The sequence below is a fragment of the Anabrus simplex genome, chromosome 8 (assembly GCF_040414725.1).
Source record: "Anabrus simplex isolate iqAnaSimp1 chromosome 8, ASM4041472v1, whole genome shotgun sequence".
In the NCBI taxonomy this organism is placed as follows: domain Eukaryota; kingdom Metazoa; phylum Arthropoda; class Insecta; order Orthoptera; family Tettigoniidae; genus Anabrus; species Anabrus simplex.
This window is the reverse complement of record NC_090272.1, coordinates 84,948,358-85,020,446: the sequence shown is the minus strand read 5'-3', so window position 1 is coordinate 85,020,446 and position 72,089 is coordinate 84,948,358.

Genomic DNA, 72,089 nt, shown 5'->3' with positions numbered 1-72,089 from the left:
AGGAGGATATAAAATACGGACTAATACAAGCAAGGATAGGCTTTCTTAAGAACAGAAATTTGCTCACTTCGAACATCGACATAGGAATTAGAAGGATGTTTTTGAAGACCTTCGTCTGGAGTGTGGCACTGTATGGAAGTGAAACATGGACGATTACTAGCTGAGAAAGACAGAGATAGAAAATTTCAAAATGTGGTGTTACAGAAGAATACTGAAGGTGAGATGGATAGATCGAAATCACGAATTCGGTGAGAGGAGATCGATTTGGCTAAATTTGATGAGAAGAGGAGATAGAATGATAGGACACATTTTAAGACACCTAGGACTCGTTCAGATGGTTTTTGAGGGAAGTGTCGTCGGTAAGAATGGTAGGGGTAGACCAAGGTACGAATATGACATGCAGATTAGAGCAGATGTAGGATGCAGTAATTACGTACAAATGAAAAGGTTAGCACAGGATAGGGTTGCATGGAGACCTGCATCAAACCAGTCTATGGACTGATGACTCAAACACAACACATTATGATGATGATATTATTATTATTATTATTATTATTATTATTATTATTATTATTATTATTATTATTATTATTATTATTATTATTATTACCTGTGTTTGCAAGCCACAGACTTCTATTGTAAATTCGGTACGTGTAAAGGACTGCCTTGAGTCTTATACTCGCCACAAATAATAGTCTAATCTATCAGTCTACTTACCTATCTACCTAACTGTCTATCTATTTATCTACCTTTGCAACTAGCTTCCTGTATAACTATTTATTTATCCACACCTTTTATTATCTTTCCCGTCCATGATTTGAGAAAAGGAAATGGTAGAGAACTGGTCAATCTGGATATGGGAGAGTGTGGAAAGGAATTGGATGAAGAAAAACAACTCCGTCAACTTTGGCAGAGTTTAGGAACTCAAACAAGCGTTAAGAGTAACAAGGCACCAGGTGAACATGGGACTGAATTGCACTTAGTTAAATATGGTGGTTAGAGAAAACTGAAGACACTGAAGACATTTTTTATGACCTAAAAATTTAAGAACTGAGGAAGGAGGAGATGTCACATACGTCAAAAAGGAGACAGAGCACTTCATAAATTGCAACATAAAATATTTTGAAGACGACTGGAGCTGTGGATGAATAGTACAGCATATCGGGGAGGTACAGAGCTGGAGCACGCTACGACAAGTACTGGAGCAAGATTACGAATATTACAAACACATTCATCAAACAGGAAGATGATAGGCATAACACAAATAACCTATATGAGATTAGGAAAGATTTTGGAATCCCACAGGAATCGGTAGGGTTACCAGAAGTTCTTGTGGTGGATTAGAACAAGATGTGTCAGGGACATTTATAGTGTTGAAGTGGCCACTGTCTACGCTATTGTAAAACTTAGTTTTGGAAGAAGTAATTCACCAAGAGCCCATCATCGAAGACGTAACAATACTTAACAGACTAAAAAACGTAATAGCATCAGAAAGTACTTGAAGACACATACCGGATAGGAAAACAAAGAGCTTTAACTAGAACTAAGTATAAATAACTAATATATGAAGTAGGGAAATGCTGAAGTAGGGAAAGGAACCAGGGAGATGAAGTTTACAAATAGGATCATATAGTTGATATGTAGAAAGAATATCAATTATGCCTTGCAAAACACGTCTAAATCTAGGAATGTCAGGAGCAATACCAGTATTAAAATATACATACAACTGTGCTAAGACCTAAATTTGTATGGTTTGGAGTGCTGGGTGATGACCTCAGAGATGGAGGGAAAGAAGGATATTAAGGAATATACTCAAGAGCATTGCGAGGTGAAATTGACCGGAGAGTGAGGACAAATACAGAAATGACGGAACTGTACGATGGCCTAATTATATGACGAATTTTTATCAGTGGAAGATGAGTTGAGATGGGTATGGATTAAGAATGATTGATACTCGAACTGTCGAGGGGATCTTTACTGGATAGCTCGAAGACCTACAAAATTTTAAGTATTAGAATTTGGAGAAAGAAAGGTGAAGATCGAGAAATCTGAGGGCAGAAGACTGAGGCGGAGATGTTCTGCATGGAATGTAATGGTCATCTATCTATCTATCTATCTATCTATCTATCTATCTATCTATCTATCTATCTATCTATCTATCTATCTATCTATCTATCTATCTATCTATCTATCTATCTATCTATCTATCTGCGTATCCTATCTAGCTACGTATCTGACTACATACCTACCTACCTGTCAACTATATATTAATCTATCTCTCTCTCTATCTATCACCCTATTCACCTATCTATCTATCTATCTATCTATCTATCTATCCATCTATCTATCTATCTATCTATATTGCTATCTTCCCGTCTTCATACATATATCCATCTGTCTGTTTACGTATCCATCTACCTCTCTACCTACGTACCTACCCACGTATCTATCTACCTCGCTACATATACAATATCTAACCAACTACCTACATTTCTATCTAGCTATATACATATCTATCTACCTAGCTACATATACAATATCTAACCAACTACCTACATTTCTATCTAGCTATATACATATCTATCTACCTAGCTACATATACAATATCTAACCAACTACCTACATTTCTATCTAGCTATATACATATCTATCTACCTCGCTACATATACAATATCTCACCAACTACCTACATTTCTATCTAGCTATATACATATCTATCTACCTAGCTACATATCTACCTCTCTACCCAACTGTCTACATATCTATTTATCTATCTACATAATATCTGTCTTCTATCTACCTACATATCTATCTACCATCTTTGAACCTAAGAATAATTCAACCTACGTATCTACCTACATATCTAGCTAACAATAAGTGAGTGTGATGCAGCTGTATTACCCGTAACAGCGTGGCCCGTATGTGTATCCTCTCGTTCGGTCGTGCTCTAGCTGTTGGGATTCCTTCATGTCGGTCAGTTCGTCCATCCTCGACTCACGGATTCCACATTCACATCACCGGGGCCGTATTCCGTCCAACACGGGTACCAGTGTCTCGGATGGTTAATAATCCACAGTCTCGAAACGCCACAGTTTTCCTGCGATCAAAAGCGATAACCTGCTGGTGTAGCTGCTGTATTCCTCGACGAGATTCATTTATTCTTTCGAATCCATGACAAATAAAATCCAAACCCCACCCCCGCCCCTGAGTTTAGGAAGCATTTCATTGCACTCAGGCCTGTGTAGTGGAGGCGGGGGGGGGGGGAGACTTGTAATATCCCCTGCCCGTCGTAAGAGGCGATTAAAATGGATAAGCTGCGAGGGTCGCCACTATAGAGCACTGTACTTCCTCATAAAACAATAATCGCCAACACAAGCTGCGAATTATACCAAACTATGGCGGCTTTTCTCCCAGAAAGAACCATATGGTTCTGGTTTCTCCTTTAGCAGGAATAATCATTTAATACCAATTCCTATATTACTAGGGACACAGAGGGATAGTCAATGTTGTAAACTTAGTTTAGCATGAAGTTAAAAGTGCCAACACTTCACATCCTAGGACATTCAGCTACACGTAAAGTGTCTAGCCTCGCTACAACTAATCGGCTGTAATGCCAAGCATAATAGGGACGATTATTTCAAACAATGACAAAATTTCCCATTGTTCCTTCAATTTGCAGTATTATTTCAGGTCTGCAATTTGGACCCCTCTCGTAAACAAAACGTTCGTTAGTCTTTTAGAACAAAAGTCTGCGCTTGTCGTTTAGAACTGATGAAGGAAGCTCACTGGATCACTTTAGACATTAAAGAAACAGTTGTTATTTCAACAAGCCTTCAAGTCATCATACCTTTATGCAAAGTTGAGTCAGTCTGAACCATTCTCTGAGTAAATTTGGAAAATAGCCTTTCCAAACCTTCTTTCATTATTTTGGTAGCAATATCTTCCTTAATTTTGCACATTCAGTACGGAAGAAATCTCCATTGACTTGTTGAGATAGGTTTCTCGTCAGGATCAACACTTCTTCATACTGAGGATCAAACAAAAGTATACCACGTTAAAATATTATAGAGAAACCTTTTCAGAGAAAACTAGCATAATTATAAGAATATTGATGCACCGAACAAGACAATAGAAAAGTATGATATGAAGATCAGCGCAGAGGAAAGCAAGACCATGGTGACATCAAGAGGAGAAAGACAAGGGAAAGGTGTTGTAAAAATTGGTGGCCAAAGGAATTAACCAACGAATGTCGAAATGCCCGGCCGGAAATTGAACTCCGTTCTCATTCGACCAAAGACCAGCAGGCTAACCAATAGCCAAGGACAGTGACCATAAATTACTATGGTCTAGACATGTGACAGTAACCTTGGACTTAAAAATGATTTACCAGCATATTCCTATCCCCTCGGGAAGTTCAATATGAATTCATTTCTAACCCCTTATGGACCGTTCCAAATTGCAACAGAGCAAACACGTTTAAACTCATGATTTCGTTTTCCTTTGGAAACAGTTAATTTGTCCCCAGTGTTTTATACTCTGAATTAGCTGATTCCCTGGTGTCATTATTACTTTGTGGTGATGTCTAGTCATTGCTAGCGAGTTGATATCAAAAAATGATAAACAAAATAAAAACTATTCGTGTCATGAAATACAAGATGAATTCAACAATGAGTATAAGATTAAAAGGAATATAGAAACACTAGGAGGGTAGATCTCTGATGAAGAGGCAATCGCTGCTTGCAGAGTGCGAGGTGACGCCTGAGCATCATGGCGCAATCTTTTGAATTCAGAGATAAAGCTATTTGTGGATAATGTTATACTCTATAGAGTAGTAAATGAGCTGCAGGCTTGTGAGTGACTGCAAGGGGACTTCAAGAATGAAGTGAGATGGTGGTGATGGTGGTGATTATTGTTTTAAGAGGAAGTACAACTAGGCAACCATCCTCTATATAACACTAATCAGAGGGGAAAAGTGGAAGGGATCCGACACTTCTTCCCCTGTGGGTGGGGGCGGTAGAATATCACCCACGGTATCCCTTGCCTGTCGTAAGAGGCGACTAAAAGGGGCCCCAGGGGCTCTGAACTTTGGAGCGTAGGTTGGCGACCACGGTGCCCTTAGCTGAGTCCTGGCATTGCTTCCAATTACTTGTGCAAGGCTCCTCACTTTCATCTATCCTATCCAACCTCCCTTGGTCAACACTTGTTCTTTCCGACCCCGACGCTATTAGGTTTGCGAGGGCTGGGGAGTCTTTCATTTTCACGCCCTTCGTTGCCCTTGACTTTCTTTGACCGATACCTTCATTTTTCGAAGTGTCGGATCCTTTCCATATTTTCTTTCTGATTAGTGTTATATAGAGGATGGTTGCCTAGTTGTACTTCCTCTTAAAACAATAATCACCAGCAGCACCACTCCGACACTTCGAAAAATGAAGATATCGGCCAAAGGAAGACCAGGGCCACGAAGGGCGTGAAAATGAAAATCCCTAGCCCTCGCAAACCTAATAGCGTCGGGCTCGGAAAAGAACAAGACTTGACCAAGTGAGGTTGGAAAGGATAGATGAAAGTGAGGAGCCTCGCACAAGTAAGTGGAAGCAATGCCAGGACTGAACTAATCGCTCCGCGGTCGCGCTCCAAAGTTCAGAGCCCATGGGGCCCCTTTTAGTCCCTTCTTACGACAGGCAGGTGATACCGTAGGTGTTATTCTACCGCCCCCACCCACAGGGGGTAGTGAGATGGACAGCAGACAATAGTATGAATGTAAATGGGATGAAAAATCAATTTTAAGTTTCACCACGAGGAAAAATCCTCTCAGTTTTATTTATTGTGTTGATGGAGTGATAGTACTGTACCTCATGGGGAACACTGTGAGTACCTAGGTGTTAGTATCAGAAATAATCTTCATTGGCGTAACCATCTTAACGAGGTTGTTAAGAAAGGTTACAGAACTCTTCACATGGTTATGAGATTATTTAGGGCTTGTAGTAAGGATGTAAAGGAGAGGGCGTATAGGTCTCTGAGAAGACCGCACTTAGAGTATGGTTCTAGTGTGAAGGACCCTCACCACGATTACCTGTTACGAGAACTGGAAAAAAATTCAAAGGAAAGCAGCTCGATTTGTCCTGGATGATTTCCGACAAAGGAGCAGTGTTACGCAACTGTTTCAAACTTTGGACTCGGAGCCACTGAAGTAATGAGACGAGATGCTCGAGTAAGTGGTATGATTCGAGCTGTCAGTAGAGAGATGGCGTGGAATTACATTAGTAGAAGAATAAGTTCGAGCGGATCTTTTTTTAAACTAGGAAAGTTCATTGTATCAATATGAAGTTGGAATTCAAGAGGACAGATTGGGGAAAATATTTATTTATAGGATGAGGAATAAGGGATTGGAATAATTATCAAGGGAAATGTTCGAAAAATTTCCAACTTCTTTGAAAATGGTTAAGAAAAGGATAGGTAAACAATGGATAGGGAATCGGCCACCTGGACGATAGATCACTGATGATTGATTGAATCTTGTCTTCACGACCAGGACCGCTATCTCACGGTCTGATAGCTCCTCAGTTGGGTTCACGTATGCTCAGCAGACCTCAATTCAGCACCCAGATCCAGGATAAAAGTCCTTGATGTGATCGGGAATTGAACGCGTGGCCTTCGGGTAAAAATCAGATTCGCTAGCCACAGACTCATAAATGCCTCCCAAGTGGCTCCCTTTTCCCCCTACTTCTAAAAATGGAACTAATTCATATGTTGTGCCTTTAGGAGGTACAATAAGTCTTTCAAACATTTTGATGGAGTTTTTTTAAGCAAAGGCTCACAAACATGGACCCTGCGAAAAGTGGAAGTGATGAAACTCAAGGCCTTTGAGATGTGGTGCTGGCGTCGACTGATAGAGTCACAAATAAGAACGTTCTCAAAAGAGCAAATTAGACACGCACTTGAACACAAGAAGAAAGAGCTTCGTTTGTCACTTGCTTCGTCATTCTGGCTGTTTGAAGGGAAACTGGATCGTATAAGGATCGAAGGAAGTCCTAGAGTGCAAATTATCGACAGCAAGCACACCTATTGCCAGTTGAAGCTGCTGGCCAAACAACGGAAACTACTGAAAGACATGCATGTTAGCCACGAGCCTTAGGGATGAGAAGAAGAAGAATACCTTTAGATGATCCTGGTCTTGCTCACTAGTGTAGCGGTCAGCGCTGTTAGCTGCTATCCTCGGAGAGTCGGCTTCAATCCATCGTGGCTTGTAGATGAAGTACACTGGATGTGTATTTGGAAGGGACTCCACCATCACCACCTCACCATTACTGTAGCCGCTCAACTCTTCAGTACCTGTTAACGTCCTAAAATCGAGAACACTTTGCTTCTTAAGAAACAAACATTTGCTTTGTCCAGTAAATTTGTTGCACTGAGTGTGGGGCGAAATTCTCTGCCGCTCACGTTCGTTTGTTTGTCTTGAACTCCACCAATCCACAGACTCCGATCGTTTCTCTTCTCGTGGGCTATTTCCGTAAGTACATCTCTACATTCAATACATGAACCCTCGTTGTAAAATACATCCACAACATGCTCTGTTGATGAGTTTGGTGACGACGGAGCCCTTGTTCCAGGCTCCTCACATTAAGCCTTCCTTTTCGATCTCCCTTCATCAATTCTTATTTTCTTCTGAGATCGACTGAAATACGTTCTTCGAGGTCCTAGTAGAGCATTTTTTTTCATTTTGACACATTATCCCACACCTTCCTTTATTCGAAGAATAAAACTTTTTTTTATTCTGATAAAATCAAGAGAGGGGTGTTATAATTTAGTTCTGCGTCGCATCACTATCACTGTCACACCCACATCTTACTGGCTTTTAATAAACATTAGATTGCATGTTTGCTGATAACATTCGCGAGATGTATGAATACAGCCAAGGGATATTGAGATTCAAGTTACATCAGAGATTGTTGGGAATGAGTCAATATTACGCTGATCGTCACCTCTCTTCATTTAAGATCTTCCACTTCTTCTTAGCGTTTTCCCGTCCGTACAGATTCCACTTGTTAAGCCACTCAATATGCTCAACTGTACCGTCCACACTATCCATATTCCGTCTTTGGTAATTAAGACTAACGTACTCGTAAATTGCCAATGTGACACACATGTTTATTACTTCGGAGGCAAGAACGTCGTATGAACGTTCCTCGGTGCTGTTCATTCGTCCTCAGACAGTCCTTAAAGTATCCCCTGCCCTTTTGGAGGTCGTGTAAGGGTCTGTTCGAAACCTTCTCTTCATGTGTCGTAAAGCTCAGATGATGTTTGTTGAATGATAAGGTATGTTATCAGCACATCAGCTCATTTGGAACTCAGGAATTATAAGACCGAGCTCCAGTAAGAGAATCTGCAACCTCATATGATCTACAGATTGCATTTCGTCGATGTGTTCCTGGTGAAATCACGTTACCCATATCGTACACCCGTTGAGAAGTGCATGTACTGAGTTAGCGTTTAGATTTCTTTGTCATCATCATACTGATGATTTCAGGAATACACTGCACCACTTCCTTGTTGAAGACACTTCAGCAGGATGAGCTGAATAAACGTCAAACATCTGCAACAAAAAAAATAAAAAATTGCGAAATTAGAGTAAAGAACTTCGAGCATGATTTAAATTTCGCGTGACTATTAATATCGTAAATTTATGTGAATTACGAACCACAGTGCATATGAATTTTTTAAATATGTTTGGGAGAAGCATAATTTCAAGGACCTTGAAATCAGAGACATAAACTGGCGTCGCATACAGGTTGTATCTAAATTATACCGACTGCATACCACTTTCGATTCTGGCGGCTCCACGTTCCATTCTTGGCTGAATCAAGGATTTTAACTGCGTTATGATTAAGTGCTCTGGCTCGGGGACTGGGTATTTCTATTCATTTTAATACACCACTCCACACTACCAACCACCCCATAAATAAGCAATAGTGAATATATCTTTCCTCGTAGAGTTGTCGCCAGGAAGGACATCCGGAAAAGAAAGATCGACGTCACACGCACACTCTGCTGTAAGATCGAGCTGTGTTAGCTGTCGTGAATACACCGTGGTCAGTGGTATAGAATACGAAATGTAATAATGGAAAAATACCTCAACAATGTGGAACATCAACAATAAAAGTTATTTTCAAAGGGAAATGGGAACTTGTAACCCAGACTCATACAGAGGAATAACACTTCCTTCACAATATTCATGGAAATTTTAAACGGCAGGCTTACTGATGAAGTAGATGTCCTAATACCAGAAAACCAACTTGGTTTCAGAAAGGGAAGAAGCACTCTCCATGCTCTGAACTGCTTACTAGAACATGTTCAAGATACAATAAGGCATCCAGGGAGAAAATATGTTGTAGTCTTCATAGATTACAGTAACAGCCTTCGATTTCATAAATAGGGAAACACCCATCCGAAAACTCAGTCTGTTGATTGGCGAAGCACACCAAATAACGAAAATACTTTCAGACATCCAAAAATATGTCATCCAAATAGCTGATGATATCACATTATCCCAAGAGTTTAATTCAAACGAAATTATACCGACGAAAAATTCAGGGATGCTCTTCGTGTTATATAACGAACGGTGGCGCAATCGGATTGGCGAAGAAAATGTTTCTTCTCGAGAAAACGAGATTACTTATTACTTCCGGGCGCGCGATTCAAATTGACAAACTCGCCTTATTTGCTGTGCCGGACCGCAAGCCACTGCAGACTGCTGTGCTTCAGGGAAGAAAAGGGGACGTGGGAAGTGAGGTGTGTGATAGACGGAGTCAGAGCTAATTCTCCCCGGGAATGCACAAGTTTCTTCGTGGCCTTGTCTTTCTTTGGCCGATACTTTCATTTTCAAAATGTCGGATCCCTTCAATTTCTTGTATATGATTAGTGTTAATAAAGGATGGTTGCACAGTTGCACTTCCTCTTAAAACAATAATCATCACCACTACCACAAGCGCATCAGTGAGCAAGACTACATAAACAAAGAAAATTGTGTTCAAAAGGAAAATACAGCATTTCGTTTAGAGAATTTCAGACAAACCTCAGTGTTTTAAGGAACATCTTGTGATATCCAAAAGTAGGTTGAAAATGAAATACCACAGCCTGTTTCCAGTCATTCGACTGGGTCATGAATGCAATGAATGAAGCCCCCATCTAGCGGCGAGGATAGGAATTGTGCCGGCTGCCGAAGCCTGTCGCACTCCTCTATGGTAACGATTAAAGACTGACAGATGAAATGAAATGATATTAGAGAGTGTTGCTGGAATGAAAGATGACAGGAAAAACCGGAGTACCCGGAGAAAAAACTGTCCCGCCTCCGCTTACTGCAGCACAAAATCTGACTGGGAGTGACCAGGATTTGAATCACGGAACCCAGCAGTGAGAGGCAGGTACGCTGCCGTCTGAGACACGGAGGCTCTTCAAAAATAGGCTTTTCAGTTGCTAATTTAAGCATGTAGACAAGAAAAGCAGAAAGGACGTAGTACTTGTGAATTTCTTTAACTATTGATTAAACATCTTATTAATCTGCTTAGTGCGCTAGTATTCTGGTACGGTTCAAGCGAAATGCATGGAAAAGAACGATACCTTCAAAGATTTCTGTGACTAACAGTTGTAATTCTGAGAATGGGCTACAGATAAGAAGATAACCTGGTAAACTGGCAATGGATCATCTCTAATGGCAGTTTATCATAGAGGTGTGAATATAATTAATGAAGAGTGACCATCTACAGTATTCATTCATCGCTAGGTACGAAATATACATTCGACTCAATGTGAAGAATGTTACCTTTTATGATTTGAGTGCCATCGATGAGAGATACGGCACAGGCGTGTACACCACGATTGAACGTCCTCTCCATAGCAACTCCAACAATAATGGCGCTTAACATTGCTAATAATGACGAACAATGAGACGGCGAATCGCATCATTCTGCTACAAAATTTGGGTAATGAAATAGACGACTCGACATGTTTCTTTATGAGTGGTGGTGGTGATTATTGTTTTAAGAGTACGTACAACTGGGCGACCATCCTCTATTATCACTAATCAGAGGAAACAAAATTGGAAGGGGTCCGACACTTCAAGAAATGAAGGTATCGGCAAAAAAGGCCATGAAGGGCGTGAAAATGAAAGACTCCCTAGGCCTTTAAAACTCGAATACCGTCGGGGTCGGGAGGGAGGTCGGATAAGATAGGTGGAAGTGATGAGCATGGCACAAGTAAGTGGAAGCAGTGCCAGTACTCAGTTAAGAGCCCAGTGGTCGCCAACACACGCTCCCAAGTAAAGTGCCGCCTTCTTTATGACATGTTTGCCATATCTCATATTTATTTATTTATTTATTTATTTATTTATTTATTTATTTATTTATTTATTTATTTATTTATTTATTCACGAAGCACAAGGTACAGCTACACTGAGCAAATTTCACTTGCACTGTCAACAGATAATTAACAAAAGGTTTGGAATTCAAGAGGAATAATTGGGGCAAATATTAATTTATAAGTAGGGAAGTTAGGGAGTGGAATAACTTACCAAGGGAGATGTTCAATAAATTTCCAATTTCTTTGAAATCATTTTAAAAACGGCTAGGAAAAGAACAGATAGGGAATCTGCCACCTGGGTGACTGCCCTAATTGCAGATTAGCATTGATTAATTGATTGATTGATAAACTTTCATGATAAAATATAACAAACATAACAAAAGATAACAAAATCAGGTACACAGCCTACTAATAAAGACTGTCTGAATTGAAAACCATGAGAATGTCCATGTTCATAGCCAAGTCGTCGTGGGTCAAAGTGGATGTATAACCTCTTCACAATCAACTTATCCTTAGGAGACTGTTTACACCCCACCCGAATATACTTTTACTTGATGCTATATCAAGGTCGTGCCTCCTATTAATATTGTTACTCACAGTTCCACAAGTGAAATTAATATCTACAGGGGCATTGTTTTATCTTTGATAGGGATTGCCACTCGCCCAGTCGCTTGCGCTGCGAGCTTGTCTCCCGCCAAGCACTTTGCCGTAAAGCGCTTCTCGACGCCACAAGTTCCCGTCCTTTGCAGTCTGATGAGAGCTTTGTCAGCGTGAGTTTCAGTTTATTCAAGTGTTCACGAGTTTAGTGCTCAATGTGTTGTTCCAATGCCATTTTCATTAGTAGTGTGTGTATATACATAATACCTTCATCAAGTACAGGGAATCTTGTGCGAAAACACTCGGAGACTCTGTGCCGAGCGAACGCTAGACGCATTGGCGGGAGACAGGCTCGCAGTGTAGGTGACCAGGCGAGAGGCAATCCGCGTCATAGATAAATCAATGTCACCGTAGAACCAGTGGTTCTTTTCCTTAAAACAAACATCTTCATCGGTACCGCCATGACTATCCACATGTTACAGATACACATGTTACAGTGGAGTAAATATTCACATCGACCACCCATATACTGTTGGTACCACTTCACTGTCATCTTTGGCATCGAAAGTGTTGGGATTGAACGTACTTGGTTTAGTAGTGATCCAAGTGGGAGTTGGTTGAACGTTTTCAAAAATTTCCACGTTGGTAAGTTCGATGAAAATGACTTTGAAAAACCTTTCCCATCATCCTTCCTGACGAATGTAATGAAAATATAACTTATTTACTACAACAAGGTGTCATTCCGTCCCTAAAGGTGTACGGCTGGCCCCTTAGCCGGTGAAGTAGTCTCTCAGGCCAAGGAGATTTAGATTGGTGAAGGAGATGTGGTGTGAAGGTAACAAGGTTGACCGACGCCTGTCTTAGGAACTGTCCCAGCATTCGACTTAGAGCAGGAGAATGGAAAACCACGAGAAAATATGCTCAGGACAGCCGACGGTGGGGACCAGCTTCCCTCCGTCTCCCGAATACAGAGGTGTACAGCCATGGTAGAGATGTGCCCACTTCGTGTTTCTGCATCTGGCGATCCCATCGACTATGGGCCCTTTGTTCCATGACGACGGGTAGATAACTTGCTTGTTTCAACTGAATGATAACAATTCAATTTTACGAAATCGAAATATCATAACGTTATATAGATCTACGGTTAGGAGGTGCGACTTGTATATGGGGTGTTTGAAATCTGACAGGAGTTTGAATTATCAAATGATTGGTACGAGTTTTTAAGAGTGTGGGGCTATTGAACATACACTAGGAAGGAACCTGCCATGCGTACTGGCCCACTTATTAGGGCTACGAATGACTTGATGGGATGCCGAGCGATAGTATGAGGACGGAGTGTTTGGCGGCGGGATGCTTCGTTGTCAGGGTGTCGGCTACTCGATCCACCGAGAGTACAAGATCGTTTGGAAATGATCGAAGCACAGTGAATATTGGATAGAAGGAGATGTTATAAACAACTCTACAAACGAATCAGTTGTTTGTACAGGTATCAACTGTTCATAAAACTATCGAAAAGGCCAGACAAAACAGTATGACTACGGATAGGCATATCAAGACGAGGTATCTGACCTATTTATAACGAATGCTGCGGAACAGCACAGGTACACTAGTAATAATAATAATAATAATAATAATAATAATAATAATAATAATAATAATAATAATAATAATAATAATAATAATAATAAATAATAAATGTAGATGACCATAAATACAGCAGATCTCGTGCTTTTTTTTAGACATCTGGCACTATCCTACAAAGACATTTCATTTTTTAAATCTTGCGACCGGGAGATAGTGGGTTCAAACCCCACTGTCGGCAGTCTTCAAGATGGTTTTCCGTAGTTTCCCATTTTCAGACCAGGCAAATGCTGGGGCTGTACCTTAATTAAGGCCAGGGCCGCTTTCTTCCGATTCCTAGCCCTTTCCTCTCCCATCCTCGCCAAAAGACCTCTCTGTGTCGGTGCGACGTAAAGCTAATTTTAAAAATAATTCATTTTTGTGACCCTTCTTCCAAACAAACATTTACCGAGGAATTGAGTTCCATTGTTTCGAACACTTCACTGTTACCTAATTTTAAAGTGTAAGTTTGTATAAAAATACCAAAAGAATGTAGGGCCTAATAGAATGTTAGGTTTTATAAACTGCATTTAGTTGTACGTTTTTGCTTTTACTTCGCATGAGAAAAGGCATCGCGTTCTGAACATTACCTAACCCCAAAAGACCACGAGTTTCACGTAGTTAATGATCATTCATGGTATTTTATGCTTCGTCTGTATCAACAATAAAACACATTTCAATAAATCTGTATAACAAAAAGAATGTCAAAAGCAAAACTCACCATCAGCTCGGGAAAACGAGCGAAATATACACCTGCATTCTTCGTACCTTATACATTTTCGGTTGGGATTTTCGTCTCCCAGAAAAATATCCTGTCCCCATTCGAAGGAAATGAAAAGTTTTTTGGTTAGTCACTTGTATATTTAGTAAGCTATATTTTCGACCAGTGGCGTATACTGAGGGCTACCAAGGCTATCAGTGAAGCCCAAATCTCAATTGAGAATGATGGAAGTCTAAAGCACATTGTAATGTCAGCATCTGAAACATTGTTCCATTTACAAAACTTGAAAGCAGTGAGATAAAACGTCGCACATATTTCTGAGACCAAGGCATCGGTGACTTATATTGCAGCCCAGACTCTCGCCCCTTTCCCCTCGCCTCGCCACACGCGGCGTGCTGCTGGATATCGGATAGGAGCGAAGACTGGCGGAGGATAGGTATGCTAGGCTTCGGTCCGTCAGTTCGCCACAGCTATCAACCATGCGTTACTCATCGTATATACTTCCTCACCTAATACTTCTGAATGATATAGATAAGAGAGTGTTGGAATTCCTCACACCCGTTTACTTCTACATCCTTGTAGGAAGAGACTGCAGGGCTGTTGTTAGATGAGCAATATCGTTTTATTTTCATTGGTAGATCTGTTAAAATGAAATGCCATCTTTCAGGTTTAGTGTTTTCTTTTGTTGGTTGGAATCGAACCCATGATCATGGGTCGGACACCACCACTGCTCTCCCGAGGAAGCTAATTAACCAGTGAAAGATGGGTACGACAGGTGTAAAATAATAATAATAATAATAATAATAATAATAATAATAATAATAATAATAATAATAATAATGGGACCTGGCGAGTTGCCCGTACTGTTAGGAGCGCGCAGCTGTCAGCTCGGATCCGGGAGATAGTGGGTTCGAACCCCACTGTTGGCAGCCCTGAAGATGGTTTTCCGTGGTTTCCCATTTTCAAGCCAGGCAAATGCTGGGGCTGTACCTTAATTAATGCCCCGTTCGCTTCCTTCCCATTCCTAGGCCTTTCCCATCCTATCGTCGCAGTAAGACCTATCTGGGTCGGTGCGACGTAAAGCAAAATAGCAAAAAAAGAAATATATATATATATATAATAATAATGGGGTATGACATTTATACGCTTGGTGTTGACCTAATGGGAATAAAATGAATGGCGAAGAAGTCATAACTACCCAGTCCCCAAGCCAGGGGAATTAACAGTATGAGGGGGTTGATTCTGGAAATTGAACCGGGGCCATCGGACCAAAGGCAAACGTTCTATCCATTTAGCCACAAAGTCGGACTTTCATTTGCTAAACCTTAGGCTACCATCTCCACTGATCAGGGTTTGAACATTGGCAGTAGCAGAGGCCGGGGCAGTAGCAAGGCCAACTAGATATACAGGCCATAAGGCTCCCCCTCCACTTCGGGCGTTACGTCACACTAGTCGCCAGCTGCTTCACGTCTCGCCAGTGACTTGTAAGCTGATCTGAACCTCGCAGCAGTGAGGCTATCGATGGTGTTGAATGATTTAAACGTGTGTGGACATTGTGAATTATGGCCACGTCGTGTTGTATACCTGGTTGTAGAATCAACTACAGTTCAAAACAGCCTAATATTTCAGTGTTTAAATTTCCTACTGGCGTGTTTCGGAAACAAAAGTGGATCATAGCTATCCATCGAACCGAATTCATACCTTCAGCAAGCTCAGTTGTGTGCATAAAACACTTCGACAAAGTTTCGTAATTTCGATTTCGATTCCGTTAAAAGACCTGATGAGTCTCTTTTAACTGTAAAACCTAACCATTTAAAACTCTCAAACGATGCTATTCCTAAGTTTTAAAATATGCCTGCCTATCTGTATAAAAAATCTTCCAACAACGAGCAAAAATCCTATTCAAAGACAAGAAGAAATTGAAAAACGGGAAGAGGAAGAATATGACAGGATCAAGGACTTCGATGACGTTCAGGGATTAAACGCAAATTAGATTTGGACAAAGTTTCCGTCAACTTTAACAGCCAAAGTCTGTATTTTCAAAATGTATGTGACTGAGGAAAATATTCCGAAAATTGGTACTTCCTTAACATTAAACGAGGCTCTTGATTTTAAATCTATTAAACATGATATTTTCATGAGTTATAACCCTGATATACGTGCATTAGGTGATGGGGGCAAGATATTAAAATGGTCAAATTAGAAAAGTATTTATAACTTCCTGTTTAGACTTTCTCGTAACTCAAAAGTGACTGCCCACGACAAAATAGAATCTGTACACAAAATAATCGATGAAATTGAAAGTGAAGTTAATGAGTGTATCATTACTGATCAATTATAATTTTTTTAAGGAACAGTTAAATATAGCCTTTGCAAAGAAAGTATCTTACTCCTGTATTCTAATAACATGGTTCACTTCAATATTTTTCGCATTTCCTGGGGCGTAAAAGAAGATAAGACAGTCAACGTTTCTTACAATGCCTCACCCGGTTATTCACAGTCTTTTACTGCAAAACTAGGCACGGGAAATTCGGGTATTGATGATTCACATTGGAATTACTTGAAAAAAGAAACTAAAATTGTTAAAGGAGCATGAAATATTTTGTAACTTGTTGAATGGAGTCTACATAAAACGTGAGCTGAACTATAAAGGACGAAAGGTTTTATTTTTGTTTTTGCTAGTGGCTTTACATCGCACCGACACAGATAGGTCTTATGGCGACGATGGGATAGGAGAGGCATAACAGCTGGAAGGAAGCGGCCGTGGCCTTAAGGTACAGCCCCAGCATTTGCCTGGTGTGAAAATGGGAAACTATGGAAAACCTTCTTCAGGGCTGCCGACAGTGGGATTCGAACCCACTATCTCCCGATGCACGTTCACAGCCGCACGACCCTAACCGCACGGCCAGATCGCCCGCTAGGAGGACAGGTAGAGGGAGTTGCTTTTAGTAGTAAAAGCGGAGAAAATAACACTACATTAGCTACAACTGCACAAACTTTTATGTTGTCATCCAGTCTTTAAAAAAATAAAGACGTTGTTGATTTGTTTCCATGTAAGAACCTAATGTGACATTTCTTAGAAGAACTAACTTTGCAAGTCTTTAAAGTATTAACAGATAGTCCTATAGCTTATAAGGTAGCATGCATAATTTCTAAAAATAACAGGAAAATGTTTGAAAAGCTGTGCAAAAGCAATTTACAAACCACTTTTCAAAATCCATTTGACGAAACAAACACACACACACACACACACACAAAATTGTTTGATAATGGTCATTTACTTAAAATCTTAATAAATAACTGGCTTAATCGAGCAGACAACTTATACTGACTTTGACAACTCTGAGTCAGACAAAAAAAATGTCTGAGTCTATCTAGTGCGGCCTTGGCTTGCTCCTGCCCTGTGTTGTACCAGACTCTTTTAGAGCTACAAAATGTAAAACTGTATACTAATGTTTTTACATGAGGATTCTCAGAGAAAAATTCTGACTTCGCTTGTCAACAATGTTCTGGAAAACGAAAATGTTTAAACATGCAGTGATTAAATAAATAGTTTTAAACATTTCGTTGACAGATGTATATACATCTTTTGTAATATATTATTGAATAACAATAGAAAAGTTACCGTAGATAAACTCATCGCTGAGAAGAAGAAATCCTCAGGAAAATAAAAATGTACAAACTGAAACCTTAGGAATTCTTAGGTAAGTTTTAAGTTGCAGCTTAATTTCTAAGAAAGGTTTCAGACTATTGTTGTGAATTGCCATCATGCATTTTCTTAGTAACATTAAAACTTTTTGTATACGTATTATGCGTTCTAATCTTTTATAGATACCGTGTTGAGTTACAAGTGACAGATGTCATCATAATTTTACGTAAAGAAATGTACATGTACTGCCCTTCCAGTTTTCTCCCCGCATAAAACTCGTGTAGTATACAAGCCTAAGTAAAGCCACAATTGAAGGAGTGTTCAATTTTTTCGTTAAGGTTGAATAAATGAACAATATCATGGTGAAAGTGAGAGCGGGCCCTACACTGCCATGCTGAACGCCAGCCACTAGCGTGACGTCACGGTCCGAGCCTTGTGGCCTGTCTATCTAGTGCGGCCTTGGCAGTAGCCTGTAAAGCAGCCTTGACAGCACAGCAGCTTCTCCCTTGGCTACTGGCTGAAGCTCAAAACGCGGAAGGCTTGACGTTCACTAAACCAACCATCGAAAAGAGGTAACCTAAATCTAGTGGTAGCCCATGTTTTAATCCCAGCATACGCCACTGTTTTCGAGGTGGTACGCACAACTTCGTGGCAACTTTCACACACTGTGTTTAAACACGCAATATATTATATTTCCACAAAAATGTGCTCTACGGTAAAAATTCAATTAATAAATTCCATGATAAGTATTATGTCCCTTGAAATAACCATACTCATCACGTGAAGATAGCATACCTAACCTAAAGTATGAGGTCTCACCATCTTAACAACAGCAGTTTACGTAAATCCTGATGTGATTAATTACGAGAACAAGCATGCAATATTCTTACAAATGAAGGTCATTCGCAATAATTATACAGAGAATGCTCACAATCCTTATCATTACATGCACACGTACAACTCATAATACTCGCTTAGCTCCCCCTAATCGATCAGCTGATTGTCTTGGAGCGCTGTCTACAGTACAGCCTGTATGTTACGAAGGCAGTTGTGTTGTTTAAGAAATTGGAACGGAATTATAAACTACCACGTACGGAACGTTTTGGCATTTTCTTTGTTGGCACCACGAACTGCGAAGACATCAACTTCCCATTGGTCATGAACGCAATGTAGTACAGAAATGAAAACACACTTTTATGAATGGTAAACAAATAGTCATATATGTAGCAATAAAGTTGATAAGAAACATAATAACATTCAAAAAACAGAGTAACAGCTTGAGTTCACTTCACTCCCATTGTACAATGCTTTTGCTCACTTCCGTACAGCTTATCCGCCGTTTATTTTTTGATAAATAGGACTATATTCAAGTGGCCATGATTATATCTCTCAAAACATGTCCAATGAAAGAAACTCAGGAATGTGAAGGAAATTAGAGAGGATATGGATCAACTAGAAATAACTCTGGACGATTTGCAAAACCAAACAGAAAATTTAGAGAAACTTGAAAAACATAAAAATAAGATATAAGAGCGTACTTACAAAAATGAAATGGCATATGGCTTTTAGTGCCGGAAGTGTCCGACGACACCAAGTTCAGGTCTTTGGATTTGAGCCCGTAGGTGACCTGCGCGTCCTGATGAGGATGAAATGACGATGAAGACGACAGATACACCCAGCCTCCGCGGCGGAATTAACCAATGATGGTTAAAATTCACGATCCTGCCTGGATTCGGACCCGTCACCCATCTGACCAAAGGTCAACAGCAACAGAAGAAGAAGACTCGCGGCATTACTAGAATGCTACGATATTCTGACAACACAACAGTTAAACGAGAAATAAAACACGCACTAACTAGATTGCACTACACTAAATATCACTTCTCAACTTGGTGTAAGAGTAAGAAATTACCTTTGTAGATGAGTTGAACATCACACCTCCACACAGGAGTCATTACCTGTGATCAGTTTTATGACGATACCAGGTTAGTCATTGTGTTAAACGTGACAGATCGCTAATCGAATTCTGCATGTGACGTTATGTAGCTCCATATTCTGTATTATTAAATCGTTTGGTGCCTCTCAATAAACTGGCCATTACCATAGTAATGTGTTTAGGATTGTTGATCGATGGTGGTGGTGGTGATTATTGTTTTAAGAGGAAGTACAACTAGGCAACCATAACACAATCAGAGAGAAAAACTGGAAGGGATCCGAAACTTCGAAAAATGTAGGTATCGGCTAAAGGAATGCTGCTACAATCTGCAAGCCTATTATTGATCGTCAGTAGGCTATGCTGATTGTACCAGCATAACTTACGTACGCACAGTTTTCACTACACATATTACACTACGTTTTGAAGTAGACTCAAAATTTCGAAGGGTTTCAAGTCGTAAGAACTACAAAGACCGGAAGGGCGATGATACAAAAGCAAAGGCGAATACACTATAGAGAATACGTGCCTCTTTGCGGGATATCACAATAGATTGATTGCCAGCGCACCTAGCGGGACGGCCTTGAAACTTAGTGTAGTAGTACATTATACACTATGAATGATGCCAAAAACATCAGGTTCCATGTCGTTTTTTTTTTTTTTTTTTTTTTTTTTAAGTGGTTACAGAAGTTTCCCCATTTCACATCGGATGGTAAAATTATATTATGTGACGTTTACAGCAAAGAGGTGAGTGAAAATTGTTATAACTTTCCCCTAACAGGTTATTTAGCAACATAAACATAGTTTTTAATTGATGCCTATCAAAATACGTAAAATTCAAGCTGCCTAAAAATGTTTTGGATTATATTTCAGAGTTTAATTTAGGCAGTTAAAATAACATTATAAGCATCTAAAAATCCCCCCACCCCTGTGGGTGGGGGCGGTAGAATAACACCCTCGGTATCCCCTGCCTGTCGTAAGAGGCAACTAATAGGGGCTCCAGGGGTTTCAACTTGGAAGCCTCGGTTGGCGACCACGGGACCCTTAGCTGAGTCCTGGCATTACTCCTACTTACTTGTGCCAGGCTCTTCACGTTCATCTATCCTATCCGACCTCCCTTGGTGAAATCTTATTCTTTTCGAACCCCGACGTTATTAGAGCAATCGAGGCCTAAGGAGTCTTTCATTTTCACGCCATTCATGGCCCTTGTCATTTTTTGGCCGTTACCTTCATTATTCAAAGTGTCGGATCCCTTCCATTTTTTTCTCTCTGATTAGTGTTATATAGAGGATGGTTGCCTAGTTGTACTTCTTCTTAAAACAATATCGGCCGTGCGGTTAGAGTCGCGCAGCTGTGAGCTTGCATCCGAGAGATAGTGGGTCCGAACCCCACTGTCGGCAGCCCTGAAGATGGTTTTCCATGGTTTCCCATTTTCACCCCAGGCAAATGCTAGGGCTGTACCTTAATTAAGGCCACGGCCACTTCCGTCCCATTCCTAGCCTTTCCTATCCCATCGTCGCCATAAGACCTCCCTGTGTCGGTGCGACGTAAAACAAATAGCGAAGAAAAAACAATATCACCACCACCACCACCTAAAAACCCGATGGCTAATAATCACTATTTCATGTTATTGTGGTGGTTGGAAGTGTAGTGTGTTTGTTGTAAGAATATGAAGAGAAACGTGTTGGAACAAACACAAACCGAAGGCCTCAACGCCGAACATTCAGCCAAGGATTCGGACAAAACGAAATGATTATAGGGACCGTGCGAATGGCGAGTTGTGCGCTCTTGCGACTACTTCAGAAAACGTTTGATGGGGGTAAGATGCAAGCCAGCGCTCGAGTTACCTCATGACGGTGTTAACTGAAAGAATGGAGAGTCGAACGAGTAAAAGTAAACTAAACTTTCACTCATCTCCCAGCAAGGAATTGACATTAACATTTATTTTAGGGGACTTCTCCTTCAAATTAAAATGAACTAGCCTCGTTGTGTTCACCCTGTTTTATTATGAGACATAAGGTGGGTTTTACAGCATGGTAAGCCTCTCAACGTTGGCCAAAAAAAAGATAAAGCAATGTCTCCTCAACCCCTGATAGCGTCTGGGACCGAATACAATGTATCTTTGTTACTGTTAGTTCTCTGCATTGAAAACTTTGAAGTACGTCAGTGAGCAAAATAAAAAGATAAAAGTGCATACACGTGCCTCTCAATGTGACACTACCGGTACCCGTAACGACATATTCCGAATTAATGGCAGATAATGCTGAAAATAAAACCTTTCCAGTAAGGGAATGGCAGTACACAGGAATTGCTCATGCCTTGAAATTTTCACACTGATACTTCCTTTAGGAGAATATACAAACAGTTCACGTAAGTTGATGTTCAAAACATACATGGATATCTGCACTTGGGTGTAGTAGACGTGACTATCTCTAATATTATTACATAATAATATTATTATTGTTGTGTCACATACAAATACGGTACATTGCTCCGTTTCTCTTGAATAATAGGCTTTCCTTTACACGAAAAAGGACACTTAGTTTCCAGGAGAGAAAAATCACTGGGATGAAATACTATCCCGTCTGGACTCGAACACAGCAATGGGTGCTCTACTTTGATACACACTCCCACCTGTTTTACAAAACAGTCATTGAGTTTGCAGTACTCAGCCACCGCAAGTTGTTCACTGTACTTACCGTACCTCATCGCAGGTGTGTTAAGGGATGTGGAAATTAGAAATGACCTTGCAAGCTGATCATAACCACCACTTCTCAGTGTCTTAATCTGATAAGCATAATTTTCTTTGTTTGAACCATGCAATTTTGTACATCTGTTCTGTTGTAACTGTAACATATGAGATATAGAATAGTTGCACATATTGAGGCAAGAAATCGAGATAATTCACAGGTTTGATTGATAATTTAACAGCGGATATTTTTGTGACTAAATAGACCTATGGACTGAATGGGTATTCTGATTTTGTACTTCTTTCAGACACTTGATCAAATCCTCAATTTCGCTACGTTCTACAGCATCATCTATAACTTTTTGTAGAATGGAACTTGCCACCACGTAATTTTCACTCTCACATTCGGCTTTAAGCATATCAGTGAGGGCACACTCAATATGTTTTTACTCGTTGGTGTTGTAACCAAGGTTGAGATTTACAAAACACAACTTCTTTATTCGCTTCAAATGCAAAATACACTATTTACACAAATAAAACTGAAATTTAACTTGAAGCAAAATGAATTAGGAATCTTGAGAAAGAGTCTATCTTTTGTACACTATATACAAGTTTGCAGTATTTACATCCACTACTATCTCGAAAATATAGTCCTTGTGATATGAAAAGTTGATAGTCGAAAACTATCAGAAGCACTGACATAAATGTTTTGGAAAGTCCTTCCTTGCTGAGTTCATAAAAGCAAGTTCAATGTTGGAAGAATTCTTACTTAGCGAAACCAAGGGAGCTTGCATTAATTAGGGAAATATAACGGCATGTAATAGTATGACTGGACATGGGCAGCGGAATAGGCAAGAGGAGCGGTGACCAGAGGTGAGACCTCGTACTGCCAGAAATTCAGTCCACCTGGCCGAAGCACATTTTCAAGAGGAGTAGCCTCCGTGCTCGACGTAGGGTGTATTCTGGAGCTGGACACCGGGGCAAGTGGGCATCTGGACAGGCTGGGAGTTCCTCTTTATAGTACACACACGATGGTCCAGGCACGCGCACTGAGGGCTGCGCGTCGAGGCTAGAAGAATGACACACTGGCGCGCGTGTAGCTGGCTGGCGGAGCGAGAAGGGAGCGCCGGACATACAATAGTTGGTACAAACAAGTTTTATTGAAAGTGGTTGATTCTGTTTGTTCAGCAATGTGGACGAATGGTTTCAACAGTTCTGCTATCTTCTCTCCTTTCGAATATAGATCCTTACGAGCGCACTTAGGTTTATTTTTTCCATTGCTGCACTATGGTTGTTTTGGAGGATTCCCTCTCGGAGTTAATAAAGGAAAACAAAGCAGCAATGTGCTTACAGCGTTTCGACTGACCTGCTTTGCATCCACAATCACCGTCAACAATGTTCCTGTTACTGTCAACGTGAAAATAAATAAAAATACTTATAATGAGGAATTATTTATCACATCACCTTTAGGAATTAAATATGTTTGTTATAATCTTTGAACCATCTCATCATCATTCACAGCTTAATCCGCCTGCGCAGGGGAAGTACACTCAAGAAGAAGTTGTCGCCATGAATTGCGGGTCGGTTGTCCTTCCTCACCCATTATTTATGAAGTGAAAATCTGTCGGGATTTGAACTACAGTCACCGGAACTTGAAACAAGCCGCTCGCTACCTCCTTTATAATACAGTAGAATAACTGAGAAAAATTGGCTTGCTTTTCCTATGTTAGCTTAGCTGCTAGCCTCTGACTTTAGTGACCGTGGTTTGAACCCCAGTGTCACTGAAGTGCGATTTTCAGTTGAAAGAATTGTGTTTCAGGAAAGGCATCCGACTCTAAATTCATGATTACAACTCTTACAGGACTCAGTGTAAGCAATGGCCCCGCGCAATGATTCAATAATTTATAACTAAAGTTAGTGTGAATAAATAATTAATTAACAATTTCCCGAAATAGGAATACAATATAGTAAATACCTTGATTCCAACGTTGTATGGTGACATTAATACTCGTTTCCCTTAGACACTTGCCGTATATTTCTTGTGCCCCAACCTTTCCTTCACGTCAAAGACATGGTTACTGCTATTTAAATCTTCACCTTTCTTTAGCGTGGATTCCCGGAAATAATCTGAGTGTTGCACTGACTGAAACCCTACATAATTTATAGCGGCCGCTGCAACAGTCGAAGCCATTATTGTCCGGCTTTACCTCTTTATTTTACAATCACAATTCAAAGCTTACTGCCCTGGTTGTAATGAACTGCACTGTCAATGGTCTCGTGAGTGCCCCATCAAACGACTGCAGCTGTTCCCGTTAGGGGCGCTAGCTACTAAAAATCGCGTGCGCGCACGGTCCCTATTGAGTTTCACTATTTCTATCAGTACTAACATTCAACTTCCGTAGTAGAACAAAGCAAAAATAATTATTTAGTTACATTATTTCATCAATTTTAACATGCAACTATCGTAGTTTCAACCTTGCCACCTGATATTTAAGGTCGGGCAGCCAGGTGCGCCACTGTTAACACGTCTCTCAGTTTAGTACGAGAGAATTCTGAAGTGTCCAGTATTGTCTATAGTGTGTTTGACAGAGGTTGCATATCAACAAACGTATGCAGGAGTGCAGAAGACAGAGGAATCTCCTGAAAAAGAACACCAAATAAAGTTGTAGTGTATTTCTAAGTGTCCAATTCGCAAATAGACATTTATGCGGTATGATATTTATGCACAAAGTCGTAAATAGTATCCTTGATAATTCGTATTTCCTTTCAAATTCAATACTTCGTAGGCGAAAACACGATTTTCGCTTAATATGAAAACCTTAATTGAAGCCACGGCCCCTTTCTTCCCGCGTCTAGCCCTCTCCTATCTGTGTCGGAGCGAGATAAACGCAAATTATAAATAATTGTCTAGTAGTTACCAATAAAAGTACACAAAAATAATAATATAGATTATTCCCCCCGCCTACCATCCCTGATGCTCCTCTGACTTCTGGCCAGAATGTAATAGTGTCGAGGATAGTAACAAACTACGTTCCTGCAATGGTACAAATTACTCGCATATATACAAATAATGTTGCCGCAACATTGTAAGAAGAACTTGTTGTCACGCGTCGTCTTTGTACTGTACATTAAAATGAAGTTCTGGAGGCAGTCTGTACATTCTGGGGAGGCATTTGCAACGAATCGTCGTACATACACAGATTTTGGCTGTCTCTATATTGCAGATACAGTTTGAAGAGGTTATACGCTCAAAATATACATAAGTGCACAGCAACACAGGACGAGGCGGTATCGCCTAGCTCAGTAATCTAACACAGCCTTCTTGAGGTTTCTGGCTGATAACAAGTAAGCCGCTAGATCGCTGCGCGCCCAAAAGCTCGAGCAAAGCTCGAACTTGTTCGGACTCTGACGTCATCTGTTCAAGCAGCTCGAGCCGGGCTCAAGCACATCGCTACCGTGCACTCCAGTACATTAGATTATACTTCTAAGACATGTCCCCATATAGCGACACTAGTATTCTTGGATATATAGAGTCACTGTAGCTTGGACTCGAGTCTGGAGTCGAGTATATCGACTCTAATAGCACATTACTCGATTCTATTCGATTCCATCGCTAGCCCATCACTATAACATATTTATTGCAGCTAATAGCTAAAAGAAAGAATGATACAGACAAGGTAAAAAGCGAATATAAGTGCTAGCAGGCTACTCGTTACAACAGAAGGACGTCAAGGATTCAAGTCTATGTGTACAGTGCGTCGCATGATACCTTTCAAATATTCGCCGCAGCGTTCGCATAGACATTCTGCGTCTGGTTGGTGGAACTTCTTCAACCTGCATAGCTTATGATGGATGCCATGTACGGAGAAGCGTGTGACCGTATGTCTTAGTTTGTAGTTTCCCCGTTTCCAATCGTTGCACGTCATTGCGACAGTGATGTAAAAATCCCACCAAATGTCTCTGTTCTTTGCTTGCAGGTTCTCCATTAGTTGCACGCATCGCCGTCTGCGGTGGTTGCACGTATGCTGGTGTAGACTGTAGCGGCAGGTGGAGACGGAGCTCTTGCACGTAATATAATTCACGTGTTAGTTCGTAAACTAGTCTTGCTGACGTGTATTTTGAGACACACAGAACCTTCTTCAAGAAAGTCGCCTTTAGTTTTTCTAGCTTTTCCGGGTGTTTCAGCTTCAGATGTGTCCAGATATTCTCTAATCCGTATGTTACGTGAGGTGTAACCTTGAGATGAAAAAGTTCCAAGGCTATTTTGACGGAGAGTTTTCTCAGCTGTCTGATGTCTCGTAGCCGCGCCGATCCTATCGTTGACGTGGAATGTAAAAACGTTGCCAGTTGTCTGGAGTGTCACGCCGAAGTACTTGAAGTTAGAGACGCTCTCCAGGGGTTTTCTGTGTGTGTGAAAAACTGCTGGTTTACCTCCTTTTCGGAAAGTCACTGACACAGTCTTGTCTTCGTTTAGGTTGAGTTCGATTTCTTCCGCCCATTCCAGCAGCAGATCAAATGCAGATTGCAGCTTCTTTTCAGATCTCGAAGCCAGCACGATAGCATCAGCGTACATATATAGAATTACTTACTTAGAGACTAGCTGTGTGATATCTGTCGTCGCGATGATGAACAGTAGTGGGCTTGCAAAACACCGGTTGTTTGTTCTATTGGCATTGATGTTGTGATCCCATCGCTTATCTCTATGTAATTTGAGGCCAGGGTGTTCGCGATAAGCCGTTTTGTATAGCTGTTTCTTCTCATTTGCTTTCCCAACTTCTCCGTGGTGATTTTACTATTGAGCGTGTCGAAAGCCTTGGAGAAGTCTATAAAATAATATGCCATGTAATTTTCCTTTTGGGACTGTCAGGGCTGTCTCGATATCATTTAGAAGACATTGTATGGCCTGTGTTGTAGGTCTTCCTTTTCTGAAGCCAAATTGCTCCTCCGGGAACTTGGGGTCGATTTCTCTGTTGAGGCGTTGACATAAGAGTTTTGTTAGAATTTTGAATAACGCACATTCTAGGGTGATGCCTCGATAGGAGTTAGGGTCCTCGGTGCTTCCCTTTCTTTTCTACAACATTCTTACTGTGGACCTTCTCCAGCTATGGGGAATATTTTCTAGACTGAACCATTCCTTCAAGAGGGAAGTTACTTCCTTTAACACTGGGAGAGCGATTTTAAGGTGTTCATTACATATATTGTCTATGCCACAAGCTTTATTATTTTTTTGAGCAGAGGATAGTGGCCTCTACTTCCTCAATTGTGAATATCTCCATGCCAAAGTCAGAGCCCCCTCGATGTCGGGGGTATCTGTTGGTCGAGTATCCTTGTATTGCAGTACATTGCCAAGGTGAGTCACCCGTGTCTCCATACGGATGCTTCTGCAGTATCTTGGTTGCCTTGGGTTCAATGTTTTGTATGGGCACTGATCCGCTGCCGCTATCAGCCTCCACTCCTCTTGCTCCTGATACCGTTCCTTTGTTTCTTTTATGAGGGTCTTGTATGTCTTCCTATGATTAGAATATTTCCTTAGATGATCATCAGTTGGATTTTTGAGAGCTGTATGTAGGGCATCCAGTGTGGTCCTACGGAGTCTGTAACATTCTTCGTCACGCCATGGTTTCGATTTTCTCGTTATGGCGGCCTCTGGTATGACTTCGCTCTGTAAAAGATGTTCGAGCATATTTGCGGCTTTCCGAGATTGCCTGGCTGTCGGTTTCACATATGAACTGGTGTAGAGTCTTCCTTGAGAATTTCAATGTGTTTGGCTTATCCTCTTTGTTGCCATGACTGAGTAGGAAAGTCATTTCTACTAGTGGTCGGGATTATTTCTTGTTCTATTGGCTTTATTTTATCTTTATTCGAAAAGACGAGATCTATGGTGCTAGTGCCGTTATAACAGACATACTTCTTCCGATCTTTGTTGTTTACCAGTGATATCCCTTAAGTAGCCTAAGATCTCATTGTCTTCTCTGATGGAATGTCAGTTCGGCAATTTGGGTCTCCTGCTAGGATGATGTTATCCTCCCGCTCCGTTATAATCAGAGCGGTGCCTATTTCATCAGTGATCTGATAAGATGTGAAACCTGGCTGAAAATACACACGTATTAACACGCACAATTTAGTCTTCACTACTAGAACATTGTTGTTTTTATACATTACTTGGAATGGTATAAAGTGAGCCTTTAAAAGGCAGGTGACCACTATAAAACCTTGTGATATCGAATTTACGACCAACTCGTACATCAGAAATACCTACCCCTGCAGCATCAATGAACTATATAATCCGTTTGTTTAACATTTTGTATGAGTTCCTTTCGTTGGAACTTCCAAAAATTATAATGACTTAAAGAATTATAGACCACCATCGATACCGTCAAAATGTATGCCATGACATTCGTCATAATGTTGAGAGTAGTAATATCGGGATTGCAAATAAATATTATTTATTTATTCAATTTAACATCATACTTCCTGTTTTTATATAGAAAAATATTTTCTTCGCCATTACATATAGTCAGTTTACTCGATAACTATTATATAGTATCGCAGATTTCCATAATCCAGTAAACACGGCACCGACACAACGAAGACCGACCACAAGCTAGAATACCCTTCGAAAGACTAGATTCATTTTGCGATTTAGTGTGAACGATTTCAGGTATAGTAACTCAGAAAACCGAGGCTGTATTTTTATTGTCCACGTTAATAATAAAAAATTATGGAATGGTTTTTGGTCGTTACACAGAAATCAGTCAGTAGGCCTACTCTTATTTGTCCGCATTTACAATTACGTGATCTTTAGTTTTGCCTAAGGTGTAGACGTTTCAAGCTGTGTTAGCAGAAGATATGAGGATTAGGGGTGTTGTTTTCCTCATTATAACTGTTGAATTATGAAGGATTCTATGAAAGCAATCATCATTGATCTGCGTTTGGGACTGTCTATACTTCGAGGATTTCATGTCGGTGCTTTCATAATTCACATTTAATATTACATAACCTGTAGTTTTATACAAGTTATTAGAATTTTCAAGTTTGGTTAGCAGAAAGAATGAGAACTACGGGTGTTATAATCTAATTGATCTGCATTTAGTGCTGTAGACCAGTTGACAGATTCCCTATCATTTCACCGAGTCTTTTCTTCAATGATTTTGAAAAGAACTTGGAAATCTATCAAACATTTCCTTGGACAAATTGATCCAATCCCTATTTATCTTCCTATAAGTGAATATTTGCCCTAATTTGTCCTCTTGAATTGCAACTTTATCCTCATATTGTGATCTATCCTACCTTTAAAAGTTCCGCTCAGACATAATCGTCTACTAATGCCATTACTAGAGCCCGGATTTCCATGCAAATGCATGATTTTAAATAAGCTAGTTACACTGTTCAAACTTAGCAATTATTCGTCTTATGACTTAACGATCCCAAGTAACTGTTCTTTTATCCTGTATGTTTGCATGTTTTGGCGTTTTTAGGGAAAAATCATGCATAATGCACATTTTGAAGATTTTGGATTTAATAGCGAATATTTGGACGTTTATACTGCATAATATGACTTTCCGTCTGACTTTGGCTCATTTATGATGTTAATTTGCATGTTAGTGCCTTTTATGAATGTTCGTTTGCAGAATTTTGGACCGTTTCTCCACGTTTTACCGTATGCCTGTTATTGAGACACGGAGAGAATGTATTCCTGGCATCCTATCTGACAACCATAAGGTAGAAATCCTATAAACCAAGTAACCAAGCACTTTCTTATCTGTTAATTGAGTAAACATTGACGTAAGCCGGAAGGTCCTAAGTCGATCTCTGTAATTTTTAGGAATAATGTGTCCCTGGTATAAATTGCTATAAATTGAACCCCAAATTGTGCATTACTAAATGACGGCTTTTTTTTTTTGTCCGATGTCAGACGAACAAAACAAAACTTGTATCATTCTTACATGACGCCGCGTTACAGAGATAGCAGGTTGCAAACCTTGGTTTTGCACTGAACCTTCCGTTGTTATTCCGGAATTTCCTACCCGAACTCTCATTCGTCTTTGTTATCGCAGCTTCAATCTTCAGTAATTATGGAAGGCATCATCATCTGCAATTATCGCACGGATAAGTAGCTGCGGCAGCTAGAGATAGGCTGAACAAAATGGTCCGTTCAAATACCGATTTTGGGATTCGTCAAGCTTATAAAAGACGTATTGTGGTGAAAATGCGAGGATTTTGAGCGCACTTTGTCCGAAATGTCTTCATTAATTAAAGTATGTACCTATCACTTCCTGTTACGGAGAAAGGTCATTTTCTGCGCTGACAGGTAAACGGATGAGGTTAATTCAAAAGACAATTTGGAGAAATTAGTTTTTGTACAATGTTTGAAAAAGAACAGAATTTTGATAGTGCATATTTTCCAGTGTATTGTACATATTTTGCCACATGATAGCGCATGAATGCATACATATTTTGACACATAATAGCGCATGAATGCATGCATATTTTGCCACATTTTGGCGCATGAATATTTACAAAATGTTTATAGATCATAATGAAGGTGGTTGTGCGTGTGCGGTGCACACATGCATTAGTATCGTCATAAAGACATTAATACAAATGGATTATGTTGATATTCAGATTTCAGTACACTACAGAATCTTACATTAAAATACAGAAGAACAATAAGATCAAGCTCAACAGTTTTACAGCGAATCGTATGTTACAAACTAAAATCCAACTTTCGAGGCTTCTTATAAAACAGATTCAAGAGATCTGTTGGTTTTACAATTATGTCTCTGCGAATGTTCAAAAGAGCCAACCCACTGAGTCGACTTTCACTTGTTTATCGTCAGTTCCTCTTTTTCTTCTTTTATTAAATATCCGTTGGTGGGTTCTAACCACCAGTAACACACCCCCGCCCCACCCCCCCACTGGCTACGCCACAGTTACACGCCATCTCTCCTCTGACAGCTCAGACCATCCCGCTTAGTCCAGCATCTCATATCCAGGTCTTCTTCTCTGCAACATTTTCGAAAAACTACTCCTTTGTCAGAAATCACCCAGAAGATATTATGCTGCTTTCCTTTCGATCTTCTCCAGTTCTTGTATCAAGTAATCCTGGTGGGAGTCTCACACACTGAAACCATCCTCTGACTCGGGGTCTTACCAGAGACTTACTGTATATGCCCTCTGGTTAACCTCCTTACTACAACCCTTAAGTACCCTCATAACCATATGAAGAGATGTGTAACTTTTATGTACTGTCTCATTAATGAATTAAGATCTTTCCTTATATTAAGACCTAGACATACAGTACAAGAACACACTGTAATTAAGACTCACTTGTCAGTCAAGGAATGAACCAGATCGTTTCTCCTCTCGTCTGTTGGTCGCAGCAATGTTCTTAAATTGCTCGAAGATGCAACGCTGTCGCCCCACGATTGTGTATTCCTTCACTCACAACATTGTAAATGGAGTGGTTTGATTACAGTAGATGTTCAACAAATGGCGCTCTTTTTTTATGCTATTTGTTCGGGGCGTCGACCTATAGAGATCTTTTGCCCCTACTTACACCATATGTTATGAACCTGCGTGTAATTGGAATTGCGGAAGTGAAGTGTGTTGAATGTGAGGAAAGGAACGTTTAGCACGGTACAAATGCCCAGTCCCCAGGCCAGAGATATTAATCATTTACAATTATAAACCCTTGACTCGGCCCGGGATCGAACACGGAGCCGCCGGGTGACAGGTGGACGCGTTGCCCCTTGGCGCTCTTACTTCGATGCATAGTTCACAGCGGTGTCGTTGTGACTTTTGGACTCCGTTCAGGATGTGAGGTATTTCACGAACGACTTGGAAAGCTGCCTGTATTCTATGGTACAGGTTAGGTAGCGCATACCTATCTACGAAATGGCACTGTAATATTTGTCCCAAATGGAACATAATAATTGCTTTTACAAAAATAAAGTCGAAAATCTGCGGTAAATTAAGAAATGGTACGAAATATTTTACTTGCAGAGAATGATGTAGACACATACTTTACTACCTTACAACTATTCCTTTTCTGCTACGTCGCAGCGCTTCCGTATGTGTTTTGTTTGTTTAACACTTTCGTGTGTGATGCCTTTGCTCACTGAAGTAGTTTGCATTAATTAGATGTCGTTTTCTTCATGTTGCTCATACGTTTTGTGCCCTAACTCATTCATTAAATGATATATTTATTGATCCAGGGATCATGATATTTTGCTGTTTGAAATGCCCGCGCTGGTCATATGAACAAAGAAATGAGAATTCACAGACATAGCACTCCCATTCATCGGTGCTAGCCCTGAACCTCAAGAAACAAACGAAAGACCGTACGAGCAGAGGAATACAACGAAAGGGAGTCCTGTCTACAGCCCGTAAGTACGTATATATATTTCTATAGTAACGACGGTATTTCTTAATTTACCGCAGATTTTTCACTTTATTTGTGTAAAAGAAATTATATTCCATTTGGGACAAATATTACAGTGACATTTCGTAAATAGGTATGCGCCACATAACCCTTCCTACACGTTAATCTTCTCTTTCTACCGCATTTGCACAGTATGAATTTGTGCAGGACAAACTGTGCACTGCCTACTGGGGCTAGGAAGCGACTGTACGAAACGAACGAGAAACATGTCCATTCACGCCGAGCATTACCTCTGCCTCCCACTTCCCAGTTCCCCTCCATTCCATTTCCCTCCCCTCATGTATAGCAACAGGAAGCGGCTGGCTCTCTGGCGTAGCAAATATGGCAAGTTCGTCAATTTGAATCGCGCGTTCGGAACTAACAAAGTGACCTCATTTTCTCGAAAAGAAAGAATCTCTCCGCCAATCCGATTGCACCATCATTTTTAACATAACACGAAGGGCATTCCTGATTTTTTCGTCGGTATAGTTATGATACAACCCAAATATGATACACGACACTCGTTCTTAATAAACACATAACAAATGATGTAGTACAGTCTTTATTGAAACACAACATGGTTTATAACATTTTAGCACTGTATTTCATTCCACTGGCACAACTTTCCGTTCAGAAGTACAAGTGTTATATCTTAATTAGAATTTATTTACACAGGAAAGGAAAGGCTAATAAAATGTGATAAATATGCTTGTAATAAAAGGATCTTCCATTTTTGCTGGCTATACAACACTTGCATAAAAGTATGTGACAAGAAATCACAGTACAAACATTGTCTTCACGTAGAAATTTTGAAAGCAGATATCTTACCTTAATCATTCCTAGACAATAAACACAGACTTCATTACTTTCCTTCATGATGCAGAGATTTTATAAAGGGGTCCTCAAACATGAAATAAAACTGCTCAACATAACTGGCTGGAATGAATACAGAATTCAATGACTTAGTTATTATTTTTAATACAAAACACACCTAGACTCCCTGTGTAGTATTCATCAAACATTTACCAAGTTGTCGATGGAGTTCCTACAATGAAAGTGGACCTAAGTGTTAGGCACTGCAGTGAGACGGAACAAGTTTTAAAAACATCTTCAAGATTTAAGAATTCTGATTGCTATAGTGAACATCCTCGTAAACTGTGTAACATACAGTTCATTAGTCCCATAGGCTTTCTTTTATCCCAGTACGTAACTAGGAACCGTATTTGAGATTAATTAACGTTCTATACAGTCCGAGATTAGTACCACCTCGCTAGTACTGACAGATATTCACCCGTTAATAAATTGAGCTCTATGTCTAAAAAAAAAAAAAAAAAAAAAGAAAAGAAAAAAAGAAAGAGAGAAATGGCATATTCAGTACGTTGGTAACAAGTTGTCCAAAACTCAGGACTTTATCGATCAGAAAACCCGCTCGTTTCAACAGCTACGTTGGCACTTTCTACTGTCGGTACATAAAGAACTACTGTGGGATATATTGACGTCTCCGAGAACCGTTAAAGTATTTAGAGGGCCGTAAGATAATTTTATTTATTATTATTATTATTATTATTATTATTATTATTATTATTATTATTATTATTATTATTATTATTATTATTATTATAGTTATTATTATTATTATTAATATTATTGCCATCCCACGGTCTTGTAATGGCGCACATGCCCCTTACGGACAGACCCTAGTTTCAGCATCTGATTGCTGGTATCAGGTCCATTCATGCTACTTAAGAACAACTGAGAAACTATTTAACGGTGATATAGCGAACCAGCTCTAGGAAACCAAGAATAACGGCCGAGAGGATTCGTAGTCGGGACCACGCGACACCTCGTTATATGCATGCATTACGGCTGAGCAGTGGCCTAACATGGGTGTAGTTCAATTTTGTTTTTCTTTACTATTTATTTATTTATTTATGTATTTATTTATTTATTTATTTATGTATTTATTTATAGTTTTATTTATTTATTTATTTAATTATTTATTTATTTATTTATTTATTTATTTATTTATTTATTTATTTATTTATTTATTTATTTATTTATTTATTTATTTATTTATTTATTTATTTATTTATTTATTTATTTATTTATAGTTTTTAATTTTTATTATTTTACCACTGTCTCGTTGAGGAATACAGCAGTCGCTCCAGGAGGCTGTCGACGTTGATCGTGGGAGAACTGTGGCACAGTCGCAACGTCCATTGGAACCCCAGCCGGCAACATTTCAGTTGCAGCGGAACACAGTGTTTCGTCCCACACTACCCTTAGAGCGGACCATACACTCTGAGATACGAATCAAGAGACTGTAATTGATACCAGTTCTATCGTATTGTTCTCCCTGGGTCTCTCGCTCTGGACCAGAGATCTTGAGAGCGAAACAAGTCTCAACACGTGTGTAGGGAGTATTTCTTTGAAAATTGATCATGAGCGGAGAAATGTTCCCATTTTGGGAAGCATGTATAAGGTCCTATCAAATGTGCACATGTCCATGGGAGTCCGCCACATGAATCAGTCTCTTGAAATATCTCAGTGTGTATGGCCCGCTTAAAAGCCATTAACGGCGCGTAGCTGGGCTTCTAGTATCACGTTGTTGCCACTTGACGGCCCACTTTCCACGTATTTCCTTTCAAAATTCTCTAGACACAGTTACTCTGTGAATTAGTAGGCCGATTTGGCAACAACGCTTGTTTTTTCAGAAGCCCACCGGCATCACTTGGAGGGTAGGACCTTCTTTCAAAGACGTTCCGCTCACTTTGATGCCGGCTGGAGTTCCAATGACCGTAGCGACTATATATCGAGACTGCAGATTATCCACCCGAGACATTGGCACTTGTGTTGGACGGAATGCAGCCTCGATGATGCGAGTATGAAATCGGCGAGACGGCGACGGACGAAGTGACCTATGTGAAGGAACCCGACGGCCACGTCACACTCCCGATCGAGAGGGTACACACCTTGTGGGCGTAGCTATTACAGGTCGTACAGCTACATCACAAACACTCTACCAACTATGATTCTACAGCTACACCACAAACAAGCATTTAAAAATTTAATTTAGGTGATACTGCAACCACACTCCGACATAGTCTGCAGCATCGAGGTATTTGATTTCAAGGCAACCAAGATAAGCTAAAATTTGCCTTCGAGATTTGGGGGTGATTATAATACTCACGAGAAGAAGAAGAAAAAGAAGATATGAAATTTAATGAAAATTAAGAAAAACAAATGTTTGGCCATCTAGAGAAAAGCTATAACGAAGACGCAATCTAAGATGACAATGAAGAAATTAACACGAAGGTGGAAAGATCAAAAGAATTCTAAGAATCTGAAAATAAGGCTGGCAAACTGTCGAGTATTTCCCTTCGAACAGTTAAAATAAGGGATGCCATCTTTAGGATGATCGCCAACGTCTGTAAGACCGGATACCGGACATGGCACTTGAAGGAGAAGCAGAAGAAGAATATGTGGATGCGAGTCGTGGATATTAAGAAAGAAGGAGAGGGAAAAACGATTCAACGGAAATGTTTTTCTGAAGAAGGATGTTGAGAAATCCATGGACCGATCAAGGCACGATAAACTCTATCTTAAAAGAGCTTAAATTTGAAAGGGGTATCACAGGCCACGTAGGACTTCGCAAGCTTAAATATTCTGACCATGTAATGAGGAGAGGACCAGAAAATAAGGACAAGCTCGTCATTCAGGGAACAACGCGGAGGCAGAGTCTAAGAGTCCAAACAAGATTACCAGTACATGTAGAAGATGATGTAATAGAACAAGTCAGTGATCAAGGATTTCTCAACAACCGTCACATCTCCTACAGGACATCAGGATTCAAGAGATGGAGAGAAGAATAGCAGAGAGGCTAAGGAGATGATCAAGCAAGCATAAGACTGGAGAGACCATAAACAACTTTAGAACTGAAACTGACAGTGAAGGAATATGGCAGATTTTTAAAGAAGGAATTACAAGAATATCCGAAATATATTTTTGAGAACTAAGACACGATATCCTACTACAAGCCTTGGAACGCATGATATCCTTAATTTGAAGAAAGAATCGCAAAATATCGGGAGATCAAGCGGGATGCACAAAATACAGCAACGCGATAAACACACAAACGAAGAAAGTAGTGGAGTAAATTTAGGAAGACAGATGAAGAAAGAATTCAAGACAACACGGAACCGAAATACGAAGACAATTCTAGAGAACGCAAGATAAAAAATGAGAAAGAGATTAAGGATTGGTTTGGAATTCTAAAACAACTGCAAGGATATTTAGAAGAAGTACACAAGGGGAAATTCGCTAATGGAACATTATGGAAAATGATGTTGAAGACAACGAACCCAATTTATTTTAAGAGACTTACATCATTGATCATTGCAGCCGTACATACTTCGGATGTGCAGACAAGTATAGCTAGAAGAAAGAGGACCTTGAAGAGAACAAAACCTCAATGCTGAAGGCTATGACGACGTGTGATACTGAGAATAGAGGTGGCGAAATAAGACTCAAGGTTTTCCTATTCCTTATAAATCCGATTAATGACAATATTATAACTACAAATTATATGATGTTATATGTAATTTTTATTAATATTACTATTACTATTATTATTATTATTATTATTATTATTATTATTATTATTATTATTATTATTATTATTATTATTATTATTATTATTATTATGAGGGAATCGCAAGCCAAGGAGAGGAAATCAAAACCCAGATCTGTCCCGATGATATTCTTATTTTTTCTGAGACTGCAGACGATCTGGAAACATTGTTGAATGGTATGGAGAGAGTATTTAGGAAGGAATACAAGGTGAAAGAAAATAAATAAGTACAAAACAAAAGTAATGGAGTGCAGTCGTACAAAATCAGGTGATGCAGGATATACATCAGATTAGAAAATAGCGTCTTAAAGGAAGTAAATGAATGTTGTTACTTGGGTAGTAAAATAACTAACGATGGTAGAAGTGAGGAGGATATCAAACACGGACTAATACAAGCAAGGAAAGGCTTTCTTAAGAACAGGAATTTGCTGACTTCGAACATCGACATAGGAATTAGAAAGATGTTCTTGAAGACCTTCGTCTGGAGTGTGGCACTGTATGGAAGTCAAACATGGACGATAACTAGCTGAGAAAGAAAGAGATAAAACTTTTAAAATGTGGTGTTACAGAAGAATACTGAAGGTGAGATTGATAGATCGAAACCCCGAATACGGAGATACTGAATCGATTCGGTGAGAGGAGATCGATTTGATGAGAAGAGGAGATAGAATGATAGGACACATTTTAAGACACACAGGACTCGTTCAGATGGTTCTTGAGGGAAGTGTAGTCGGTAAGAACGGTAGGGGTAGACCAAGGTACGAATATGACAAGCAGATTAGAGCAGATGTAGGACGCAGTAATTACGTCTACGGACTGATGACTCAACCACAACTTATTCTTATTCTTAATCGTATTCTTATTCTTATTATTATTATTATTATTATTATTATTATTATTATTATTATTATTAGTATCTGTATTTGTAAGCCACAGACTTCTATTGTAAATTCGGTACGTGTAAAGGACTGCCTTGAGTCTTATACTCGCCACAAATAATAGTCTAATCTATCAGTCTACTTACCTATCTACCTAACTGTCTATCTATTTATCTACCTTTGCAACTAGCTTCCTGTATAACTGTTTATTTATCCATGCCTTTATTATCTTTCCCGTCAATGAATTGAGAAAAGGAAGATGAAAGAGAACTGGACAATCTGGATATGGGAGAGTGTGGAAAGGAATTGGATGAAGAAAAACAACTCCGTCAACTTTGGCAGAGTTTAGGAACTCAAACAAGCGTTAAGAGTAACAAGGCACCAGGTGAACATGGGACTGAATTGCACTTAGTTAAATATGGTGGTTAGAGAAAACTGAAGACACTGAAGACATTTTTTATGACCTAAAATTTTAAGAACTGAGGAAGGAGGAGATGTCACATACGTCAAAAAGGAGACAGAGCACTTCATAAAGTGCAACATAAAATATTTTAAAGACAACTGAAGCTGTGGATGGATAGTACAGCATATCGGGGAGGTACAGAGCTGGAGCACGCTACGACAAGTACTGGAGCAAGATTACGAATATGACAAACACATTCATCAAACAGGAAGATGACAGTCATAACACAAATAACCTATATGAGATTAGGGAAGATTTTGGAATCCCACAGGAATCGGTAGGGTTACCAGAAGTTCTTGTGGTGGATTAGAACAAGATGTGTCAGGGACATTTATAGTGTTGAAGTGGCCACTGTCTACGCTATTGTAAAACTTAGTTTTGGAAAACGTAATTCACCAAGAGCCCATCAACCAAGAGGGAAGAGTACTTAATAGACTAGAAAACGTGATAGCATCAGAAAGCACTTGAAGACACATACCGGATAGGAAAACAAGGAGCAGTAACTAGAACTAAGTGTAAATAACTAATATATGAAGTAGGGAAATGCTGAAGTAGGGAAACGAACCAGGGAGATGAAGTTTACAAATAGGATCATATAGTTGATATGTAGAAAGAATATCAATTATGCCTTGCAAAAAACGTCTAAATCTAGGAATGTCAGGAACAATACCAGTATTTAAATATACATACAACCGTCAGGGTATTGCGAGGTGAAATTGACCGGAGAGTGAGGACAAATACAGAAATGACGGAACTGTACGATGGCCTAATTATATGACGAATTTTTATCAGTGGAAGATGAGTTGAGATGGGTATGGATTAAGAATGATTGACACTCGAACTGTCGGGGGGACCTTTACTGGATAGCTCGAAGACCTACAAAATTTTAAGTATTAGAATTTGGAGAAAGAAAGGTGAAGATCGAGAAATCTGGGGACAGAAGAGTGAAGCGGAGATGTTCTGCATGGAATGTAATGGTCATATATCTATCTATCTATCTATCTATCTATCTATCTATCTATCTATCTATCTATCTATCTATCTATCTATCTATCTATCTATCTATCTATCTATCTATCTATCTATCTATCTTCTATCTATCTATCTATCTATTTCTCTATCTACCCACCCACCTATTTGGTTATCTATCTATCTGCGTATCCTATCTAGCTACGTATCTTTCTACATACCTACCTACCTGTCAATCTATATATCCATCTATCTCTCTCTCTCTACCTACCTATCTATCTATCTATCTATCTATCTAACTATCTATCTTCCCATCTTCCTACATATATCCATCTATCTGTTTACGTATCCATCTACCTCTCTACCTACGTACCTACCCACGTATCTCGCTACATACACAACATCTAACCAACTACATACACTTCTATCTAGCTATATACAGTACATATCTATCAACATAAGAGTAAGTCTACCTACGTACCTAGCTACATATCTATCTACCTCGCTACATATATATACCTAACCAACTACCTACATTTCTATCTAGCTATATGGTACGTATCTATCAACATAAGTCTACCTACATATCTATCTACCTAGCTACATATCTAACTCTCTACACAACTGTCTACATATCTATTTATATATCTACATAATATCTGTCTTCTATCTACCTACATATATTCTACTATCTATGTACCTAAGAATAATTCAACCTACGTATCTACCTACATATCTAGCTAACAATAAGTGAGTGCGATGCAGCTGTATTACCCGTAACAGCGTGGCCCGTATGTGTATCCTCTCGTTCGGTCGTGCTCTAGCTGTTGGGATTCCTTCATGTCGGTCAGTTCGTCCATCCTCGACTCACGGATTCCACATTCACATCACCGGGGCCGTATTCCATCCAACACGGGTACCAGTGTCTCGGATGGTTAATTATCCACAGTCTCGAAACGCCACAGTTTTCCTGCGATCAAAAGCGATAACCTGCTGGTCTGGCTGCTGTATTCCTCGACGAGATTCATTTATTCTTTCAAATCCATGTCAAATAAAATCCCCCCCCCCCCTACTCTCGCCCCTGAGTTTAGGAAGCATTTCATTGCACTCAAGCCTGTGTGGTGGTGTTGGGGGGGGGGGTACAATATTCCCCGCCCGTCGTAAGAGGCTATTAAAATGGATAAGCTCCGAAGGTTGCCACTATAGAGCACTGTACTTCCCCATAAAACAATAATCGCCAACACAAGCTGCGAATTATACCAAACTATGGCGGCTTTTCTCCCAGAAAGAACCATATGGTTCTGGTTTCTCCTTTAACAGGAATAATCACTTAATACCAATTCCTATATTACTAGGGACACAGAGGGATAGTCAATGTTGTAAACTTAGTTTAGCAGAAAGTTAAAAGTGCCAACACTTCACATCCTAGGACATTCAGCTACACGTAAAGTGTCTAGCCTCGCTACAACTAATCGGCTGTAATGCCAAGCATAATAGGGACGATTATTTCAAACAATGACCAAATTTCCCATTGTTCCTTCAATTTGTAGTATTATTTCATGTCTGCAATTTGGACCCCTCTCGTAAACAAAACGTTCGTTAGTCTTTTAGAACAAAAGTCTGCGCTTGTCGTTTAGAACTGATGAAGGAAGCTCACTGGATCACTTTAGACATTAAAGAAACAGTTGTTATTTCAACAAGCCTTCAAGTCATCATACCTTTATGCAAAGTTGAGTCAGTCTGAACCATTCTCTGAGTAAATTTGGAAAATAGCCTTTCCAAACCTTCTTTCATTATTTTCGTAGCAATATCTTCCTTAATTTTGCACATTCAGTACGGAAGAAATCTCCATTGACTTGTTGAGATAGGTTTCTCGTCAGGATCAACACTTCTTCATTCTGAGAATCAAACAAAAGTATACCACGTTAAAATATTATAGAGAAACCTTTTCAGAGAAAACAAGCATAATGATAAGAATATTGATGCACCGAACAAGACAATAGAAAAGTATGATGTGAAGATCAGCGCAGAGGAAAGCAAGACCATGGTGACATCAAGAGGAGAAAGACAAGGGAAAGGTGTTGTAAAAATTGGTGGCCAAAGGAATTAACCAACGAATGTCGAAATGCCCGGCCGGAAATTGAACTCCTTTTTCATTCGACCAAAGACCAGCAGGCTAACCAGATAGCCATGGGCAGTGACCATAAATTACTATGGTCTAGACATGTGACAGTAACCTTGGACCTAAAAATGATCTACCAGCACATTCCTTTCCCTTCGGGAAGTTCAATATGAAGGCATTTCTAGCCCCTTATGCACCATTCGAAACTGTAACTCATGATTTCGTTCTCCTTTGTAAACAGTTAATTTGTCCCCAGTATTTTATACTCTGAATTAGGCGATTTCCTGGTGTCATTATTACTTTGTGGTGAAGTCTGGTCATTGCTAGCGAGTAGATATCAACAAATGATAAGCAGAATGAAAACTACTCTTGTCATCTAATATAAGATGAATTAGTACAAGATTAAAACGAATATAGAAACACTAGGAGGGTAGATCTCTGATGAAGAGGCAATCGCTGCTTGCCGAGTGCGAGGTGACGCCTGAGCATCATGGCGCAATCTTTTGAATTCAGAGATAAAGCTATTTGTGGATAATGTTATACTCTATAGAGTAGTAAATGAGCTGCAGGCTTGTGAGTGACTGCAAGGGGACTTCAAGAATGAAGTGAGATGGTGGTGATGGTGGTGATTATTGTTCTAAGAGGAAGTACAACTAGGCAACCATTCTCTATATAACACTAATCAGAGGGAAAAAGTGGAAGGGATCCGACACTTCTTCCCCTGTGGGTGGGGGCGGTAGAATAACACCCACGGTATCCCCTGTCTGTCGTAAGAGGCGACTAAAAGGGGCCCCGGGGCTCTGAATTTTGGAGCGTAGATTGGCGACCACGGGGCCCTTAGCTGAGTCCTGGCATTGCTTCCAATTACTTGTGCAAGGCTCCTCTCTTTCATCTATCCTATCCAACCTCTCTTGGTCAACTCTTGTTCTTTTCCGACCCCAACGCTATTAGGTTTGCGAGGGCTAGGGAGTCTTTCATTTTCACGCCCTTCGTGGCCCTTGCCTTTCTTTGGCCGATACCTTCATTTTCCCAAGTGTCGGATCCCTTCCATATTTTCTTTCTGATTAGTGTTATATAGAGGATGGTTGCCCAGTTGTACTTCCTCTCAAAACAATAATCACACTTCGAAAAATGAAGATATCGGCCAAAGTAAGACAAGGGCAACGAAGGGCGTGAAAATGAAAAAACTCCCTAGCCCTCGCAAACCCAATAGCGTCGGGGTCGGAAAAGAACAAGAGTTGACCAAGAGAGGTTGGATAGGATAGAAGAAAGTGAAGAGCCTCGCACAAGGAAGTGGAAGCAATGCCAGGACTGAACTAATCGCTCCGTGGTCGCGCTCCAAATTCAGAGCCCATGGGGCCCCTTTTAGTCCCCTCTTACGACAGGCAGGGGGTACCGTAGGTGTTATTCTACCACCCCCACCCACAGGGGGTAGTGAGATGGACAGCAGACAATAGTATGAATGTAAATGGGATGAAAAATCAAGTTTAAGTTTCACCACGAGGAAAAATCCTCTCAGTTTTATTTATTGTGTTGATGGAGTGATAGTACTGTACCTCATGGGGAACACTGCGAGTACCTAGGTGTTAGTATCAGAAATAATCTTCATTGGCGTAACCATCTTAACGAGGTTGTTAAGAAAGGTTACAGAACTCTTCACATGGTTATGAGATTATTTAGGAGTTGTAGTAAGGATGTCAAGGAGAGGGCGTATAGGTCTCTGAGAAGACCGCACTTAGAGTATGGTTCTAGTGTGAAGGACCCTCACCACGATTACCTTGTTACGAGAACTGGAAAAAAAATTCAAAGGAAAGCAGCTCGATTTGTCCTGGATGATTTCCGACAAAGGAGCAGATTTACGAAACTGTTTCCAACTTTGGACTCGGAGCCACTGAAGTAATGAGACGAGATGCTCGAGTAAGTGGTATGATTCGAGCTGTCAGTGGAGAGATGGCGTGGAATGACATTAGTAGAAGAATAAGTTTGAGCGGATCTTTTTTTAAAACTAGGTAAGTTCATTGCATGAATATGAAGTTGGAATTCAAGAGGGCAGATTGGGGAAAATATTTATTTATAGGATGAGGAGTAAGGGATTGGAATAATTATCAAGGGAAATGTTCGAAAAATTTCCAACTTCTTTGAAAATGTTTAAGAAAAGGATAGATAAATAATGGATAGGGAATCTGCCATCTGGGCGATAGATCACTGATGTTTGATTGAATCTTGTCTTCACGACCAGGACCGCTATCTCACCGTCTGATAGCTCCTCAGTTGGGTTCACGTATGCTCAGCAGACCTCAATTCAGCACCCAGATCCAGGATAAAAGTCCTTGATGTGATCGGGAATTGAACGCGCGGCCTTCGGGTAAAAATCACATTCGCTAGCCACAGACTCATAAATGCCTCCCAAGTGGCTCCCTTTTCCCCCACCTCTAAAAATGGAACTAATTCATATGTTGTACCTTTACGAGGTAAGAAAAGTCTTCGTCAAACGTTTTGATGGAGAGTTGTAAGCAATGGCTCAGAAACGTGGATCCTGCGAAAAGTGGAAGTGATGAAACTCAAGGCCTTTGAGATGTGGTGCTGGCGTCGACTGATAGAGTCACTAATACGTTCTCAAAAGAGCAAATTAGACACGCACCTTGAACAAAAGAAGAAAGAGCTTCGCTTGTCACTTGCTTCGTCATTCTGGCTGTTTGAAGGGAAACTGGATCGTATAAGGATCGAAGGAAGTCCTAGAGTGCAAATTATCGACAGCAAGCACACCTATTGCCAGTTGAAGCTGCTGGCCAAACAACGGAAACTACTGAAAGACATGCATGTTAGCCACGAGCCTTAGGGATGAGAAGAAGAAGAATACCTTTAGATGATCCTGGTCTTGCTCACTAGTGTAGCGGTCAGCGCTGTTAGCTGCTATCCTCGGAGAGTCGGCTTCAATCCATCGTGGCTTGTAGATGAAGTACACTGGATGTGTATTTGGAAGGGACTCCACCATCACCACCTCACCATTACTGTAGCCGCTCAACTCTTCAGTACCTGTTAACGTCCTAAAATCGAGAACACTTTGCTTCTTAAGAAACAAACATTTGCTTTGTCCAGTAAATTTGTTGCACTGAGTGTGGGGCGAAATTCTCTGCCGCTCACGTTCGTTTGTTTGTCTTGAACTCCACCAATCCACAGACTCCGATCGTTTCTCTTCTCGTGGGCTATTTCCGTAAGTACATCTCTACATTCAATACATGAACCCTCGTTGTAAAATACATCCACAACATGCTCTGTTGATGAGTTTGGTGACGACGGAGCCCTTGTTCCAGGCTCCTCACATTAAGCCTTCCTTTTCGATCTCCCTTCATCAATTCTTATTTTCTCCTGAGATCGACTGAAATACGTTCTTCGAGGTCCTAGTAGAGCATTTTTTTTCATTTTGACACATTATCCCACACCTTCCTTTATTCGAAGAATTGAACTTTTTTTTATTCTGATAAAATCAAGAGAGGGGTGTTATAATTTAGTTCTGCGTCGCATTACTATCACTGTCACATCCACATCTTACCGGCTTTTAATAAGCATTAGATTGCATGTTTGCCAATAACATTCGCGAGATGTATGAATACAGCCAAGGGATATTGAGATTCAAGTTACATCAGAGGTAGTTGGGAATGAGTCAATATTACGCTGATCGTCACCTCCCTTCATTTAAGATCTTCCTCTTCTTCTTATCATTTTCCCGTTCGTACAGATTCCACTTGTTAAGCCACTCAACATGCTCAACTGTACCGTCCACACTATCCATTCTTCATCTTGGTAATTAAAACTAACGTACTCTAAACCGTCACTGTGACACACATGTTTATTACTTCGGAGTCAAGAACGTCGTATGAACGTTCCTCGGTGCTGTTCGTTCGTCCTCAGACAGTCCTTAAAGTATCCCCTGCCCTTTTGGAGGTCGTGTAAGGGTCTGTTCGAAACCTTCTCTTCATGTGTCGTAAAGCTCAGATGATGTTTGTTGAATGATAAGGTATGTTATCAGCACATCAGCTCATTTGGAACTCAGGAATTATAAGACCGAGCTCCAGTAAGAGAATCTGCAACCTCATATGATCTACAGATTGCATTTCGTCGATGTGTTCCTGGTGAAATCACGTTACCCATATCGTACACCCGTTGAGAAGTGCATGTACTGAGTTAGCGTTTAGATTTCTTTGTCATCATCATACTGATGATTTCAGGAATACACTGCACCACTTCCTTGTTGAAGACACTTCAGCAGGATGAGCTGAATAAACGTCAAACATCTACAACAAAAAAAATAAAAAATTGCGAAATTAGAGTAAAGAACTTCGTGCATGATTTAAATTTCGCGTGACTGTTAATATCGTTCATTTAAGTGGATTACGAACCATAGTGCCGTCGAATTTTTTAAATATGTTTGGGAGAAGCAGATTTTCAAGGACCCTGAAATTAGAGACATGAACTGGCGTCGCATACAGGTTGTATATAAATTATACCGACAAAAAAATTCACGGATGCTGTTCGTGTTATATAGGATTCCAACAAGATATAGCAGTTATCCTGGACTCAGGAGGTCAAATGGACTGTATCGCGATTTACCTCTCTAAAGCATTTGATAGTAGATCATGGGAGACTACTGGCAAAAATGAGTGCAATTGGAATAGACAAAAGAGTGACTGAATGGGTGGCTATATTTCTATAAAATAGAACTCAGAGAATTAGAGTAGCCGAAGCTTTATCTGTCCCTATAATAATTAAGAGGGGAATTCCTCAAGGCAGTATTATTGGACATTTATGTTTTCTTATATATATATATGTGTGTCTGTTAGGTCATCAGCCCAGAGGCTGGTTGGATACTCAAATAGCACCACCAAAGGTTATGCGGTTATGAGGAAACCCCAAAAACTAATGGCAGCACCAAAATGAGGCGTACTAGGCAAGATGAGGAGTGAGGTACTTTGCCATTGCTTTCCTCACTGGGTCAGAAAGTACTATTGCAGCACGACTGACCCTATGAGCAGCACCTTTCATAACACTCAGATGCACTAGTCATGCTCTGAATGTCATTACTCAGCACTACCCATACCCCAGCAACTTCTATATTGTCACAGCCATGGATGTTGACTGGGACTTCGGTGGAAGCTACACTTTACTCTGGCCTGTGCCAAGAGATGGATACAAAAGTACTGTATCCATCAAGAAATGACAGCAGGCAGATATATATATCAATAATATGAGTAAAGAAGTGGAATCAGAGATAATGCTTTTTGCAGATGATGATATTCTGTACAGAGTAATAAATAGGTTACAAGATTGACAGCAACTGCAAAATGGCCTCGAAAAGATTGTGAGAGGGAAAGAAGGCAATGATGATAAACGGGGCTAAAAGTCGAGTTGTGAGTTTCAAAAATAGGAAGTCTTCTCACTTTTAATTACTACGTTGATGGGGCGAAAGTTCCTTTTCGGGATCATTGTAACTACCTAGGTGTTGATATAAGGAAAGATCTTCATTGGGGTAACCATATAAGTATGACTGTAAATAAAAGATACAGATCTCTGCACATGGTTATGAGGGTATATAGGGTTTGTGGTAAGGATGTAAAGCATAGGGAATATAAGGCTCTGGTAAGACCCCAACTAGAGTTTGGTTCCAGTATGTGGGACCCTCACCAGGATTATTTGATTCAAGAACTTGAAAAAAATCCAAATAAAAACAGTTCGATTTGTTCTGGCTGATTTCCGACAAGAAAGTTGCGTTACAAAAATATTGCAAAGTTTGGGCTGGGAAGACTTGGGAGAAATGGGACGAGCTGCTCGACTAAGTGGTATGTTCTGAGCTGTCAGTGGAGAAATGGCGTGGAATGATATCAGTAGACGAATAAGTTTGAGCGGTGTCTTTAAAAGTAGGAAAGATCACAAAATGAAGATAAAGCTGGAATTCAAGAGGACAAATTGGGGCAAATATTCGTTTATAGGAAGGGGAGTTAGTGGTGGTGGTGATTATTGTTTTAAGAGGAAGTACAACTAGGCAACCATCCTCTATATAACACTAATCAGAGAGAAAAATGGAAGGGGTCCGACACTTCGAAAAATGAAGGTATCGGCCAAAGGAAGACAAGGGCCACGAAGGGCGTGAAAATGAAAGACTCCCTAGTCCTCGCAAACCTAATAGCGTCGGGGTCGGAAAAGAACAAGAGTTGACCAAGGGAGGTCGGATAGGATAGATAAAAGTGAGGTGGTGGTGATTATTGTTTTAAGAGGAAGTACAACTAGGCAACCATCCTCTATATAACACTAATCAGAGGGAAAAATGGAAGGGATCCGATACTTCGAGAAATGAAGATATCGGCCAAAGGAAGACAAGGGCCACGAGGGGCGTGAAAATGAAAGACTCCCTAGCCCTCGCAAACCTAATAGCGTCGGGGTCGGAAAAGAACAAGAGTTGACCAAGGGAGGTCGGATAGGATAGATGAAAGTGAGGAGCCTGACACAAGTAAGTGGAAGCAATGCCAGGACTCAGCTGAGGGCCCCGTGGTCGCCAACCCACGCTCCAAAGTTCAGAGCCCCTAGGGCCCCTTTTAGTCGCCTCTTACGACAGGCAGGGGATACCGTGGGTGTTATTCTACCGCCCCCACCCACAGAGGGAATAAAAGTGAGGAGCCTGGCACAAGTAAGTGGAAGCAATGCCAGGACTCAGCTGAGGGCCCCGTGGTCGCCAACCCACGCTCCATAGTTCAGAGCCCCTGGGGCGAAGGGGAGTTAGGGACTGTAATAACTTACAAAGAGAGAGAGAGAGATGTTCAATAAATGTCCAATTTCTTTGCAATCATTTAAGAAAAGGCTATGAAAAGAACAGATAGGGAATGTGCCACCTGGGCGACTGCCCTAAATGCAGATCAGTAGTGATTGAAAAAATTGATAAAGAACGATGGCGCAATCGGCTTGGCGAAGAAAATTTAAAATAAGTTTGCTATGTTACTTCCGGGGTGGTGGTGGTGATTATTGTTTTAAGAGGAAGTACAACTAGGCAACCATCCTCTATATAACACTAATCAGAGGGAAAAAAGGAATGGATCCGATACTTCGAAAAATGAAGATATCGGTCAAAGAAAGGCAAGGGCCACGAAGGGCGTGAAAATGAAAGACTCCCTAGCCCTCGCAAACCTAATAGCGTCGGGGTCGGAAAAGAACAAGAGTTGACCAAGGGAGGTCGGATAGGATAGATGAAAATGAGGAGCCTGGCACAAGGAAGTGGAAGCAATGCCAAGACTAAGCTGAGGGCCCCGTGGTCGCCAACCCACGCTCCAAAGTTCAGAGCCCCTGGGGCTTTACTTCCGGGGGCGCGATTCAAATTGACGAACTCGCCGCATTTGCTGTGCAAGAGCGCAATCCGCTGCCGGAGCTGTCCTTCACGGCACATGGGAAGTGAGATGTGTGATAGACGGAGGCAGAGATAATTCTCCCCGTGAACGCACAAGTTTCTTCCTGGCCTTGTCTTTCTTTGGCCGATACCTTCATTTTTCCAAGTGTAATTCTGGGAAGATAACCTGGTAAACTTGCAATGAATCGTCTGTATTGGCAACTTATGATGGAGGTGTGAACATCTTTAATGAAGAGTGGCCACCTACAGTATTCATTCATCGCTAGGTACGAAATATACATTCGACTCAATGTGAAGAATGTTACCTTTTATGATTTGAGTGTCATCGATGAGAGATACGGCACAGGCGTGTACACCACGATTGAACGTCCTCTCCATAGCAACTCCAACAATAATGGCGTTTAACATTGCTAATAATGACGAACAATGAGACGGCGAATCGCATCATTCTGCTACAAAATTTGGGTAATGAAATAGACGACTCGACATGTTTCTTTAAGAGTGTTGGTGGTGATTATTGTTTTAAGAGTACGTACAACTGGGCAACCATCCTCTATTATCACTAATCAGAGGAAACAAATTGGAAGGAGTCCGAAAATTCAATAAATGAAGGTATCGGTAAAAGAAAGACAAAGGCCATGAATGGGGTGAAAATGAAGTACTCCCTAGGCCTTTAATCCTCTAATACCGTCGGGGTCGGAAAATAACAATAATTGACCGAGGGAGGTCGGATAACAAATATCATCACCAATACCACCAACCATAAAATGACTATCCACATGTTACAGGCCTATGTAAAATAAGTGGCTAACCGAGCTCGATAGCTGCAGTCGCTTAAGTGCGGCCAGTATCCAGTATTCGGGAGATAGTAGGTTCCAACCCCACTATCGGCAGCCCTGAAAATAGTTTTCCGTGGTTTCCCATTTTCACACCGGGCAAATGCTGGGGCTGTACCTTAATTAAGGCCACGGCCCCTTCCTTCCCACTTCTAGCCTTTCCCTGTCCCATCGTCGCCATAAGACCTCTCTGTGTCGGTGCGACGTAAAAAAAAACTAGCAAAAAGATAAGTGGAGTAAGTATTCAAATAGACCATACATATTCTGTTGGTACCACTTCACTAACATTTTCGGCATCGAAAGTGTTGGGATTGAAGGTACTTGGTTCAGTAGTGATCCGAGTGGGAGTTGGTTGAAAGTTATGAAAATTTCCACGTTGACAAGTTAGATGAAAATCGGCTCCATGACTCTGACAAACCTTTCCCATCATCCTTCCTGACAAACGTAATGAAAATATAACATATTAACTACTACAGCATAGCTGTCACTCCGTTCCTGAAGGTGTACGGCGGGCCTCTTAGCCGGTGAAGTCGACTCTCAGGCCAAGGAGATTTGGATTGGTGAAGTTTATGTGCTGTGAAGGTAACGGGGTTGACCGTCGCCTGTCTTAGGAAATGTCCCGGCATTCGCCTTAGAGCAGGAGAATGGAAAACCACGGAAAACCCTGCTCAGGACAGCCGACAGTGGTGACCAGCCCCTCTCCGTCTCCCGAATACAGAGACGTAGAGCCATGGTAGAGCTGTGTCCACTTCTTGTTTCTGCATCTGCCGATTCCGCCGACTATGGGCCCTTTGTTCCATGACGACGGGTAGATAAGTTGCTTGTTTCAACTGAATGATGAAAATTCAATTTTACGACGTAGAAATATCATAACGTTACATAGATCTAACGGTAGGAAGTTCAACTTCTATGTGGGGTGTTTGAAATGTGGTTGCGGCTAGCAGGGGTTTGAATTATCAGATGATTGCTACGAGGTTTTATGAGTTTGGGGCTATTGAACCAGCCACGCGTACTGACCCGCTTATTAGGGCTACGAATGACTTGATGGGATGCCGGGCGTTAGTATGAGGACGGAGTGTTTGGCGGCGGAATGTTTGGTTGTCAGGGTGTCGGCTACTCGATCCACCGAGGGGCAAGATCGTTTGGAAATGATCGAAACACAGTGAATATTGGATGATAGAAGGAGATGTTATAAACAACACTACACATGAATCAGTTGTTTTGTACAGGTATCAACTGTTCATAAAACTATCGAAAAGGGCAGGCAAAACAAAATGAATACGACAGGCATATCAAGACGAATTAGCTGACCTATTTATAACGAATGCTGCGGAGCAGCACAGGTACAATAATAATAATAATAATAATAATAATAATAATAATAATAATAATAATAATAATAATAATATTAATAATAATAATAATAATAATAATAATAATAATAATAATAATAATAATAATAATAATAATAAATAATGTTATTTGCTTTACGTCCCACTAACTACTTTTTAAGGTCTTCGGAGACGCCGAGGTGCCGGAATTTAGTCCCGCAGGAGTTCTTTTACGTGCCAGTAAATCTACCGACACGGGGCTGTCGTATTTGAGCACCTTCAAATATCACCGGACTGAGCCAGGATCGAACCTGCCAAGTTGGGGTTGGAAGACCAGCGCCTTAACCGTCTGAGCCACTCAGCCCGGCAATAATAATAATAATAATACTAATAATAATAATAATAACAGTAATAATAATACATGTAGATGCCATAAATACAGCAAATCTCGTGCTTTTACTGGAGACCCCTGGCACTATCCTACAAAGACATTTCATTTTGTACCTTGCAACCGGGAGATAGTGGGTTCAAACCCCACTGTCGGCAGTCCTAAAGATGGTTTTCCGTGATTTCCCATTTTCATACCAGGCAAATGTTGGAGCTGTACCTTATTTAAGGCCACGGCTGCTTCCTTCCCACTCCTAGCCCTTTCCTATCCCATCGTCGCCATAAGACCTATCTGTGTCGGAGCGACGTAAAGCAAATTCTGAAAATAATCCATTTTTGTGACCCTTCTTCCACAGAGACATTTGTGTCATACTTTGTAGTTTCCTAGGAATGTACCATGTTTTCCCAAATGTGAATGAACTGACCAGAAAGATATGTTAGTTATCTCCTATTATGCATCATGGAAATTGCCGAGGAATTGAGTTCCATTGTTTCTAACTCTTCACTGTTACCTACTCAAGTAGTTTAATTTCAAAATGTATGTATAATAATACCAAAATAATGTAGTGCCTAATAGAAGGTTAGGTTTTATAAACTGCATTTAGTTGTACGTTTTTAGACTGGGGTTTGCTTGTACTTGGCATGAGAAAAGGCATCGCGTTCTGAACATTAACTAAGCCAAAAGGAACATGAGTTTCACGTGGTTAATGATTATTCACGTTATTTTATGCTTCTTCTGTATCAACAATAAAAACACATTTCTATAAATCTGTATAACAAAAAGAATGTCAAAAGCAAAACTCACCATCAGCTCGGGAAAATGAGCGAAATATACGCCTGCATTCTTCGTACCTTATACATATTCGGTTGGGATTTTCGTCTCCCTGAAAAATATCCTGTCCCCATTCGAAGGAAATGAATATGTTTGTGGTTAGCCACTTTTATAGCTGTATTTTCGACGTGGCACGCGCAACTTCGTGGCAACTTTCACACACTTGTGTTTAAACACGCATTATATTATATTTCCACAAAAATGTGCTCTACGGTAAAAATTCAATTAATAAATTCCATGATAAGTATTATGTCCGTAAAAATAACCATACTCATCACCTAAACTATGAGGTTGTAACACTCTTCTTTAGTATTATTGTCTGGATGTAGCCCAAGATATTATACACGTGTACCTTAGCCACTATTAACAACTCATCATTCTCATAGAAAAGAATAACACACGTGTTGCTATGTATGTACATGTTACCAACTTCAACAAACTGTTAGGTCATCAGCCCAGGGGCTGGTTGGATCCTCAAATAGCACCACCAAAGGCTATGCAGTACTAGGGAAACCGCAAAAACCAATGGCAGCACCAAAATGAGGCGTACTAGGCAAGATGAGGAGTGAGGTAGTTTGCCATTGCTTTCCTCACTGGACCAGAAGGTGCTACTGCAGCACGACTGATCCTATGAGCAACACCTTTCATAACACTTAGACACTAGTTGTGCTCCAAATGTCATTACTCAGCACCACCCATACCCCAGCAGCTTCCATATAGTGACAGCCATGGATGAGACTGGAACTCTGGTGGAAGCTACACTTTGCTCTGGCCTGTGCCAAAAGACGGATTCAAAAATAGTGCATCCATCAAGAAATGGCAACAGGCATTTCAACAAACTAAAAACGTTAAATAGTAAAGAGAAGTAGTTCAAGAATCTGTGTCCTTACACTACTCCCCCTCCAGTAACTGCGTTACTAACAAATTATAGTTCATGATAGTGAGGAAAGTGTGTCTGTATATAAACTCAAAAATAAATACACATAACATAATAATGTTTTTTTTAAAAAATCTTGATGATACTAGTCACTAACTAACAGGAAATTTTATTGTTCTGCCTGACTTTGACACTCCGGTGGTTGATGCTGACTTTTTAACAATGTGTTGAGGTTGGGTGTGCTTTGGAAAATGTATAGGATTGCTCTCAGTGAACCATCTTCTTCCTGGATTTACTACGGCTATTGCTACGACGGCGATGTTCACCCCTATGCTGAGATCTACTCTGATGACCGATGGATAATGAAGATATTTGTTCCTCCAATCCTGAAATTTAAGACATGATGTCGTTCATCGTAACAGGGACGGCAGTTGTTGTTCCCGGTCACCATTTTTAACTGAATATGATTCATGACGGGGATTCATTTCCATTATTTTATCAGCCATAATAGCCATTCTATCAAGTCCTTCATCACTAACAATCAAAGTGTTCTTCATGGAATCAGGGAGTTTTTCTAACCACAGAGTTTTTAAGACCTTATCCGACACATCTACTCCGACTAAAGCTTGCATTTTGCGAATAACTGACTAGGCTTCTGGTATCCCACCTCAGTTCCAGTAACTAGTCTCATAATGCGTTTATCCTCACTTTCCTTAAAAATATTTAATAGTTGTTCCTTAGCCAACGAGTATCTGTTCACATCACTACCCTTAATAATGTCCCATATATTTTCATATATTTAGGATCTAATTGAGACACTAAATGGTTCCACTTGATAAAACCAATTTCCGGTCTCTCCGTCCAAAAAGTTGGAATTTTTACGCTAACCTTATTTGCTTCTTGTCGATCTTCGGGCACGCTTTCGTTATTCGCCATATCTTCTCTAGATCACGTCGGGGTCACCACTATGTAACACCCTTGTTAATATTATTGTCTGGATGTAGTCCAAGATATTATACACATGTACCTTAGACCATTTATTTCTTATGTTTACACTGACACTACTAACAACTCATCATTCTCATAAAGAAAAAATAACACACTTGTTGCTATGTATGTACATGTTACCAACTTCAACAAACTAAAAACGTTAAATAGTAAAGAGAAGTACTTCAAGACTCTGTGTCCTTACAAAGTCTCACTATCTTAACAACAGCAGTTTACGTAAATCCCGATGTGACTAATTACGAGAATAAGCATGCAATATTCTTAAAAATGAAGGCCAGTATTTCAACATCACACGTACAACTCATAATACTCGCTTACCTCACTTTAATCGATCAACTGATGGGCTTGGAGCGCTGTCTACAGTACGGCCTGTATGTAACGAAGGCAGTGGCACGGCCGACTTGATACGTCGCTATAGTTAGGGAGCGCAGCGAGGGATCCAGTCGGCCGTGGCAGTGGTGTAGTTTAAGAAATTGAAACGGAATTCTAGCACATACGGAAAGTATTGGCATTTTCTTTGTTGGAACGATGAACTGCGACGACATCAACTTTCCATTCATCATGAACGTAATGTAGTACAAAAAGGAAAACACACTTATATGAATGATAAACAAATAGTCAAGAATGTAGCAATAAAGATGTTAAGAAACATAATAACCTTCAAAAAATAGAATGACAGCTTGAGTTCAGTTCACTCCTATTGAACAATGCTTTTGCTCACTTCCGTACAGCTTATCCGAAATTTATTCTTTGAGAAATAGGCCTGTGACCATGATTATGTCTGTCAAAACATGTCCAATGAAAGAAACTCTGGGATCTGAAGGAAATTAGAGAGGATATGGATAAACTATAAATAACTCTGGACGATTTTCAAAACCAAACAGAATATTTAATGAAACTTGAAAAACATAAAATAAGGTATAAGAGGGTACTTACAAAAATGAAATGGCATATGGCTTTTAGTGCCGGAAGTGTCCGACGACACCAAGTTCAGGTCTTTGGATTTGAGCCCGTAGGTGACCTGCGCGTCCTGATGAGGATGAAATGACGATGAAGACGACAGATATACCCAGCTCCCGTGCTAGCGGAATTAACCAATGATGGTTAAAATTCACGACCCTGCCGGGAATCGGACCCGGGACCCTTATGACCATAGGTCAGCAGCAACAGAAGAAGAAGACTCGCGGCATTACTTGTATGCTACGATATTCTGACAACACAACAGTTAAACAAGAAATAAAACACGCACTAACTAGATTGCACTACACTAAATATCACTTCTCAACTTGGTGTAAGAGTAAGAAATTACCTTTGTAGATGAATTGAACATCACACCTCCACACAGGGTCGTTACTTGTGATCAGTTTTATGACCGATACCAGGTTAGTCATTGTGTTAAACGTGACAGATCGCTAATCGAATTCTGCATGTGACGTTATGTAGCTCCATATTCAGTATTATTATATCGTTTGGTGCCTCACAGTCAACTGGCCATTACCATAGTAATGCCATTGTGATTGTTGATCGATGGGGTTCGTGATTATTGTTTTAGGAGAAAGTACAACTAGGCGACCATCATCTATCTATCTTCTCTCTTCTATATATTAAAAAAAATGATGAAAATTAAGTCAGTCATTCCGGTCATTCTATCCGGTCGATTTCCTTCACTGTTTTTTTTAACTGAAAGTTATTCATGCACAGATTTGTCATCAGGTACTATAAATCACTTAACTTCCGACTTCCTCAAATTATTTGATTTTTCAATTTTTTGTCTCTTTGAAGCAATCCTATCTTTTGCTCTAAATGAGGTACTGAGTTCGTTTTGGCCTAAGAACACTCAGTGGATCAGGATCTTTCATTTCAGCTCTTAACTATTCAAATTGATTGATTCTGAGGAAAGTTATGAGTGCACATTCAATTTGACGTCTCATTTCTTCAACATTTTTTCTCATTGAAACAATCATATCTTTCGTTCTAATTGAGGTACGTGGTTTGTTTTGGTCTGAAAACACTCAGTGGATCAAGTGCTTTCTTTTGAGGTGAACTACTTAACTACTTAAATTGGTAGATTCTGAGAAAAGTTATGAGTACATTTGTCTCCATGACGAAGATCTTTGAAGGACTTTTTAACCCTTCGGCGCGTAATGTTGTTCCAAGGAACGTTCAATTCAATTTATTTGTCTGATGTATTTTCAAGTGGTTTTTTTTTTTTGACATATTACATTCTATTACCACAGCAGATCATGTGCTTTACTTCATTAACTCGAAACTTTGCAAAAACATACTTTGTACATTGTGGGCGGAGCCAGCCGGAAACTGCTAGTATAACACTAATCGAAGAGAGAAATGGAAGGGATCCGACACTTCGAAAATGAAAGTATCGGCCAAAGGAATGCTGCTACAATCTGCATAGACTATTGTTGATCGTCAGGCTACGCAGATTGTAGCAGCATAACTTACGTACGCACAGTTTTCACTACACATATTACAGTACGCTTTGGATTAGACTCAAAATTCCGAAGGGTTTCAAGTCGTAAGAACTATAAAGACTGGAAGGGCGATGATGCAAAAGCAAAGGCGAATACACTATAGAGAATACGTGCGCCTTTGCGGGTTATAGCAATACATTGATTGACAGCGCACCTAGTGGAACGGCCTTGAAACGGAATGCAGTAGTAAAATATACACTATGAATTATGCCAAAAAATGTCAGGTTCCAAGTTGTCTTTAATTAAAAAGTAGTTACAGGAGTTTCCCCATTTCACATCGGTTGGTAAAAGAGGTGAGTAAAACTTGTTATAAATCCCCCCCTAACCGGTTATTTAGCAAAAGAAACATGGTTTTTAATTAATGCCTCGTAGAATACGTAAAATTCAAGCTGCCTAAAAATATGTTAGAATCTATTTGAGAGTCTATTTTAAGCAGCCAAAAGAACATTTAAACACCTAAAAATCCCAGGTCTTGTAATCACTATTCAATGTGTGGTGGTTGGAAGTGTAGTGCGTTGTCTGAATGAAGAGGAACGTGTTGGAACAAATACAAACACCCAGTCTCCGAGACAGAAGAATTAATTATACACGATTAAAATTCCCGATCCAGCCGGAATTCGAGTCCAGGACCTTCTGAACCGAAGGCCTCAACGCCGAACATTCAGCCCAGGATTCGGACAAAACGAAATGATTATTGAGTTTCATTATTTCAATCAGTATTAACATTCAATTTAGTAGAAGAACAGAGCAAAAATCATGATTTAGTTTTATTATTTCTATCAATTTTGACATGCAACTTGTGTAGTTTCAATCTTGCCACCTAATGTTTAAGTTAGGGCCGCCAGGTGCGCCACTGTCAACATATCTCTCACCCCTCTCTCAGTTTAGTACGAGAGAATATGGAAGTGTCCAGTGTTGTCTATCGTGTGTTTGGCAGAGGTTGCAGATCAGCAAACGTATGAAAGAGCACTGAAGATAGGGGAATCTCCTGAAAATGAACACCAAATAAAGTTGTAGGATAATTCTAAGTGTCCATTTCGCAAATACACATTTATGCGGTATGATATTTATGAACAAAGTTTTAAATAGTATCCTTGATAATTCGTATTTCCTTTCAAATTCAATACCTCGTAGGCGAAAACACGATTTTCACTTAATATGAAAATGGGAAAACAGGCAGTTACAGTAACTCACCACTTCACAGAATACCGAGCGAGTTGGCCATGCGGTTAGTGTAGCGCAGCTGTGAACTAGAATTCGGTAGATAGTGGCTTCAAAAACCACTCCCGACAGCCTTGAAAATGGTTTTACGTGGTGTCCTATTCTCACACCAGACAAATTATGGGGCTGTACCTTAATTAAAGCCACGGTCGCTTCCTTCCCACTCCTGGCTTTCTCCTATCCTATCGTCACCATAAGACCTATCTGTGTCGGTCCGACGTAAAGGAAATTGAACAACAAATCTCTGAATATGCACTAAGCAGTCACGTGCGGTGAACACATTCACGATATTACCATTTCCAAATTGGTATCACGCCAGAATCATAACATATGTTACAGCAGATTCTAAACAATGTACTTACAGTTTCACCCGGTGGCACATCGTAATCGTACAGTTGTGGTTTTCAAAGAAATGTACTGAGACTCTTATGTTTTCTTATCTTAAAATCCTAATCTAAACTGAGTGACGCAGAAGTGGGACGTTATTAATCACGACGAATATTCACGAAGAATGCCACACAACTCGCGAAACTTCACTTATAATACAAGAACAACACTACAGAAAATCACAGTCCCTACCACCATTACAGGCAAACCCATGGGTGCACAGCAACAAAACACAGAATTCTTGTACTTCGCGCTTGGCTACGTATTCATGTCGGACAACCTTAATATTTTCCCAAGTATATTGAAAACATCCACTACACCTGCCACATTGAATATTTCCAAAAACTTTATACACGCCGAAATCCAAAAATACAATATACGCGAATAATCCCCGCAAACTAATTCTAGGAAGGCTCATTTTGATAAGAAATTAAATGAACTATTTTTTCTGTTGAAGGAGTAACAATGGCATAAACAAACATTCCATATCACTCCGCGAGGTCCACGTGGTCTTTACGTGTAAATTTACGTATATAACTGCTTTGCCTGAACATATATGAGAAATACATTATCATCGATATAAAATATATTTGCCATGAAAATTATCAAGTAAGCCCAGGTATTCCATTAATCTGAACTTGCAGTAGGCTCGATTCCCTGTAGATCGAAAGATTCGTTGTCTCTTGCATCACTAGAATCCTCTCCAAATTCGTTACTCTCCACATCTAAAACACTTTTCACACGCGGTCTTTTCTTTAAGCAGATATTACAACGACGGGTGGTAGATAATTATTTTTCGCGCAGTGTAAACAGTTGAAACAGACACACCGGCGAACTCGGGTGTTAGTTTTGCGATATGGTAAAACCAAAAATATTTATTGCAGCTAATAGCAAAAGAAAGAATGATAGAGACAAGGTAGAAAAAACGAATATAGAATACTTTATAAGTTCTGGCAGGCTAATCTTTACAACAGAAGGACGTCAAGGATTCAAGTCTGTGTGTACAGTGCGTCGCATGATACCTTTCACAATATTCGACGCAGCGTTTGCATACACATTCTACGTCTGGCTGGTGAAACTTCTTCAACCTGCACAGCCAGCACCTCCTAGAGAACAGGGCCTAGCAACACGGATGAGTGTAGCTGATGATGTATGCCAGTAGCTCAGTTAACTTGGTGCCGCCTGGTATTAGAACGCGTTTCCCTGTTGTGTGTGCTTTTCATCGATTATATTAATCTTAATCGAGTCTTGTGTGTTAACACTCGCTTAATATTCCTATTAGTGTAAGTTCTGTTAAAGATGTTAGTACTTATAAATTGTTAATATTAATAAATTGTGTTTGAAGTGCCGGCATGGCCGCCACGTGGGGTTAGAACTGAGTTTATTTTTAATGGTGTGTTGCTGTGAATTGCGATCACTGTTATTCAAATTGTGAATAACGATGCTTCAGAAATGCAGTATTCCAAATTGCAAGGGCAATTACCGCACAGGCCCTAAAGTGAGTGTTTTCTCGTTTCCAACTGACGACTCGGAGAGAGCTAAATGGTTAAGAGCTATTCGCCGAGATGATTTCGTTCCTTCCAAAAATGCAGAGGTAATTCTTAGTTATTAATGTATTATATCATTCAATGATTCAAGCTGTGGAATGGTCCTTGAAATGGAGCCCTGTGTTGTAGGTGTGCGAGCTCCTTTTCAAAACTCATGAGGTTGAATGGTCGACCAGCATGTATGATGAGAGAAATGGGAAATTATTGACTGCACCTTTATCTAATCCAAGGCTTGTGCAAAGTTTGTGAATAGGTGTCTAATATCTTTGCTATTTATAAATGAAATAGTATATTTTTCGGGGTGATTTATATCTTACTGATTTAAGCATTTGCTGTATTGAATTTACCAGTTATTACATTCAGTTTGGGATGTGCTGAGTATTCACATTACTTTATAGCACTACTGTTGTGGGTATAGTGATATTCTGACGAAAGTTTTACATTATGAAGGCTGTGCTGGACCCTTAACTGCAAGTGGGGCAGTTCTATTTATTATATCGCATGAGGGAATATACCTCTTAGTGTGGGTTAATATTTTTAGTTCAGGCTAGACAGCAATGTTATTGTGTTTATTGAAATTATGTCAGGTTCTATATAACTATTGAAAATTACATTCACATTAATGATTTTCTCAAAGTTTAGAGATCCATCAAGATCATGTCAGTACTGTTTCTTTCAACAACTTCCAGGAATTTAAAGAAAAATTAAGTTCAATATCTGTAAAACAAGACTGGAACTGCTTTGAAAAGGAACAGTTTGTTTACTTCATTTTAATCACGGAAGAGCCTACCCCATACCTTCATTGCTGTATTAAGGTAGGAAGTGACTTACGTGCCTCTTTGTTTGTGAAGAATATTGAAGTAAGAAGATATAGAAATTTAAATGTTCCTATGCCTGTTGGCTCACTGGTGAAGTTAAATTGAAAACAATTTCAGAAAGTGTCTAGGTGAAGGTCAGTTCAAATGTTCTCAGAATCGGCATGCTACTTTTTAACAAGTTGTTTTATTTCCAGTATAATTTCAATTTTCCCCAGTTCTGGTTATTTGAACCAGGTTCCAAATTAATATGAGTACATTTATATACACTAGGGAATGCGAATATAAGTTTGATGACTTGATGAACAACTATTATTGGCATGTACTGCAATCATTCTCTTTGCATAACAGCCAAATGTTCTGAGCTCTTCATCCCCTTAATTTATGTTAGGCTTGTATTGTTAAAAAATGTTTACCTGTTTTCATGACCGACAACACTGGGCATTACAGCGTGTATGTTCCTGGACTGCTACTAATTCATTAAGTAAGGTAGTTTATATGTTATAATTTTTATTTAATAGCTTTTGCTATACTTACATGTTGTTTTTGATCTTCTACCTTTCATCAGCAAGTTCAGTTTTGTAAAAGGAACTGATCATTTTTGACTCTTAAATATACAAAAGGAAGTGTCATATAGGCATATTATTAAAGTTGTTCAGTATTAAGACTCTTTAAAAAATTGATTTTTTTTTTTTTTTTTTTTTGCATCTTTAATTTTTCTACCTAATTATTACGGTATATTTCTAATTTCGCTTCCGATATGCGCGCCTACGAGAGAGAATATTCGTAGAATGTAGTTTAACCAGCGTATTCTTCAATCATCATAAGGAATTAGCTTCATCTAGTATCCACTCGCGCTGGGCCCACGCACGTGACGTCACGAATCGTATTGCCAGTCCTTGTTCTCTAGGAGGTGCTGACACAGCTTATGATGGAAGCCATGTACAGCGAAGCGTGTGACCGTATGTCTTAGTTCGTAGTTTCCCCGTTTACAATCGTTGCAGGTCATTGCGTCAGTGATGTAAAAATCCCACCAGATGTCTCTCTTCTTTGCTTGCAGGTTCTCCATGAGTTGTACGTATGCTAGTGTAGACTGTAACGGCAGGTGGAGGCGGAGCTCTTCCACGTAATGTAATTCACGTGTTAATTCGTAAACTAGTCTTGATGGCGTGTATTTTGAGACACACACAACCTTTTTCATGAAAGTCGCCTTTATTTTTTCTAGCTTTTCTAGGTTTTTCGGCTTGAGGTGAGTCCAGATATTCTCTAATCCGTATGTTACGACAGGTGTAACCTTGAGATGTAAAAGTTCCAAGGCTGTTTTGACGGAGAGTTTTCTCAGCTGTCTGATGTCGTTTATGGCCCTCCTAGCCGCGCCGATCATATCGTTGACGTGGAGCGTACAAACGTTGCCAGTTGTCTGCAGTGTCGCGCCCAAATACTTGAAGTTAGAGACGCTCTCCAGGGGTTTTCTGTGTGTGTGAAAAACTGCTGGTTTACCTCCTTTCCGGAAATTCATTGACACAGTCTTGTCTTCGTTTAGGGTGAGTTCGTTTTCTTCCGCCCATTCCAGCAGCAGATCAAATGCAGATTGCAGCTTCTTTTCAGATCTCGCGGCCAGGACGATTACTTCCTTCGAGACTCCCTGTGTGATATCTGTCGTCGCGATGATGAACAGCACTGGGCTTTGAGGATCCCCTTGCAAAACACCGGTTGTTTGTTCTATTGGCATTGATGTTGTGATCCCATCGCTTATCTCTATGTAATTTGAGGCCAGGGTGTTCGCGATAAGCCGTTTTGTATAGCTGTTTCTTCTCATTTGCTTTCCCAACTTCTCCGTGGTGATTTTACTATTGAGCGTGTCGAAAGCCTTGGAGAAGTCTATAAAATAATATGCCATGTAATTTTCCTTTTGGGACTGTCAGGGCTGTCTCGATATCATTTAGAAAGCTTTGGATGGCCTGTGTTGTAGGTCTTCCTTTTCTGAAGCCAAATTGCTCCTCCGGGAACTTGGGGTCGATTTCTCTGTTGAGGCGTTGGCATAAGAGTTTTGTTAGAATTTTGAATAACGCACATTCTAGGGTGATGCCTCGATAGGAGTTAGGGTCCTCGATGCTTCCCTTTCTTTTCTACAACATTTTTACTGTGGACCTTCTCCAGCTATGGGGAATATTTTCTAGCCTGAGACATTCATTCAGGAGGGAAGTTATTGCTTCCTTTAACACTGGGAGAGCGATTTTAAGATGCTCATTTCATATATTGTCTGGGCCAGAGCAGAGGATAGCGGCCCTCGATCTCAGAGGTATCCGTTGGTCGAGTATCCTTGTATTACTACATTGCCAGGTGAGGGTGAGTCACCCGTGTCTCCATAGGGATGCTTCTGCAGTATCTTGGTTGCCTTGGGTTCAATGTTTTGTATGGGCACTGATCCGCTGCCGCTATCAGCCTCCGCTCCTCTTGCTCCTGATACCGTTCCTTTGTTTCTTGTATGAGGGTCTTGTATGTCTTCCTATGATAAAAATGTTCACTTAGATGATCGTCAGTAGGATCTGTGAGAGCTGTGTGTAGGGCTTGCAATGTGGTCCTACGGAGTCTGTAACAGGCTTCGTCACACCATGGTTTCGATTTTCTCGTTATGGCGGCCTCTGGTATGACTTCGCCCTGTAAAAGATGTTCGAGCATATTTGCGGCTTTCCGAGATTGCCTGGCTGTCGGTCTCACATATGAACTGGTGTAGAGTCTTCCTTGAGAATTTCAATGTGTTTGGCTTATCCTGTTCGTTGCCATGACTGATTAGGAAAGTCGTTTCTATCAGATGGAGTTTCCGGTCGGTGGTCGGGATTATTTCTTGTTCTATTGGCTTTATTTTATCTTTATTCGAAAAGACGAGATCTATGGTGCTAGTGCCGTTATAACAGACATACGTCTTCCGATCTTTTTTGTTTACCAGTGATATCCCTTAAGTAGCCTAAGACCTCTATTGTCTTCTGTGATGGAAAGTCAGTTCGGCAATTTAGGTCTCCTGCTAGGATGATGTTATCCTCCCGCTCCGTTATAATCAGAGCGGTGCCTATTTCATCAGTGATCTGATAAGATGTGAAACCTGGCTGAAAATACACACGTATTAACACGCACAATTTAGTCTTCACTACTAGAACATTGTTGTTTTTATACATTACTTGCAATGGCGTAAAGTGAGCCTTTAAAAGTCGGGTGATCACTATAAAAACCTTGTGATTAGAGATGGCAACAATTTATCGGTTTTTATGAAATACCGATATTTTCCTTTCGATTTATCGGTATATCGATATCGAAATTTTGATTCGATTTATCGAATAATATATCGGTTTTTCCATAAATATATCGTTTTTCTTTGAATTATTATTTTCATTAATAACATCCGCACTAGAGAACGCCGATAATTATGCAAGAGATGGTGCTAGTGAAGGTGGAATTGCAACCTGGAAATATCCAATCTAATCAATACCTTGCTCTGAGCCTCTGGTAGGCCGGACTATAATTCGAATACAAACGGTGGAACATGTAACAGAGTTGCCTCCGCATGGAAGTTTACACAGCGCGAAATACGTTCTAGTTCCAGAGTCACCGCTAGACTTCGTGTTAGCCCTCCACTGTTTAACAACACAGACGTATATGGAAACTGTGAAGGAAAAAGGTAAGTTAGTGAGTTTTTAGGTGAGATAAGCCTTAAAATTCATTATAAAAGGCGTTGATTTGTGTATTCAGCTTGTGATGAGTATATGGTTTATATTTAAACGTAAAGTTAAGAAAATAGAAGCCTCCGCGAGTCAGGTGGCAGCGCGCCAACCTCTCACCGCTGGGTTTCGTGGTTCAAATCCCGGTCACTCCATATGAGATTTGTGCTGGACCGGTTTTTCTCCGGGTACTCCGGTTTTCCCTGCCGTCTTTCATTCCAGCAACTCTCTCAAATGTCATTTCATTTGTCAGTCACTAATCATTGCCCCAGAGGAGTGCGACAGGCTTCGGCAGCCGGGAAATTTCTCATTCTCGCCGCTAGATGGGACTTAATTCGTTCCATTGCTGACCCGGTCAAATGACTCTAAACAGGAAGGCAGTGAAACAGGCTGTGGATTTACATTAAGAAAATGTTTTGTGCATATTGATAAATATACAAGAGCCGAGAATGTATTTATTGTAACCATTCTATTCACAAGATGTTTATTGCGCGTGATAAACAATCGTTTATTGCTGTGCACCATTCTGCAAAAGTAAACTTCAGAAAGATAGTGGCATTTATTTCCACGAGCAAATGTGGAACTACGAGAAAAATGGGTCTTAATTATGTCATGTCGCGGTGACGAGAAAAATAGATTGTGGCAACCTTCCACGATGTCTGTAGTATGTAGCGAACATTTTGAAAGCACGTGTTTTAGCATTTCTACTAAAACTAGCCGCAATCAATGCCAACACTTTTTTTCAGGGTATCCATCGTATTTGCATGGCAAGACTAGGTTACGTACTAATACTAAAATGTTTTAATTCCTCCCCTGAAGGAGGAGGCGGGCCTCTTAGATGGTGACGCCGTCTCTGAGGCCGGGAGATTTGTTAAGGCGAAGGAGATGCTCGGAGATGGTGAGGGATTTGGCGGCCGTGGCCTATACTAGGAACCCTCCCAGCATTCGCCTTATTGCAGGAGAATGGAAAACCACGGAAAACCATTCTCAGGAAAACCGACAGTGGGGACCAGCCGTGAGGTCCAGCCCTGTCCAGTCTCCCGAATACAGAGACGAAGAGCCACCCTTCCTCTGCTCGGTTGGCCGGTCGGAGTGCAGAGCTGTTGGACCACGGACCAGCCGTGGCCACTTGTGGCCCGAGACCCACTCTGCATTCATCGACGTAGGCTATGTGAATACGGCAGTGTTTTAAAATATACTATGGAGTATTTTCATTTTTATTAGGATGTGTACTTCTTGGTTGCAATCATACTACCTGATTCGTGTGAGCTCATCTCGAATTACTGGGTGATACATTTATTTTTCTTCATTAAACGTCATAGAAATATCACTTTCCTACTCAAAACGCAATGTTTTATATTTGTAATGTGCTTTTATGTGCACGTTATTATCGTAATGCCAATTCGAATCGTGCTGAGGAATGGAGGGAAAACCTGACATCCAGCGGCGCCATTTGAACTGTTGCTACTTTGTCAATTTAGTACTTGAAGAGACCGTGCATGCTGAGGCCTTTACTTATCTCGTAGGCATCGATAAGACCTAGGGACGTTCCGATATAATAAATATCGATATTTCATTCGATATCGACATGCCGATATTATCCTACTATCAAAACAAAACAGCGATATATCTCGATATCAAATTATTTCTTTTCCAAAATACAAGGATTTGAAATTATATTGAAGTTCTATAAAACGGGGATCTATTAACAAAATGCAACTTGTTTGAAGCCATCAATAAATATTTAATTTGTTTGAATCTATCTGTACATAATACTGAATGATTAAAAATTTTAATTTGTTTGTATATAATTCGGAATTTGATTGATTCCTTACTTTATAAGGTAAGGCGGCAGCTAAGAATTTAAGTCCGTTAAAATATGCAGCATGCTTGAAGCCATCAACAATGATTTGATTTGTTCGAATCTGCTTCTATGTATTACTAAATGATTGGAAAATTTCATTTGATTTTATATCATTCTGAATCTGGTTTGCACGTAAATTTGAATGTTTCAACAAAACGGTTAACCAAGAGACGTAAGCGTGGTAAGACCTCTGTGGTGTAGTGGTTAGTGTGGTTAGCTGCCACCCTCGGAGGCCCGGGTTCGATTCCCGGCTCTGCCACGAAATTTGAAAAGTGGTACGAGGGCTGGAACGGGGTCCACTCAGCCTCGGGAGGTCAAATGAGTAGAGGTGGGTTCGATTCCCACCTCAGCCATCCTCGAAGTGGTTTTCCGTGGTTTCCCACTTCTCCTCCAGTCAAATGCCGGAATGGTACCTAACTTAAGGCCACGGCCGCTTCCTTCCCTCTTCCTTGTTTATCCTATCAATGCAATGATAAAACCATAAATACTTGCACGGTAGATGCTGCATCATATTCTTAACTATTTTCAGCCATTTCTACTCATTTACGAGGTTTATATGAACTTCATCAAGCATTACTGACACTACTTCTTTCACTCTATTTTACGTGTGTATTTATCTCTTAAAAAAGCTATTTATTCAGGATCTATGCCTCGACTGCTATCTTGTGGCTGCGGGTGAATGAAAATTTGTGTTATGGAAGTATAACCCTAGCAACCGTGCAGGCTAGTGGTTATCTGAAATTAGCAGCCGTTGATGGATAATTTCCATGGATAATTAAACCGCGAATTCCAGTAGCAAGATAAACTCAACCAACCAGTCGCGTGCACAGGCAGAATAATGGTGATGATATTGTAGTCACTCTTGGGTTACGATATATCGATATCGCTTGAATATACCGATATATTATGCGCAATAAATATCGATTATCGAAAATAAGTTTTCAATATATCGAAATATCGATATATCGGTATTTTTTTTTAAACTGCCATCCCTAAGTCGTACTCTCAAACACCGGAGCAAATCGGAAAAAACTGCCCTAAAGCGCTCTCCTTAAATAGCTCCGCAGGGGAAGTTGTAGATTAAATTAATATCCACAGCACAGATAGGCTAAATTACCATATACTCTCCCGGGTTCTGATTGGTTAGAGAACTGATTTCAGACATGCGAAAGGCAGATTACATTCGAGGAGGAACCAGGTGAAGTATTGACAACTTCGGCACATAAAAAATAACCAGAAGAAAGTTTTACCAACTATAACAAATTCATCTTCCCTGGCGGTTAACTGGGGCTTAGCCCACCAAAGATCGCTAGAAAGTAGACCTCAGAGCCATCTAACCATCGGTGAAGAAACTTTTTGGAAGTCATATAAAGGTTTTTAAATTACTGAGAATGGTGGCCATCGTGGAGAAGGCGCACAGTTTAAATAGCCGGGGTAGGTGTATCCCAGGTACAATAATAAGAATAATAATTATTGTAATAAACAAAGAAAGAAGGAATCTCTAAACTAAAAAAGAGCGTACAGACTGACTTGGAAATATATCATTTAAAAAATCCATATTCCGAAGTTCAAAATTAAGGCATTACAATACTGTAATCAAGCATATGAAACACTGACCACTGGGGCCAGATCAATGATTAAATATGTAGAAAAATCTTAAGGAAAATGTGTGGACGTGTCTGTATTGGGGGAATTTGGATGATAAGGAAATCTCATGGCTTATACTAACATTCAGAGAAAATCTCCGACACATTTAGGAAAAGATGTTTGAAATTTTACGGACATATTCTCCGAATGGTTAATCTAGAGATTGTCCAAAAGTATTCTGGACCTTGCCCTATCAATTTACCTTAAAAAAATTGGCTGCTCAAAGTTGGAAAAGATCTTCAGGGAACAGGCATCAAAGATGACATTGTATGAGGCAAATTTAAGTTCAGAAAATTAGTCGACAATAACTGCTTTGCAGATCATCCAAACACTGCCACCAACAAAACCTGGTCATAAGATCGAAAAGAAAATCCATAGCGAGAAGATGAAGAGATTTTGGAAGAGGAAAATGGCAACGACATCAGCTAAATAAGTTCAATCGCGCTCGTTAGTTGATCATAACGAGGGTCAGCACTCGTGCTCCCTTGATAACACTTGATTCGTTATGCCCAACTTAGGAGCACGTTTGAACTTATTAGCACTTTTCTGGTTTTCCTTCATCTCTTCCCAATATTTCTTCATCCTCTCGTTGTGTTCCTTTTTACGTTGCACAGTCCATCCTGCATTTAGTCGGGTGGGCTTTACAGAAAATGTGTGCTTATGAATTAGGATTCTGAATGTTATTCCATCTTGAATTGTTTCTTTATTAATAACAATTTCATTTAGGTCGACACTAATTTATTTTAGCCAATTATTGAGATTTTTCATTGATAAGGCCAAGTTTAATTTCTTATGAAAAGACAATGTATATGGAAGGGACTAGATCAGGTTTCAACAATCAAACATGAATCACCAAATATGGAAATATCGCTCAAGTAGATAAATTTAAGTATCTAGGTGAAATTATTGAACCAACAGAGTTAAATCAGCAAGCTAACAAAGAAAGAATTGAAAAATTCAAAGAGCATACAAAATTACTTCGAACAAATATAATGAAAGAACTATATCAAAAAGGCAAAATGGTGACATTATATAACAGTAGTTAAAACAGAAGAACTTTATGCATCTGAAACTATTACAGTTGGTGGCAGATTTCGAATAAATATGATAGAAAAAGAAGAAAGATAAATCCTCATGAAAATCTTAGGGCCAAAATGCGAAAAAAGAATTTGGATGAAAAACAAATCATATGAAATCTATTAAGTTACAGAAAAAAAATTACAGATACAATCAGGAAACGATGATTACAATTTTATGGATAAAATAATAATTATAATAATATTAATGATGTTGCCATTGATGCTTTCACGGCCCGTACTTATACACATGATACTGTACAGGCTTTTGGGCTTGTGCCGTGTCAAGAAAATAAGGTGAAATTGTTTACGTTTCTCAGAAGAAAATCTCGACTCTGCACGAGAAAGGCTTCTTAAACAAGTCCCCCTGTGGGTGGGGGTGGTAGAATAACACCCACGGTATCCCCTGCCTGTCGTAAGAGGCGACTAAAAGGGCCCCAGGGGCTCTGAACTTTGGAGCGTGGGTTGGCGATCACGGGGCCCCTAGCTGAGTCCTGGCATTTCTTCCACTTACTTGTGCCAGGCTCCTCACTTTCATCTATCCTATCCGTCCACTCTTGGTCAACTCTTGTTCTTTTCCGACCCCGATGCTATTAGGTTTGCGAGGGCTAGGGAGTCTTTCATTTTCACGCCCTTCGTGGCCCTTGTCTTTCTTTGACCGATATCTTCATTTTTCGAAGTGTCGGACCCCTTCCGTTTTTTCTCTCTGATTAGTGTTGTATAGAGGATGGTTGCCTAGTTGTACTTCCTCTTAAAACAATAATCACCACCACCACATCATAAACAATGACTTCCGCTTCGAACGCTAGCGCTGTACCACGTCCGCGGAGCCATCTGGTGACGAATGAACGTACCATTTCCACTTCTATTATAATGTCTAAATTTCACAAAGCCATTGTTTAAGAAGCCTTTCTCGTGGACAGTCGAGATTTTCTTCTGAAGACGCAGAGCACAGTTCTCTGCGAAACGTAAAGAATTTTACCGTATTTTCTTGACACGGCATAACGCCCAAAAGCTTATACAGTATCATGTCTTTAATAATAATAATAATAATAATAATAATAATAATAATAATAATAATAATAGACTGTACTTTCCGGTATTGAATGATGATACTTAACGCCTTGTTCATCCCTTGCCTTGCTAATGGCAACACGGAATGTCGAGGAGAACCCACACTCGGTAAGCACTCCAGTGCTGTTCTGGGACTAATTGCTGAGCTACGTATTTGTTTAAACCCTCCTTTTCAATATTTACTCTCAAATCTACTGTGTGTGTACCCACGGTAGTTGAAGAATGTAAATGCTGAGGACGTGAACAAATATTGTGCGTGACAAACTCTACAGCAGTCTGCTCCTGAGCACAGTAGCCAGTGTCACACGTTTGCTGTATTTCTTACTGCCTTCTTCTTGTTCCAGTAGTGACAATTCTTATGACTATCGCTGATTACCTTTATTGTCATAATTGTTAATCTTGTTACTTTAGTTGTTCTCTTCCCATCCTTGTGTTGCTCTTGTAGTAATAGTACCGAGCGACTTGGTCGAGCGGTGAGAGTCGCGAAGCTGTGAGCTTGCATTCGGGAGATAATGGATTCGAGACGCACTCTCGACAGCCCTAAAGATGGTGTCCGTGGTTTCCCGTTTTCACACCAGGCAAATGCTGGGGTTGTAAGGCAGCTTCCTTCCCACTCCTAGCCCTTTCCTTTTCCTTCGTCACCATAGAACCTATCAGTATCGGTGAAATTGTAAGTAGTAGCAGTGGCAGTACATCTTGTTGTTGTTGTTCTTCCTCTTCTTATAAATGATATTCTTCTTCTTCTTCAACTTGTAAATGCAGTTCTTCTTATTATTATTCTACTAATAACAAATTATTTTGTTGTTGTTGTTGTTGTTGTTGTTTTCTTATGCGGTTTCTGGTTAACGTCTCACTAACACATCGAAGATTTTCAGCGACACCAGGATAGGACAGGGTTAGGACTGGAAAGGGCCGGCGCCGTGGTGTAGGGGTAGCCTGCCTGCCTGGAGGCCCCGCGTTCGATTCCCGGGCAGGTCAGGGATTTTTACCTAGACCTGAGGGCTGGTTCGAGGTCCACTCAGCCTACGTGATTGGAATTGAGGAGCTATCTGACGGTGAGATAGCGACCCCGGTCTAGAAAGCCAAGAATAACGGCCGAGAGGATTCGTCGTGCTGACCACACCACACCTCGTAATCTGCAGGCCTTCGGGATGAGTAACGGTCGCTTGATAGGCCAAGACCCTTCAAGGGCTGTAGTGCCGTGGGGTTTGGTTTGGTTTGGTTTGGTTTGGTTTGGTTTGGTTTGGTATGGTTTAGGACTGGAAAGGAAGCGGCCGTGGCTTAATTAAGGTACAGCCCGACCATTTACCTGGTGCGAAAATGGGAAACCACGGAAAACATCTTCAAGGCTGACGACTGTGGCATTCGAACCCGCCATCTTCCGGAAGCAAGCTCATAGATACGCAACCCTAACCGCACAGCCTACTCGCTTGGTATACTTGTTCTTCTTAATGAGCTTATCTGCGTAGATTTCTATTGGTAGTAGTAGGAGGAGGAGGAGATGTAAATTTTCTTCTTCTTTCTCTTCTGCTTCTTCTGCGTG